Source organism: Euprymna scolopes, chromosome 10 (assembly GCF_053919585.1).
Source record: "Euprymna scolopes isolate OS-2025 chromosome 10, ASM5391958v1, whole genome shotgun sequence".
In the NCBI taxonomy this organism is placed as follows: Eukaryota; Metazoa; Mollusca; class Cephalopoda; order Sepiida; family Sepiolidae; genus Euprymna; species Euprymna scolopes.
The window spans coordinates 373,651-441,460 of record NC_136491.1 but is presented as its reverse complement, the minus strand read 5'-3'; the positions used below and the strand labels follow the sequence as shown (position 1 = coordinate 441,460).

General features: G+C 35.5%; 1 protein-coding gene across 1 annotated transcript; it reads left to right on the top strand.

The window, feature by feature from the left end:
• Positions 1-7,504: 7,504 nt before the first annotated feature.
• On the top strand, positions 7,505-62,757 carry LOC145285773 (serine-threonine kinase receptor-associated protein-like). Its single transcript, XM_080134121.1, has 7 exons — positions 7,505-7,950; positions 43,872-44,007; positions 44,398-44,552; positions 47,651-47,750; positions 55,907-56,044; positions 56,657-56,793; positions 61,956-62,757. Exons 1-7 carry the CDS (start codon positions 7,827-7,829, stop codon positions 62,177-62,179), a joined length of 1,014 nt encoding a protein of 337 aa, XP_079990247.1. The 5' UTR covers positions 7,505-7,826; the 3' UTR covers positions 62,180-62,757.
• The last annotated feature ends 5,053 nt before the right edge of the window (positions 62,758-67,810 follow it).

Below are 67,810 nucleotides of genomic sequence, written 5' to 3'. Positions count from 1 at the left end.
GGAGTTCAGGACGACTAAGAACAATGCCAAGATATGTAGAGAGCACATACAGCACCTGGAAGTCCCAAATGGTCACCTATCTAAATAGCTGACCAGGTTCAATGTTGTATTTTAACAGTATTTATTAATATGAGGAATAATAAACGTCCAAAGATCGACCCTTCAGACACACCTGTATTTATAGCATGTTGTTTTGACGTATGACCATTGAAGACAACTTAAATTTTTCTTTTATTTACGTAAGATATGATTATGTTAAGTATTCATCCAGTAATACCATATAATTTAATTTTCATGAGAAGACCATCGTGCCATACCCTATCAAAGGCCTTAGATATATCTAGGGCATCACATAAGCAATTTTCTAGCAGTCAAGAAAGCAAGATTCGATAAGGTATTTGTTGTAGAGTTTGGAGAGAATTGGAGCAACCTCAGCAGAGCATTTTTTAATGGTATAGCTGGGATGAGATCAAACCCACGTGCTTTTGAGGTGTCTAGGTTTTTTTATGATATCATGAACTTGGGAAGGGGTGATTGTCAGATCATTAAGAGTGATTTCTGTCTGTAAAGGAAAATCTGGGGAAGAGTCGTTTGCTAAGTCCAAAGTGGAGTTGGTGAGAAACCGTCAAGCAACCAGTTTAGCCTTCTCGGTTGCCGTGCAAGCAATCTCATGATTGTTGGATAGTGGGGAAATTGTTGACTATCCATTACTTACTACACTGTTATAAGCTTTTAAGAAATCATGAGTTCCTAATTTCTGCAACTCAATGTGTTTACTGATGATTTTGGTATGTCTTCTCTTAGCTGTGGTTATTTCGCTTTTACAATTATTTCTAGCTTCTGTATACTTTAATCTATTTGTACTGAACTTATGTCTGGTAAGTCTGCGGAATGCATGTAGCCTTTGAGCAATGATAGCTGCGCAAGTAGAAGTGAACCATTGGGGAAAGTGGGGTTTGCAATAAAACTTCTGTGTGGGAATATGCACTTCAATTGCTGCTTTGAACCATTAAGTAACCTCATTTGCACACTGTTCTACACCCGCCTCCTAGATAGTGACCACAAGCAAACTTTACTTCTAGACCTATTCTTTACCACAGTATCTGAGGATTATATAACTAATGCCTACAGTCCATTTGGGTATACAGACCACCTAGTAGTATCAGTAGACATCACACTCAAATCCCAACCTCAAGGTGAGGAACTATTGCTCAAAACGTTGAGATACTACAAAAGGAAAGCCATCAGAGTACATATCAGATGCCCCATGGACCAAGATCTTCTCTCTCCTTGCTGAACAGTGTGCCAATTAGACAACTGAATGGTGCAAAGTGGGCATTGAAGTACATGTCCCACACAGAAGTATTATAGCAAGCCTCACTCACCCCCATGGTTCACTACAGATTGTGCAGCTGTCATTGCACAAAAACAGCATACACTCCACCGATTTGTACGTCATAAGTCAAGTGCAAATAGGCAAAAATTTATAGATGCTAAAAATCATTATAAGAGAGTAATAACCACAACAAAAAGAAAAGATATTTCCCCATGGAGCATCTCTGACATAATCTCTGATGCCTTCTCAGTCAGCCTTTTTGTAGTACCTTGTTATTTTAAGCAATGGCTCTTCTACTTGCGGTCAAGAGTTTAGGGTGATGTCTATCATTATTACAACATGATCAACATTCCCAAGTGGGAAAAAGTCATTTGTTACACAATCCTCAGGAACTGTGGTTAGAAATAGGTCCAGAAGTGGGGCTTGCTAATCCTGTTGATTTGGGAGACGACTCTGGAACTTTACTGTCTGTGTCAAGGAATGGGATGTAGAAAAGTTATGTGTGATGCTACCAGTTGTGTCTGTGTTACTACAGAAGCCAAGCTAATTACTGTGGTGGACATGAAAGTTACCAAATACATATAATTGGGCACTGGTATCTAGGGAGAATGCTGCATCTATGCTGTCAGAGACATGGCTGATTAGGGTAAAGTCTTCGAATGAGGGAAAACAATAGAGAAAATATAAGTAACTAATGCTATGTTGCAGATTTAGTCTAAAGCATATGAAAGCCTGCAAATCAATGTCTATACTAAGCAATTTGGCCACACACTGACCAATCAGCTTACAGAGTGCATTAATTCCATCTGTCCTCTAAGGAACTTCTTCAGCCCCTTTTAGACAGTAGAGAGAACTCGACAAACTTCAAAGAAAGATCTCTCTTCTCTCTCATGTTCTTATCCACTGGATGTTACAGCAGAGAGGATCATTGCCAAAAGATAACTGCTGGCCGATATTCGACAACCTGAAGAACCTTCAGATTTTCCTTTTCCTCACTTTTTTTTTTTTACAAGGAGGTCACCACTTATCAAGGTCCAAAAGCCACTCGGGATAAGGGTTATTGCATGTACAGTAATCAATGAGATAGTTACAATGAATCATGAGATAATCAATGAGATAGTATTGTAGTAATCATTTGTATTGGAGATTTGATAGAGTATTTTACTTAAGAGGGCGGTTTGTCAGGAATTTGTTTATGTTGGACTTGAAGACATCCAAGTTGTAGTCAGGTGAGAAACAGGCAAACAGAAGAGAGTTCTACAGTCATACACTTCTAAGAAAGAAGCTCTGCTCATGGAATCTATGTTTGGATTTACGCACAGATAAAGAGTGGGGAAAATTAATGACAGTAGTTTCAGCTAGACGGGTGTTTTTCATGAAAGATTGGCGAGGGGGGACCAGAGATTCGAGCTCAGACGAGCACTTGCCATGGAAATAACGATAAAACAAAGACAGGCTCGCAACGTCTCTTCTGTGGGAGAGAGGCTAGGGAAGAGAAAAGGGCATCCCCCACTAAGCCACAAAGTCTATTTTATACTCTGATGTGGCAGCAGTACTCCATCCTTGGACATACTTGGTTTTATATAGATAGAGAATTGCATCAGTAGTGAGATATTTTTTGGAGCATTAGAAGGATCCCACCATTTTCCCAGTGTCCTTGGCAACAGACCTGATGTACGTGTTCCATTTCAGATCAGGAGTAAAGGTCAAACCCAGAAGCTTGTCAAAACATGGAGCCTCCCCAAGACGAGAGCTATCCATTCCAATTGATGCCAGATAGGGATCAGAGCATTGATGATGTAAAGATAGAAGCTTGGTTTTGGATGCATTAAAAGTACGGCCTTTGATGTGTTGCCATAGATGGTCATGTCATCAGCATAGATGTCAACAAATGATTTAAGTATGTGTTTTGGGAGACCATTGATGTAGATCAGGAAGGGAGTTGGTCCCAAGATGGACCCCTGAGGGACTCCAGCATTAATACTGTAAGCCTCGTATTTCTGCCCGTCAACCACTACTCTTATGAACCTATCGGAAAGAAATGATTTAATAATTGAGAAAACATTTCCAATGATACTGTAGCTAGAAATCTTGTGAAGTAGGCCCTTATGTCATACCTTATCGAAGGCCTTTGATATGTCAAGAGCCCTGGATAGGAAGCCTTTGTCAAGAGATTCACTAATCCTATGAGATATAACCGTTAGCACATCTGCTGTAGATCTTGTGGAGCGGAAACCATATTACATGTCCCTAAGAAGTTTGTTTCTGCTGAGGTAGTTGACTACTTCTTTATTTAATATGCAACTTTAGTCTCAGTATATCTATTACGTGGGTAGATATGGAAAAAGTGATTTCTGTGCACGATGGCAGCAGCACATTCTGGGGAGAACCATGGCTGGCTGTTGGGTTTTTGTTGGAATTTTTTGGATGGTATGAATCGGTCTATGCCTACAATTAACCATTCAGTCAGGTCTGATACTATAGAGGGCACATCCTTTTTAAACATGGAATGCAGAGGTAGATCAGATATGAATGTACAGAAGCTATCCCAGTCAGCCATCCAACTATTTATGTACTTTATGTGCTTTAGACTAATCATGCAACACAACATTAGCTACTTTTACTTTCTCTACCGCTCTCCCTCGACCCAAGACTGCACCATAATAAACAAAGTCTCTGACAGCATAGACACAGCACTCTCCATCGACACTAGCGCACAAGTACATGTATTTGGTGACTTTAATTTCCATCACAAAAACTGGCTTGGATTCTCTACTTACACAGATGCAGCAGGCAGCACAACTCATAGCTTCTCTATATCTCACTCCCTATCACAAATTGTTACTTTTCCAACCCGTTTCCCTGACCAGGAAGAACAACATGCATCACTTTTAGATCTGTTTTTGACCACAGTTCCTGATGATTGTATAACGAATGCCGACAGATCACTTGGGAACGCTGATCATGCAGTGATAATGGTTGAAATCGCCCTAAACTCTAGAGCCAAAACTGAAGAGCCAGTGCTCAAAACAACGAGATATTATAAAAAGGCTGACTGGGAAGTCATCAGAGATCTTATCAGAGATGCCCCATGCGGAAATATTTTTTCTCTTCCTGCTGAACAGTGTACAAATGAGACTACTGAATGGTTCAAAACTGCAATTGAAACACATGTTCCCATGCGGAAATTTTATAGCAAGTCCTACTCTCCCCAATGGTTTACTTCGACTTGCGCAACTGCCATTGCTCAAAGGCAGCATACATACCGCTGATTTAACCGACATAAGTCCAGTTCAAACAGACAGAAGTACATAGAAGCTAGAAGTAACATTAAGAAAGAAATAGCGACAGCTAAGAGAGAATTTATGGAAACCACTAAAAAACGCATCGAAGCACAAAAACTAGGAACTCGTGACTTCTGGAAAATCTACAACAGTGTAGTAAATAATGGGCAATCAACAATTCCCCCACTAACCAACAATCACGAGGTTGTTTGCTCAGCAACCGAAAAGGCTAATATGCTTGCCAGTCGGTTTGCCTCAAACTCCACACTGGACCCTTCCAACCACCCCCTACCTGAATTTCCTATGCGGACAGACGCCACGCTAGACGATCTACAAATCACCCCTGCTCAAGTACATGCTATTGTATATATCCAATCATAGCTGTAAACATTACGAATCAGTTTATGTAGGAATCACATCGCGACCGTACTCCGTGACCTAAATATTTATGTTTGAAGTACATGTGAGAGGGGTTGTCAGGTATATTATTAATATTTTCACTCCTAATTTACTTGATGCCGTTAATGTGTTTCCCGCCCGGATGATTTGCGGGTTATGCTGTTGACGTGGGTGTGGGAGTGGATGTGTTTTGACACCTCGATGTGTATTTAATACGGCTCTGAACATTTTGCCAACAAACAACATTTGTCTCCGCGCCGCCATTGTTGTTCCATAGTTCCTCCTCGTTCCGTGGTTCGTTTATGTAACTGTGTGGGGATCTTGCGATATAACACTATCATAAGAAACCTTGACACTTCAAAAGCATGTGGACCCGATCTCATCCCAGCTGTGCTATTAAAAAAGTGCTCAGCTGAAGTAGCTCCAGTTCTCTCCAAACTCTACAACAAATGCCTTAATGAATCTTGCTTTCCGGGCTGTTGGAAAACTGCTTCTGTGGTACCAATATTCAAGAATTCTGGCGAAAGAACTGATCCATCAAATTATCGCCCCATTAGCCTCCTCCCACTTTTTGCCAAAATATTTGAGACCTTAATTAACCATGCTCTAGTCCATCACCTTACAGATGCTAAGCTTCTGACTGAGAAACAATATGGATTTAGACAAGCCCGTTCCACAGCAGACATCCTAACTGTAATCTCTGAACGTATATACCATTCACTGGACAAAGCGGGGGAGAGCAGAGTGGTAGCTCTAGATATATCTAAGGCTTTTGACAGGGTGTGGCATGAGGGTCTCCTCAGGAAGATTAGATCTTACGGTATTACTGGTAGAATACTTAACATAATTAAATCCTTCTTAGATAAGAGAAAAATCCAGGTTGTCCTCGACGGTCATACATCTAAACAATATGATATAAATGCGGGAGTGCCCCAGGGGTCTATCCTTGGACCTCTACTGTTCCTGATATTCATAAATGACCTCTCCGACAAAATTTCCTCTGAGATGGGTATATATGCTGATGACACCACACTCTATAACAGACACGACAGGAAAACAAATGAATACATATCTAAAGAAATGGCAGAAGCACTAGAGGATGATCTCCAATCTGTAGTGGAATGGGGACAAAAATGGAAGGTCACGTTCAATGCCGCCAAGACTAAACTAGTTTCATTCAATAATTACAAGAAACCTTCTCTACCACCTATAGCAATGACCAACGACTCTTTATCTGAGAGTATGTCTTTCAAGCTCCTTGGCCTAACGTTCACAGGAAACATGAGTTGGAACAATTACATCGAGGGCATTGCCAAGGCTACTGCAAGAAAGGTGGGCTCTCTCTACCGTGCTAGAAAACTACTAACACCCGAAAGTATCCTGTACCTCTATAAGGCAACCATTCGCCCATGTATGGAGTATTGCTGTCATATTTGGGCTGGTACATCGGCTACTAGTCTCTCGCTCCTTGACAAGGTTCAAAAGAGAGTCGCAAATCTGATAGGCCCTGAACTGTCATGTAAGCTTCAGCCTCTGTCCCATCGACGAGATGTTGCATCCCTCTGCCTGTTCTATAAGTATTATAATGGTGAATGCTCTGACGAACTGCAAGCACTTGTGCCCCCACGACGTGAACACCCTCGACAGACCTGACAGGCTGCAAAATCCCACCCTCACACTGTAGAGATCCCTAGATGTAAAAGATCTTTCTACTCCAGTAGTTTCTTTCCCAGAACCGTTAGACTTTGGAATTCCATTCCAAGTCCCTGCTTCCCCAACTGTACTGACTGCCCTACATAGTACCCCAGTAGTTGTTGCCCCTGTTAGTAGCCCCCTACACCAAAGTGGCAATGTGCCTTGTATGGGGTGAAAATGTAATAAAATATATATATATATATATATATATATATATATATATATATATATATATATATATATATATATATATATATATATAGATGTCCTTAAAAATAGTATATATGGGGGATTACTATAATCTGATGGACCGGAGGCAGATGATCATTCCACGTAAAATTTATATGCGAAAATGATCAATATCTTAGAATTATGGATCATTAATGGATCAATGATCCATAACTCTAAGATATTGTTTTTTTTTTTTTTTAAAATTTTTACTGGTAACTTTGTAAAGACTGTTTATATGTAATCATTGTGTGTGTGTGTGTGTGTGTGTGTGTGTGTGTGTGTACTGTATGATGAAGGTGGGGGTTGGATAATGTGCGGGGCTCAAGTTAAGTTTTTTTTTAAATATTGTTTGGTTAAAGCGGATATTTAACAGCAACAGATACTGAAAAAAAAAAAAGACGAGGAAAATGTCATCAATTTTATTTACATAAAAAATAATGTATTAATAAAAGCCGAATTATTTTATTTTAAAATCTACATTAATAATGCTCTGAAAGCATATATTATTTTTCTTTTCTTTTTTTATTAAAAAAAAGTTTCGCCGCATCGTCTATTTACTGCGGAGCGAACCGGAAGTAAATTGAGCGGCGGTGTTTCAGAAATACCAAGTGTGCATTTTTTTACTAACAACACGCACAGACTTAGCAGCTATTGTGCTGTGCAGTTACGTAGATACACACTAGCACACTTCACTTCTGCTTATCTACACCGTATATTCTCACATCAGGTCATAATTCCTGCGATACATATATATATTTTATATATATATACTTGCATAGCGAGTTGAGCCTGGGATTCATAAAAAAAAAAAAAAAAACTAAAAAAAAACTGGGGAGAATAAAAGTAAAAATATCCTGAACACGCGCGTATAATTTTTACATATGGTGAAGATGTCCAACTTAAGGCAGACCCCGCTCACTTGTTCCGGTCATACTCGGCCAGTTGTTTTTCTGGCCTTCAGTGATATCACACAGTATGGATATTACCTCATAAGCGCCTGCAAAGGTTTGTATTGTTTAAATTCATTTTAATCAAGAACTTTAAAAGTTATTTAAAGTAACAAATCTTGCACAGCAATGAAAGAGAATAGAGATCTGACATCACACACATTTTTAGATTTTTTGTAAAAGAGTTGATCATTCGTTTGAGGAAACAACAACAATAACATATTTTTTGTCACAAAATAAACTTAATTCATAGTAGCTTTTTGTATCTCAATTATTATTTCAAGTATTATTACGATTGACCACCATTCCATATCTTATCACCTCGAATTAGAAATATAGGCGCTTATTTAGAATTAAACTTATTTTTAAAAACTAAAATGCAGAAAAAATTTTATGATACGGAACGAAGATATCATGTTCCAAAAATTGGGTAAATTGATCGAATAATTTTATTTTTTCTTCAGAAAATCATTTTTAAACGATGTAAGCTGTTAATGTGAAATCGTTAGCATTACAAATCTGATCTCGCAAATTCGAATTATGGGTAAATTTTTAGATTAGGTCCACCTCCACAATGTTCTTCTAAATGACGACTTTTATAGGTTTTCTACTATGCTGATTGCGGAAATCGCATTGAAATTTTGCAGAAATACGTAATTATCGAGATATAAAAAGTTGTATTATGCATTGTATTCTTTGGCGGCCATCTTTTTTACGCGCGCGCACCATAAACATGCGCGTAATAAAGATGGCCGCCAAAGAATACAATGCATAATACAACTTTTTATATCTCGATAACTACTTATTTCTGCAAAGTTTCAATGCGATTTCCGTATTCAGCATAGTCGAAAAAAAACTTTAAAAGTTGTAATTTAAAAGAAAATTGTGGAGTTGGACCTAATCTAAAAAAATACCTTTTATTTTCTTAGTTAAAAATAAAACTATTTAGTCAATTTACGCAGTTTTTGAAATATGACCTCTTCATTCCGTGATGAGTACATACACCATAAAGATTTTTCTTTATTTTTGTTTTTTTTTAAATAATAATTTGAATAAAAACGGAAGGTAAATGTTTACTTTAACTACAACAGAACACCGGCCAATAAATTTTTTTTTTTTTTTTTTTTTTTTTTAGAGGTTTTCGGTGTCGCTGACAACGAATCTGATATTTAAACCCGTTGCCAATTTACCATTTACATGGTATTAACCCCTTGATTCTGGTACTATTTTGCGCTATTTCACCGCCTTCGTTGTAGCGATTCTTACTGAAATGTACGTTCGTGCGTGCAGTCACGCGACGTTTCACATGGCGCATATTGGTGGACACTTTAAATCATTAGAAATATTGATTTACTTTAACTATAACAGAATACTTCTAGACTGAGACAATCTTAATTTTGTCCCAATCCAGAGTGCCCCATTTTTTTCTATATTAAAAACTGACCTTGTATCTAACTTTGCTCGCGAGAGGGGACAATCTCTATTACTTTGGTCTGAAATATTATTAAGGTCCGGTCTTCTCTTTAACTTCAGTCGTTGGTTCATGTCTCCGAAAGAAATGGCATTTAGTCTTTGTGATCTCTACTTGACTTGCAACTTCATTTCTCATATCTGCACTAAAGCAAATATTTTGATTTCTAGAAAGTAATTTCACATTTGAATTTCGAGTAACAATTGATAGAGGTAATGCTTGGACGAAAATGCCAGATTTTCTCTGATGCAAATGTGTCTGGCTAAAGGAGTCATGAATTATTGCATTCATATAACTTTTATCTGCATGGTTAAAATGGCATACTGCCACTGGTTTCTGTGATCGACTCGTCCAACATTAGGCACAGCCAAAACGGAAAGAGAGAGTATTTTTGTGATGGAGTCTCTCTTTAAAAATGAAGTAATTATCCAATCAATACGGAATTTTCACCGATCATTAAGTGATGAATGAACGTTATAACGGTGCACTTCTTTTTTCATAATGGATATTTGTATATATATATATTTTGCCTATAACCCCCGCCCCTTATTTGTGATTACAAATATGCTTAATCAGCCGAAACTGAACAAAATATATTGTATTTTGGGAAGGGTGGGTATTGTAGATAAAAAACATAAACAAAATAACAACTGTGCACTAGGGACTGCCAAAATTTACCACAGAATTAATTACCCCACCCTATATGTAACATGATGTAACTTTATTATAAATTAATATTATCAGTATAACTTTTGTACCATTTAAAAGAAGGGCAAAATAAACCAGTAATAATTTAAAAAAAAAATTTTCATCGAACGAAAATAATGAAATTGCGAGACGAAAATCGTGTTTACATAATTGGCGCTTTTAAATAAAGTTCCTATGTGAACATACCCGTGTTTAATAAATCTAGCAAAAATCAACTAATGGTCAGATTTTCGTGAAATTTTCTATACTTATCCATTTTAGAATGAAATTACATATAAAATGCAGTTTCCGTAAAATATATGAGGGGAAATATTATTTTAGTGCGTGTTCTCCCCTCCCCCCATATTTATTTTTTCGAAATTCAAACAAAATATATTTAAATCTATCGAAATTTCTATTTATTATGAAACATGACGACTTTGGGTTTGTATTACTGTACACATAGATTCGAAAAAGTTGTCAAAAAACAAATATATAACAAATAAATTTTATCAAAGGCAAGATAAGTTACTTTTCTACCTAACTGGATATATTTTTCGTGTTTTTATTCAATGTAACATGTTTATTCAACTCGAAAAGCATACAGTGTTTACCGATGTATTGGAAAATTCAAAATGGCGCCCGACACTCTCTTTAACACGGTAAGTTCAGGAAAAGATGTTATAAATAATAAACTAGACAAAATACTGCTAGAAATTCGCTCATTATATGTTACCGTGACATAAGTTGACATATATTCGGTGGTTTTTTAATAGTATTTTGTCTAGTTTATTATTTATAACACCTTTCCCCAAACTTACCATCTTAAAGAGAGTGTCGAGCGGGCGCCATTTTGAATTTTCCAATACATTGGTAAACAAAACACTGCATGTTTTTCGAGCTGAATAAACATGTTACATTCAATAAAAACAACAACAATGTATCCAGTTTGGTAGAAAAGTATCATCTTGCCTTTGATAATATTTATTTGTTATATGTTTGTTTTTTGACAACTTTTTCGAATCTATGTGTACAGTAATACAAACCCTTTTTCGAATTAATATATACTATAATCAGTTGAATTGCCAAGAAAAAGAAACTTCGTAAACATCAATTAATTTTTAAAAGATTAAAATTCCATTATTTCAAAATGTTCCGTTACAACATAGATTTTTAAATAATTGTGATGAATTTTTAAAAAAAATATAAAGTTTTTACTATGGCTCTTGTCAGCTATTTCATCGCCAGATTAAAACCGATTTGAAAATATTATTGCACAAATATTAAGCATTTTGTAGGCCCCCCCCCTCATATTTTGTTCGTCTCTTTTTACCGAACAAAATATGGAAGCCCGTAGGTAACCAAAAGTAAAACCGTATTTCATATTTAATATACAAATGTTTATAATATTATTAATCGTTAAACTGTGTAAATCTTAAAACCTAACAAAATTATAACAAAGATTGATTATTGATTGCAGTTTGAAGAAGATAAACAAAGGTTTTAAAAAATCATTAAGTGGCTTCTGCTTTTCCATAGTTCGTATAGTTAACACAAGTCTAACGTCACGGGAACAATGCGCTCCATTTTTCACATTGTTTTGGAGATACCTACTGTGCACGTATCAGATTTTAAGTTTGAAAATCCGAATTTTGAATGTGTTTAATTTTTCATCTTTTGTGTTTTGAAGTGTGAAATTCGTTGAATATGTAAATAATAATTATTCTTTCAGATTAGCAAAAAAAAAAAGAAAAAAAGATATATATATATTTTCATTATCTGTACGAAAAAAACTACTTTTGAATCTTTGTAGTGAGCCCAATATTGCTAATATACCATTAAATAGGAAATGGTTTGAAGAATTGAGACCAAAAAAAAAAAAAAAAAAAAAAATCGATAAATAACTGCACATTTTGCTAAAAATACGATAATTTCGTTCAGCAATTTGTCGTTACGTGATATTACCTCAGCTATTGTAGACCATAAGGCCTACAAACAGTTGTTCATATTTACAAACACTTGTTATCTCTCCTTTTTTCTGTGACTTGCTCTTGACTTAGTTTAAAGAAACACTTGGTCGTAATGGCAAGACGACCAAGCGTGATGCTAGATGCAGGAGTTGTCTCCAACACATACGGCACCTAGCATTCCCAAAATGGTAACCCATCTATTACTGGCCAGCCTCATAATTGCTTAACTTTGGGAGTTATGTTGGCAAGACACATATATATATATATTGTCAAAAAAAAAAAAATGGAGACTGCCAGCAACCACTGTAAAAGAGTAATAAAAAATGCAAGAGAGCTATATGCCCAGTCTGTTAAATCCAAGGTAGCTGATCAGCGGCTTGGTTCCCACCAGTTTTGGCAAATAATAGGATCCTGAACAGAAGTGTGCGTTCTATCTCAACCATTATCAATGGACCAGAGGTCATCTCGTCAGCGTCAGACAAGGCCAAACTATTTGCAAAGAACTTTGCATCTAATTCTACCCCATGCGACGAAGGCCATCAACTCCCCATATTTCCTCCTATAACACAGAACAAGCTAGGTAACATACAAATATCCGTGCATGAGGTCGCCAAGCTAATCAAGAACCTTGATTCCAGTAAAGCAACTGGCCCTGATGGCATCCCAATTATAGTGTTAAAAAAGCTTCAACCAGAACTAGCTCCCATACTTACAAAACTATTTAAGCGCTGCCTTAAGGAGAAGTGCTTTCCGACTCCCTGGAAGACCTCATCAGTTTACCCTGTATTTAAGAATTCAAGTGATAAGTCATCTACCTCTCAGTACAGACCAATAAGTCTCCTGTGTGTTATGAGTAAGTTGCTGGAATCCATATTAAATAGAGAAATAGTCAACCACCTCAGCAGCTTCTTAGTGACACACAATATGGTTTCCGCTCTGCAAGATCTACCGCAGATGTGCTGACGGTTATATCCCACAGGATTAGTGAATCTCTTGACAAAGGTTTCCTTTCTAGAGCAATTGCTCTTGACATATCAAAGGCCTTCGACAAGGTATGACATAAGGGTCTACTTCACAAGATTTCCAGCTACGGTATAACTGGAAATGTTTTCTCAATCATTTAATCATTTCTCTCCGATAGGCTCATAAGAGTAGTGGTAGATGGACCAAAAATCGGAGGCCTGCAATATAAATGCTGGAGTCCCTCAGGGGTCAATCCTGGGCCCAACTCTCTTCCTGATCTACATCAATGACCTCCCTAAACACATACTTAAATCATTCGTTGACATCTATGCTGATGACACGACCATCTACGGCAACACATCAAAGGCTGTAAATGACAAAGTTCTCTCTGATTCTCTCTCCTCTGATCTCGAGTGCGTGTTTCAGTGGGGTAAGACGTGGCTGGTTACCTTTAATGCATCCAAAACCAAACTCTTATCCTTCCATCATCAACGCTCTGATCCCCATCTGGCATCAATTGGGATATGGCTCTCGTCTGGGAGAGGCCCCATGTTTTGACAAGCTTCTGGGTTTGACCTTTACTCCTGATCTGAAATGGAACACGTACATCAAGTCTGTTGCCAAGGTCGCTGGAAAGATTGTGGGATCCTTCTACCGCTCCAGAAGATATCTCACTACTGATGCAATTCTCTATCTATATAAAAGCCAAGTACGTCCAAGGATGGAATACTGCTGCCATATCTGGGCAGGAGCTGCTAAAAACAGCCTATCTTGCCTTGACAGAGTACAAAATAGACTTTGTGGCTTAGTGGGGGATTACCTTTTCTCTACCCTGCAACCTCTCTCCCACAGAAGAGACGTTGCGAGCCTATCCTTGTTTTATCGTTATTTCCATGGCAGGTGCTCGTCTGAACTCCAATCTTTGGTCCCCCCTCGCCAATCTTTCACAAAAAACACCCGTCTAGCCGAATCCACTGTGAAAAATTTCCTCCACTCTATATCTGTGCCTAAATCAAAACATGGATTCCATGTACAAAGCTTCTTTCTTAGAACTGCACGCCTGTGGAACTCTGTTCCGTCTGCCTGCTTCCCATCGGACTACAACTTGGATGTCTTCAAGTCCAACGTTAACAAATTCCTAATGAACCGCCCCCTTAAGTAAACACTTCATCAAATCTCCACACTAACGTAATGTACTTGCAATAACCCTTATCCCTGAGTGGCTTCCGGGCCTTGATAAGTGGTGATCACTGTGTAAAAAAAAAAAACAAACAAAAAAACTCACGTTTGGTGTTGCTTGCGTCTGGGGAAATAATCCAGCCCAAGTTAAAGATGCTATGAGGAATAAATAGGCTAGGGGCAGTGGTGGGAGGCATGCTCCTACTTGTTATAAAAAGGCAGCCTCCAACCAAATAACTTCACTTGTGATTAGTGAACAGTTAAATCTGACCGACTCTTGTCACCTTACTGCTACATTGTTCCCGTCGCCCTATATTGTTCCTGCTAAATTACACTGTTACTTGTGCCCAGTGGAAAGGGGCGCAAAGGGTATCCTTTGCAACTCTGGATGCGCAATTAACCACTTGGGTAACATGCTCCCCGACAAAATGGATTTTTTTTCACATCTTGCAAAGGATAACTCAGTAACCTTTTTTTTGGTATCATCTTTAATTCCTTACATTTGGCCAAATGGACCCTCTAGGAATGAGTTACTGATTTTAAGGGAATCATTCACAGAGAAGATTCTGGGTCGGCTATCAGCTTGCAGTGGTGACATAAAGTCCCTAGCATACAGCATATATAAGAAGGAGATTTTACAGTTTATTGACGAATTGGAGGCATGCATGAACAAGTTATACCACCTCGATGGGAGAACCCCCGCTGAGAGATTGGCTGCCCCGAAAATCTGAATACCTGGATGCCCTGGCGGAATTAGACAATGTTTTTGTGCCTTCTCAACCTTATGAGGAATCTATGCCTCAATTCTCGAGAGGATCCTCTAATACGGGGAGAGCCGCTACCTCCTTTATTGTTAAACTCCCTCAGCTGCAAATAACAGGGCCTTCCTTTAGCGGCCAGGAAGTAGCCGCCGACCACCTGAGGTTTTAGAATTTTCTTGCCAAATTTGAGAATTGTGTGGTTAGCATGGCTAATGACACAGAGAGGTTTAACTTTTTAAAGTGTTCCCTCTCTGACAAGGCCTTGCACCTGATCAACCACCTTAGTTGCACAGACGCCAACTATTCTTGAGCAATGTCCATCCTCAAAGACAATTTTTTTTGGACCTTGATGGCACTATTGACAGATTATTCGAGGACATCCTGGATTTTACATCCAAAAAGAATTTCCCCCTATCAGAAATAAGGGATTTTATCTTCAGAACAGCATCATTGTTGGAGGAGCTGGGAAACTCCCTCTCTTGTGATTTCTCGGCTGACAATTCGAGTGGAGCTCGACTTATGTCGAAAATACTCTTTTGGAAATTTCCACACGAATTGAAGGGAGAGATGATAGCCCTCACGGATAAAAGAGTGCCGCCATTATCATCCATACTCATGCTAACTGGCGAGGCTATCAAAGGATACTAATTAAAGGCCATTGCTGTGCCGCCGCCGCCCGGCTGCAACGTGACATGGAAAACCAACCAATGGACTTAGGTTTCTCTATCCTTCAGTGTGGATGTGGCATGCGCTGACTTAACTGGCTACTCGAGCGCATTGCCCCCCCATCTTATCTGTCACCTTTTCGTGTGGTGCCAGGGCAATCTTTGTGAATTGCCTATTGGACACCGGCAGCGGGTGCACATTTATTGGCCGATGTACTTGAGAGTCTGTGTCCAGTTGGGCCCGTTGGGGCCTGCCAACAACTTAGGTTGTCTACATTTCTTGGAGAATGTCGCAAGCAGTTCACGGAGGTTGTACTCAATACAAACTTTGGTTCAGGAAACACTGTGACTTGTCCGGTCTTGGTATCTGACGCCATTGATTTTTCGGTCCGGCTTCGCAATTTACAGTCGCTGTTACATGCCTTTGAGGAGGCGGGCTGTTCGGGACGAAGTCCAAGTTAATAACTATTTGTGGGGTAACTGGCTTGGACCTGATTCAGCACCTGGACCCATTCGGGAGGATCGATTCCTTCCTTTTTGATGATGTCCCCTCATGCAAAGTTACTCACCTATCTTTCAATTCCATCATGGAAACTACTCCTCAGGTCGATACCTCCCATCTGTGTTTCGTGCTGGAGGCTCAGTCAACCTACTTCGATTCCTTCAAGGATTGCTTCTCTGACAGTGCTGTGCAAAGAGGGCTGGAGCAGATGGTCAGCCTAGAATCTTTGGGGTTCCTGACCGTGGAGGATTCTCAAACTATGACCAGGAATTGATAAAACGATTCGAAGAGACGGTTCAGCTGCGGAACGGCAACTATGTGGAGCTCCCATGGCACCAGGATAAACTGGACAAGGTGCCTTCCAACTATGCAACATCATTACATGTCCTGGACCGAGTGTCCGAGGATCTGATTAAAAAAACAGATACGCTGAGTATTTGGAGGTGTTCTGGAAGCAGCAAGAAGACAACATCATTGAAGAAATTTTTGTCCCACCGCAGGAGTTTAACCAGTACATGTGGATACCACATCGACCTGTCTATAAAACCGATCCTACGGCGACGACGAAGATTAGACCCATCTTCAATTGCAGTTTGAAGACGGGAGGTGGACTATCCCTGAACAAAGCATATTCCGGGGTCAACTTAACTGGGAACATTTTGAAATTGCTCTTGGCATTTAGGACCAACCAATGTACATCATTTTAGCAGACATCCGCCGAGCATTCCTAATAGGTAGTTGTGGGAAGCATGCTCCTACTTGTTATAAAAAGGCAGCCTCCAACCAGACAACTTCACTTGTGATTAGTGAACAGTTACACGTCTGATCGACTCTTGTCACCTTACTGCTATGTTGTTCCCATCACCCTATATTGTTCCTGCTAAACTACACTGTTACTCGTTCCCAGTGGAAAGGGTGCATTCTGGAGTCGGCGGACGCGACATAGCATGCATCTGGTTTCAACTGGTCTTTATAAAAATATGCTCCTCGTTGTTAAATCTTAAATAAATTATATATATTTTTATAAAAATGCATTTGTTTGCTATTTGTATAAGCATTAAATTGCAGCATGCCATTAGTGCCGATGATGGAAAGATGCCTGTGACAACACAATGAAGACAAGAAGTGACCCATGCCATCCGGTTATAGCTGACGACATCTCAACTCGTTTTTGTTGTTTCCAACATGTACCTATCGTTTAGATAATGTTTGGATATCGTTTAATCACCCGGGGAGCTAGTTGTGTTCCCAGAACGTTTCTCAACCAAGTAACTCTCCCCAGGAAAACGATAGTATCATATATGTTATGGAAGAAAATATTATGCTGGACTGTGATCAGACTCGATCATACCAGAAATGTTGATATTCACCATTGTTAAGATGCTATGTCAATCTCGCACAAAATGAAGGAAATGTACATTCTTATAATGGTAACGATCTTCATTAACCCATTAGGTCCCACTATAAATAGGACACCAAATAATTTTATTTTTTAAAAGCTATAAGATAATATATAATAATACAACTTACTGCATAATTACGCTGAAAAAAGGACAAAATTTATCTATATTCATCAACTTCCTTCCAAGAGTTGTTGGAATCCTTTTACTTCACACCATTAGATTTGGCTATAGTTTGCACTGCAGATAGACAATATCAGAACTAAAAAATTTTGAAAATTTGAGCACATAACTCCAGGCGGTTCTTGATGTAGAGCATTTTTTCTTTTGGCGTTAGCCACGTAATTTGATGCCCAGGCGACAGTTTTATGATGTCATTTCTTTTAATATTTTCTGATTTGAAAAATCATATGGTCCTAAGAATTCATCTAAGTAAGTTTTTTTGACCCAAGGAATCCAAAAATGGCATCGGATTTTCTCAAATATGAAGCCTTATAGAGATATTAAGGGTTTTTGGATTTTTTCATATGTGCCCCAAAATCAAATTAGAAAAGGGTGTGGCTGGCGTGGTAATGCATTACTTTTTTCATATATATATTTTTTTAGACACAATAAATTGTCTCTGGACCAAAAATAGTTAAAAGTTCTTGTTTCGTTCACTCACAGTTTCTATTGAAAGTCTGGTATATTTTTAATGATAATGAAGAATATTCCCTCCCCCAATTGGATGTGATAATCAATTTAGACATGTGTTAAACTTATGTCACATCTTAATTTTGGAATAAATTTTGAAGTAAGCCAGATGCTAAAAGTAAACATCCTCAATTCCATAAGATATTTACAATAAAAGTAGTTCTCACAAAGACTTTCTCCATATATTTATCTCGCTAATTAAATTTTGTCTCCACCAAAAGAAGATGGTTAAAAGTTCCTGTTTTGTTCACTCACATTATTTGTTGAAAGTAAAAACTTTTGAAAAAGTCTTGAGACCATTCAAAAACTATGTACACTCATTTTCTGCCTTTTTGACTCCTCCCCTTGTTCCTTTTGCTTATACAAAACATGGCAATTTTGATAAGGGCTGTTTGTTTTAACGAGGCCCCTCTTTGAGCGAACATATTATTTCATACACAAAAACTAATTTAAACTATTCCCTGAGAAGTACCTTCATGAGAAGCAACCAGTTTCAGTCTGTATGCGGTTAAGTCAAGGGAGTGACCATTTGTGCCAAATTCCATAAATTTCATCTTCAGACAGGTGTCCATTAAAAAAAGTTGAATATGTAAAAATAAAGATAAAACAGTTGCAGTGAAATGCTATTCAGAAAATAATGGATTTCACAACTAAAGTCAGCATTCTACATTTACATGCTGCTGTGTTCTTTATGCCATTGAAATGCAGAAATGTTTTTGTGATAATCTTGGTCAGTTATTGTGTATGTTCTTCGGTACATGTTGTTGGGGATACAACAAAAAGAATTTTCTTGATGGGAACAGACCATGTATTCTCAATCTATGGCCAACTGAATGTCTTGCGTCGTCCATGGAGATGCATGAACTTGACAGTTACATTACCTTCCTCTGCATTTATTTCAATCACAATACCAATCCACAAGAAAGAGTTATAAATACAGGTTATATATTGGCTTGGTGTGATGTCAGAGATATAAAGAATTGATGGCAAGTTAGTCATGAATATCAATATATAGTTCATCCACACTGGACAACTTTTGACCAATTTGTGATGTTGACAATGGTACAGAAAGGTGACTAGCTCTGGGTCCTAGCACTGGAAAACATTGCTTCAAGCAACTTTCTCACCTTGTCCATTGTTTCCTTACTGATTGCAAAGAAATTGATGGCACACATTTGGCAGATAGCAAGCATAGCTTTATAATAAAAAAGTTGATTATTAAGAGGGTGTTGGAATGACTGCTTAGCCACATGGCGTTTTACTGAACAATCAATTTCATCACAAGGGGATTTTTCATGACTGGTGGCGAAGAAAACCCACTTGCCTTCAATACCAAAGTCCTCCTTATCTGTGGTGGGATTCAAATTTTTTAAGAACAGGTTCTAAGTTACGTGAATCACGCGACACTTGTGGAGTTTGATAGTGGGCTAATTAATACAGGTCTGAATAGGTGTTTACGTAATTTTAACAACCGGTTCGCCGAACTCATAATATTTTAAGCACCAGTTCGCACGAACCGGCGCAAACCAGCTGAATTCCATCATTGCTCCTTATGCAAGCAGAAATTGATGAAATTCTTGAAGTTTTTATATTTAGCCCCGCAGCCATCATTTGTTCACATGCGGTAATAAGGTCTGGATTATGTGAACAGTCATTGTCTGAGTCTAATGCAATGTCATGGGTGTTGTCACTGGAAATAAAACACAATGAAATGTGCTTTAGCTGCTGATCAGAATCTCGGTAGTAAATCACCACTGACTGCAGGGTGCAACATTCCTTACTCCAATGATAACTTTGAATTTTGTCTTGTATTAAAATTTGAAGGTTTTTGCAAAGTCTCCCAGAACAAGGAACTCATTGGAACAAAGATTCTATTTCTTTTGATTTAAGTATCTGGCTTGGCATTTTGTTAGATGAGTGTCTAGTAAAATTATCAAAGGTGTCAATCAACAGATCTTTATATTCTGTGTATGTTAATGTTGCATGGCCGGTTGTATCCCATTGACTAAAATGGAACTCGTCATCAGGGTTCATATCATGCAGCACCTCATCCAAAATTTCTGCAATGCTTCTCTACCATCGTAATTTTCAGAGTGAGACATCATACACTCTTTGTTAGAAGAATCACAAACTAACTTTGAAATCAAATCTTTGTAAGTGATGTTCCACTTCATGGCATCAACAAGAAGTTTTGCATTCTGATGTTAATCTCAGAACTGAATGTGTAGATCCAGCAAAAACACACCACTTACAACATACAATTCATGCAAATTATACACTATCAAACGTTTTTGTTTGTGAACACCCTTTGCTATACTTACAAAGTTTTTTTGCCTGGTATTTGGTGGCTGTATTCACCATTCTCATACATTTGTATTATCATGTCGACTGTCTCCGGGGAAAAAATCGAATTGGGTTTTGACAAAATACTATTTGTCAGTTCTCTGGCAGTTCAAACAACATACTCATACACCTAGAAGAATTTGGACCTGTATTCACGAGACCAGAAATCAGGAGCAAGTGTCATGATTTGGATTTGATCAGGAGTTGAAGCGCTCTTTAACTTTTCTTTCATCAAATAATGTAATCAATCCAGTTCTGTTGCTTTTTCTTTGATGTCTGTTTCATTGGGCATTAATTCTGCACAGTTAGTTCACCAACACCAACTTTATCACCATGGACATGTCACTTTTGAATGTTTCAACAGTTCTAACTTCCTTTTGACACTATGAACATGGCTATGAGAAGCAACACTGCAGAACTACAGGGGAAACATCCATAGATACCAGTCTCGCATTCAAGGTTTTTTGTGAAGTTTTCACAGAACTCACAGGTTTGTAGTCTGGATCCATTGTGGTAATGTTCAATGCTGCCATGACTGAGCTCATTTCCTTTAATAATTCCAAGATGCCTTCTCAACCTCCAATAGCTATGGCTAAAGATATATTAACTGAAAGTACTTTGTTCAAACTCCTTGGCTTAACGTTCACAGAGAACATGAGTTGGAACATACATTGATGGCATTGCCGTGGCTGCTGCGAGGAAGGTGGGATATTTCTACTGTGCTTGAAAGTTACTTATGCCTAAAAGTATCTTGTACCTCTACAAGGCCACTATTCGCCCATGTATGGAATATTGTTGTCACATTTGGGCTGGTGCCTCTGCTACTAGTCTCTCACTCCTGGACAGGGTTAAAAAAAAAGTCGTCAACCCAATAGGTCTCAAACTGTCATCTAAGCTTCAACCTCTGTCCTGTAGACGAAATGTTGCATACCTCTGCCTGGTTTATAAGATGCTCGGAACTTCAAGCCCTTGTACCCCCTTGACATAAATACCCCATACAAACCTGACAAGCAGCAAAGTCCCACCCCTACACAGTAGAGATCTCCAGATGTCAGAAAGCCTTCTACTCTGATAGTTTCTTCCCCAGAACTGCTAGACTTTAGAATTCTCTTCTGGGTTCCTGCTTCCCCAACTGTACTAACATGCAGAAGTTCAAGTGTAATGTGAACAGACACCTTGCTACTCAACTCCCTACATAATATTCCTGCAACTTTATAGGAACTGAGTTTTCCACATGCGAACATACAGATATAAACAGAAAAGGTAAACACGATTATCGCCCTTCAACTCGGGTAACACCATGTCTGGCCACCAGGGGGCGATACAGCTATGTTGACTTCTGTTTTATATATTTCATTCGCTTTTTGCTGGGCCTCAGGACAATGCAGATGTGACGGAAACAACCTCCCAGTTCTGGCGATAATCAAGCCGTGTTCAAACTCTCAAAGAATATTGAGGCCTAAATGCAAGTAACGTTACTCATTCATCTTTTGCTACAAACTCTTACAACCTTGATTTGTAATTAAATGTAAATAAATCTCCATTTATTTGTTATCGTATATCGGTGTACTTTGTGTCTTCATTATGCGACCCTTGCTTCTATTACCTACCTTACAACAACGGAGGATAGGATTGCCAATTACATAAGCAGGCCATTCTGTCCTCCGCAAGAACTTATGTCTCTGATAGTAGTGTTCTACATCAAAGTGGCACTGTGCCTTGTTTGGAGTGAAAATATAATAAAAAAAATAATTAAAATAAACAACTTGAATTGACAAATGAACTAAAAAATATATAGAAATATTATTTTGGTTTACCATAAATGTTTTAATATTCCACATTCATTGTTGAAAAAATTCTGGCATTTTTTTACTTATAGACAACAAACCAGAAAGTGGTTCAGAAACAAATATATAACAAATAAATGTTATCAAAGACAATATAAATTACTCTTCTATCTACAAGGATAAGTTTCTTTTTTACTTTGTTTTAACTTATTTTAAACTGATTTTGGTAATTGTGCATAAAAGGAGAGCCTAACTTTCAAACAAGGTGGCATCCGTGTCTGTCACTTGAGGTATGGAAGCACAAAATGGATACAATTTTCAAATATATTTTATGTTTATTTTTTTTTTTACCCCCTTATAATTAAAATATATAAAAATGCGTAAACTTTTTTATCAATTTTTTCATCGAATATCTTTTCAAATATCTATGTTTAATGGATACAATACTTCCACTTTTTGTTTGTATAAATTTTAAAAAATATGTCTCTTTCTTTTTTTTTTTTTTTTCAAATTGTTTTTCTTTTGAAATGTACTTTATTTATATCATCTGCTGGATTCGTACTTATGTTGTTTGAAGTTAATGTTTTTTAATATGTGAAATATTCACATTTTAAAACTGTTAAACTATTTTCAGTTGTACAGTCATCTTTTTTAAACTGCTAAAATATATGACACATTCATAGATTTTTTCATGGGTCTAAATATATTTTTAAAATATATAAATAGTTTGACAAAATATATAGCATATTAACTTAAATAAACATAGTTATTTGAAAAGATATGTGATTAAAAAATTAATTGATAAAAAAGTTTGTATTTTTATATATTTTTATTATATGAAGTTGAAAAAATATAAACATAAAATATATTTGAAAATTGTATCCATTTTGTGCTTCCATACTTCAATTGAGAGATGTGGGTGCTAGCTACCGGTATGTTAGAAAGTTGGGCTCTCCCTTTATGCACAACTAGCCTGGATGCTTGTCATTGCCCGGGTGTTTGAAGGTGTGTGTTGAGCAAAAAAATAAAAATAATTGTAGTACACAGGCAGGCTCGAACCCATAATGTGAAGGAGGAAAAGAAAAAAAAAAAGATGTCGTCTTTGTTGTTGTGTCCATCGCCAAACCAGAAGTGGCGAATGTTTAAATTAAGGCTAGTCACTTGAAAAGAGGGGATGATTTTCGAAAATATTGGCGAAAAGAGTGACCCCTCCTTGTAGAAAAGTGCTCAGTTGAGGGTGAAGGAATTAATGTTTTCAGCCAATTTTTCGATATTTGTTGTCCGAAGATTTGAGCTTCAAAACGATACCGATCTCATGAAAATCTGTTGCCTCTGTCGAAAGTTTTAAGCAGACATACAAACATACATACATTTAAGCAGAAAGATGAAATGAGATTATAGACTAGCGGGGGTACACGGCATTGCCCGGGTGTTTGGAAGTGTTTGTGTTGGAGGGGGGGTTAGATCAAAACAAAATAGACGTTTAAATATTATAAAATAGAAAAACCGTTGTGAGGTATAAAAGAAAAAAAAAGTTTTGGTAGGGAGGTAGGCTTGATTGGTGTTGCCCGGGTGTTTGGAGGTGTGTGTGTTGGGGGAAGGGGGGTAGACCAAAACAAAATGGGTGAAGTAATAACCCTGTTTAAAATAAAAAAAACGTTGGCTGGGTGTTTGGAGGTGTAAAAGAAAAAAAAAAGTTTTTGATAGGGAGGTAGGCTCGAACCCAAAGCCTGGAGGCTAAGGCAGAAAAAAGTCTGACACATTACTCGAGACAAAATTAAACGTTTAAAAGAACAGCAGGTCGTCAACTAACATCAATGTTTTCTAGGTCAAACATCACGCCAGTCGTAGTAGAAAAGGAAAATGAAAAGGAACGATTTTTTGTTACCCCTCCCTGTAGAAAAGTGACTCGTTGAGGGTGAAGGAATTAATGTTTTTAGCCAATTTTTCGATATTTGTCGTCCGAAGGTTCGAGCTTCAAAATGATATTGATCTGACGAAAATCTGTTGCTTGTGTGGAAAGTTTTTACGAGACATACACACACTCACACACACTAACACACATTTTGCCTTTTATATATATAGACTAGCGGGGGGGTACCCGGCGTTGCCCGGGTGTTTGTAGGTGTGTGTATGGGGGGGGGGATAAGTAATAACCCTGAAACGATGTTAAAAAAAATCGGAAAAACCAAAAAAAAAAAAAAAAAAAAAAAAAAAACGCTGTGTGTATAGTGGGGGGGGGGGGAAAGTAAACTAAAGAATAAGCGAAGTAAAAAAAATAAAGAAACGTTGCCCACGTGTCTAAAGTTGTAAAAGAAAAAAAAATAGTTTTGGTCGTGAGGCTGGATTGAACCCGGGAGCCTTGACGCGGAGGTGAAACAAACTCCAACCACTTAACCGTGTAGGCCAAGAGTAAGAGGAATTGATTATAGTGTTAAAATAAGGCTTATAAAGCGAGTGAAAGAGGTTTGATTGACAGATAGCCACTAAATGAGGTCATCGTGGGAGCGTTACGGAGATGACGTAGCAGTATTTTATTTTTTTTGTTTTACTTCACATTAGTGTTTATTAAATTACGTATTTCGTTTCCTGTCTAGACATCTCTCTCTATTTGTCTCTGTGTATGTCTCTCTCTCTCTCTCACTTCGTCTTCCTTACTCTAAAGACTGTTACTAAAAAAGAAAATGGCGTCTGGCTGTCTTTTTTTTGTAAAAACTTCGATCGTTAATATTTTTTGTAAGCATATTTTTTTTTACTTCACATTTTTGGCTTGTTATTTTTCGTTTAACTATCATATCTAACTATTTTTAATTGGTAACGTTGTCATAGCGTAGAAGTTCATAGTTTAGCTTGTGTGAGGGTTAAATTTTTTTTTACCGATAACAACAATTTTTAAATTCAGACTGCCATTAGAGCTTGCTGACGTCAAGATTACGTGACATGACTCAGCGTGTTTTAAATACAAGTTGACCCAAAATAAACGTCCCCGTGTATACTTTATGTAGAAGAGTTGGCGCCCGTATTTTTTGGGCAGTTATAAATCGATTTAAAAATATGAAATGTTTAACATTAAAATGTCACTTTTTTTGGCCCCCTCCCCTTCAGAAAATCGATCAGTTGACGCACTTCTGATGGTCCTTTTGGGCTAATTTTTCGATATTTGTCGTCCGGAGGGTGGGGCTTTAATATGATACCAAGTTTGTGAATTTTTGTTCCGTCGGTCAAAAGTTTTTAGCAGACACACAAATATACATACACACATACATACATTTTCGCTGTGTTTGGAGGTGTGTGTGGTTTTAGGTAAATTAAAACACTCGGGTGTTTGTGTCGGGGGGGGGGTTAAAATAAAAGAAAAAAGTTTTGGTAGGTAAGTATGAAGGATCGAACCCGAACCCTTGAGTCGAAGTTGGAAATTAAAGTGTAGAAAAAAAAACGTGTGACGTTAACCACTGGGCCACCACGAAATAGTAACGGAAACATGTTTGAATTTATTTAAGTATTAAAACTTGGCAGGTTTCCGTACTTAATGAGGTCAACTTTAACTGTGGGGCAGTATTTTATTTACTGCGGGGCAGATTTTGTTCCCCCCCCCTCAAGATGTTGTGGGGAAAATCAGCTCCCCATAAACAGGGGATTGTCCAAATTGAATAGCAATTGTCTGATATAAGGAGAAACTCCACATTGATCAAAGCTGATTGCTTTCGGACGTTTCCGGAAAAATGCCGCCAGAATTAGTTTAGCTTTTATTATACGAAAAGGCTTAATGCACATGCGGCGATCGAAAAATGTTGAATATTTATCTTTTCAAAGTCAAGCAAATTAAATAGACAGGCAACCCCCCTTGTTAACTCGTAGATATTATCATTTAGACGTGATATAAACAGTTTTAAGAAGTGAGTCGACCGATAGCTTCTCGGAAAAAAGCCTTTCTCAGACATACACAAAAAGCGAACATGCATACATACACACATTTTCGCTTTTATATTTATAGATTACTGTGATTTTTAAGATTGAAACCCCAGTAGTAAAAATTTACTAAGTTAAAATGAGAACAAAATGGCTGACATATAAATGAAGAAATCTGCTAGAAATCCACCCATGAATGTTACAGTGACATTTATCAGGTGTATTTCTATTAGTACTTTGTTTTATTTTGAGTTTGGAGCAATTATCAAGACTCATGTCTACCATCTTGTCATTTTAATTTAAGCACTCAGTACTACTTGCGTTTCAAACTTAATAAATTCTTTAAAATGAGTTGAATTACCAAAAACGTATTCAGATAAGTAGAAGAGTAATTTATCTTGCCTTTGGTGACATTTATTTATTATATATTTGTTTCTTAACCTTTGACTTTTTTTGGTTTGTTGACTATAGTAAAGAAAATGCCCCAAAATTCTTTTTAAAGTATCTATAAAAGATTGAATGGAAAGAATGACAAATAGATTAAACTTCAAATTGTTTTTTTTTTTGTAATGAGTTTTAATTTCAACTTTTCAAAGGAAAAATAAGAGAATAAATTTGTTAAAGGAAATAAGTCAAATTCTCCTCAATTCGTCAAAAACATTTTAGTAGAACACACCAATATGAAATTATCTGAAAACTTTTAATAAATAAAAACTTTGCAATAAATGTAAAATAATTTTTAAATCAATATCATTTTTGTTTATTTTTATTTTATTTTTTCAAAAATGCAATGGCTGTAATGAAGCATTTAAATTCTTTCTCAGCTCAGAGAAAGCAAGAAATTGATTTTTTTAGCAGCATTTGATTAATAGGTTGCTTTTCTTTGAGCAACAAGTGAAGTGGTCAGCAAGGACAGGCTGACCCAAATTCCAGACTGTCTTAATTCCATACAAGATGAAAATCCATTTCTGCTGCTGCTTGCTTTGAAATAGATTTTTGTCAGACTATTTTAAAAATCTTTCTCCTACATCATAGATTTTGCACAATGGCCAATAGTAACATTCCACAAGTGTAAGAAAACATCTTTTTTCATTGATTATTTTGTAAGGAATTTATAGCAAATAATCTAAATACCATTCTATGCTAGGAATTTAATAGTATTATTTTCTCTTTCAAATAGTTAATGGGTTAAAGTAAACAAAAAAAAACAAAACAAAACTTTTGTTCACTCCAAACAAGGCATATTACCACTTAAGTGCATCAAGCTTCTGTGGTAGGAGCTAGATTTATGGAAAAGCAACCTGATTGGGGAATTAGGCATCAAGATGTTTTTTAACCTTTCAATTTAAATTTCTGTATGTTGGTTTGGAAGTAGAGAGATAATTCCAAAGGTAGGTGGTCAAAAGAAAGAAACAATTAGAGTAGGAAATATTTCAGTATCTCTATGGTGAAGGCATATGATTTTACTGTGAAGTCAGAACCAATTTATTGTTTAACAAGTTGAACTATTGAAAATTTTAGGATTTAAAGCTTGTTAAATTTGGCCAACTTTCTCATCATTCGGATTGAAATTGAGGTATATCTGATTTGTTCTCAGTCAGTGAATAGACTGACGTTATAGCTACGAGTGCTTATGACGTCATGGCATTGCAAAATAAGGGTTTTAAGCATAGTTTTAGTGTAACTTTCGAAAAACACAATGCAAAAACGCCTCCCCCTTCTAAAAAGTGGTCCAGTTAACCACTACAGAATTAAAAAAAACCGACCCTGGTGTCTAACTCTGTCCTGTGGGGAGGCATTATAAATAGGAACCACTACAGAATTAATCTTTTATTTTAATTTTCATGCTCTTTCAGATGGTACCCATTTCGATCTGGTCCAAAGCAACTGATGAAAGTTTTTAGTAGACATCTTTCCTTTATATAATAGAGATATGGAGATTAAGTGATCGTTATCTTTTTTTTTTTTTTTTTTTTTTTTTTGCATGTGATCAATATGATTGTTTATGTTTTTTAATTTTTTTATTAACTAAAATACTTTCTAGTATGACTTTATCATCCTAATGAATGGGTCTTCTATTCTGGCAATGTGCCCGCTCCATCATAGTTGCATAGTAGCAAAGGTAGCTTCAATGCTGTCTAGGTTTGCTCTCCTGAGAACTTCTACGTTTGATACGTAGTCTCCATTTGATCTTCATGATTCTTTTCAGATGTCTCTGCTGAACAGCTTCCAATCTTATGTATTCTCTAAACAGTGTAGGTCTTTGCTGAGTACATCAAGGCTGGCAGGACGATGGCTTTGTAGACTACACTTTGTGTCTAGCTGGATACTGGCCCTTATCAAGAGCAACTTTTCTAGTTTACCAAAAGAGGCACATGCGCTTTGGATTTGGCAGCTTATTTCTTTATGAGCACGGTTGTCAGTGCTTAGAGTGCTTCCAAGATATTTGTAGTTTTCAATAACTTTTTGCTAGTAGGGATCTCATCGTTGATTGTTATTATAGGTTTTTGGGGGTCATTGTTATCTGGTGAGGAGTGATACGTCACTTCTTTCTTCCCTATTGTTGATTTGTAGGTCGATCTTCCTGGCTGTTTGAGAGAAGGTATCAACTATCCTCTGCATCTGAGCTTGATTGTGAGCTATCAGAACAGTATTGTCTGTGAACAGCAGTTCTGTTATCAGCTCCTTCCTGGTCTTGGTCTTGGCTTTCAGTCTTGCAAGGTTGAACAGTTTCCTGTCGGAACTGAATCCCAAAGATGATCTACGGGGAACTGGAAAATGGAACCCACAAGGTAGGAGGTCAGAAGCGTTGCTACAAAGATGTAACAAAGCGGCACCTGAAGGTGATGAACATCAATGTCGAGAGTTGGGAGGAACAAGCTGGTGGAACAGTCTCCACAAAGGGAAGGAAGAAATAGAGAGAAAGATTAGAGCTGAAACATTATCGGCGACACAACCCTGGCACCCACATATGCGGTGCCTGTGACTGGACGTTTCACACAGAAAGAGGACTACGCCAAAACCGAGGGATAAAGCACCGAGACCCCGACTAGTCATCGTCAAGACTGACGGACTGCATGATGACGATAATGAATGAATGGATATTTATATGAAATTTGAATGGAACCTTTTATTGAATGCCCAGGGGTAGTTTGCTCTTGTTCTATCAGCTATGACCAAGTAAAAGTTTTAAGTAATTTCTAATTGTATTCTTAGTATCATCTGTACTGAGTGTTGAACCTTGAACCTCCAGAAGAGTTACTTAGAACTGATTATTACTTACTTCAACAAGCTGCATCTGAAAAAGGTTGAAGGTTGCCTTAACTAAAACGTTGTGAGAATAACATCTAAAACAAGAAAATTGGTATGAAATACAAATTATCAATCCTCATCTCAAAATTTCCAAAAAGTAAAAATTTAAAAATATTTTTTTTACCAGTGGTAATAAGTTAACAAAAATCATTGAACAAGAAATAAAATCCGCTGAGATAATTATTTTCCTTCGGCTAAGATATAAGCTTATAAGTTTTTTTTCTTGAGAGAGGGGATGATAAAAACATTCATTTTCTTTACAATATTATAAGATAAAATTAAAAGCCAAGAACAATGCGAGATTTTTTTTTATATAGAGTAAAATTAAATGCAAACAAAAGAAATAAATTTCTTTTTTTTTTGTTGTTTGTTTTTTCTTTTTCACACAAATTTTAACTCTAAACAACAGTAATTTTTTTTTTCTGTTGTATTCAATGGTGTTATTTGGCAGTTGACTCTAGCGCGTTTTTCCTTAGTTTTGAAGATGCTCTTCATGAGTGCAAACTCTGTCTGGCTGAGACTGAGGGATATAAGTAGGTTGTAGTTTGCTTGAAGCATTGTTGAAGAAAATTATAAGATAAAATTAAAAGCCAAGAACAATGCGAGATTTTTTTTTTATATAGAGTAAAATTAAATGCAAACAAAAGAAATAAATTTCTTTTTTTTTTGTTGTTTGTTTTTTCTTTTTCACACAAATTTTAACTCTAAACAACAGTAATTTTTTTTTTCTGTTGTATTCAATGGTGTTATTTGGCAGTTGACTCTAGCGCGTTTTTCCGTAGTTTTGAAGATGCTCTTCATGAGTGCAAACTCTGTCTGGCTGAGACTGAGGGATATAAGTAGGTTGTAGTTTGCTTGAAGCATTGTTGAAGAAAATTATAAGATAAAATTAAAAGCCAAGAACAATGCACTCATGAAGAGCATCTTCAAAACTACGGAAAATCGCGCTAGAGTCAACTGCCAAATAACACCATTGAATACAACAGAAAAAAAAAATTACTGTTGTTTAGAGTTAAAATTTGTGTGAAAAAGAAAAAACAAACAACAAAAAAAAAAGAAATTTATTTCTTTTGTTTGCATTTAATTTTACTCTATATATAAAAAAAATCTCGCATTGTTCTTGGCTTTTAATTTTATCTTATAATTTTCTTCAACAATGCTTCAAGCAAACTACAACCTACTTATATTCTTTATAATAGTATATGAGAAACTTTGGCAAATGTTTAATAGATTTTTAAAATCATAATAATTTATTTTAAAATTATTTTTCAAGCAAAACAATGTCTCGTAACTAGGTGTATTAGTTCCTTCATATTATTTATCAAGAAAAGCAGATGTTACAAATAAATTTATAAAAAACTATAAAATTAAAAATAAAAATAAAAATAAAACAGCTTTGATATTAAAAAAAAGTAACACTTTGGTGCAAACAATAATAATGAAAGATATTAAAAATAAAATGCAATAAAAATGAGAGTATAAATACTCTCCAGCAATGCTGGGTTGGAACAGCTAATTATAAAGAAAGTATAAGAAATAGCAATACACATGAAAAAAAAAAATTGAAATTGCTTAAAATATCTCAATAATGGCGTACATTTTACATTAAATTTCTATGCGAAATTGATCCCCCCACTTTAAATTCTAAATTATTTTTATTTTTGTTTTACGTCAAGATTTTTAGGGTATTCACACTTTGAAAGAATATTGTTTATTTTAATTGGCTGTTAGAAGTCATTTAGAATTGGAGTTGAAGAATCAGTAATTTATAAAAGAATCTCAAGCTGCGTTAACTTAAAATTTAGCCTTAAAGTCTTTTCTGTCTTTAAACATTTTTTTTTTTTTTTTGAAGAGTGTAAATGAAATATATTCTTTAGCTTTGATGATTCTTGCTAGTATAAGATTTAGACTTTGTGATAACAGTTTTTCTGCCTTGATCAGCAAAGAAATATTTAATTCTTAATATTTTCATATGATTTTCACAAAGCAATTCATCAAATGCAAATAATCGATTAAAATTTTATTTGTTATCATTATTCAACAAATTTTCAAAAAAGAAATAAAAACAAAACATTTTCCCATTTTAAAGGGCAAATTACTTCCAAATGACTGAGATGATACAAATAAAATTATAAATTGTCTCTTTGGTTAGAAAATTACTCAGGCATAATTAATCAGCTTCATCTATCAAAGTGAAATTGTCTGTGTGTGTGTGTGTGTGTGTACATTTCTCTACTAAACTACTTTTTCAATTTTCAGTTTACAGACCCGAGATTTGACATAAGGGGTATTGAGATTTGGGAAAATCTTTTTAATCGGGTTTTAGGCCATAAATTTGGCTGTCAAAGGGGTCAAAGTTCAACGATTTGACTTTTGAAAACTCTACCAAACTCCTCCACCAATTTTGGGTGTAAACACTTGAAATTTTAGGTGTAGGTTACTTAGACATGGATCAAACTTTTTAATTTGATTTGAGTCCAAAACAATAAATGTTAAGGAGTCAAAATTGGGGTCAAAATTAATAAAAAATTTTACCTCTGCAATCTGTACCAAATTACTCGGCCAATTTTTGGTCTAAACATTTGAAATTTTAAATACAGTGTATTCAGACATAGGGCAAATTTTTTTTAATTGGGTTTTGGCTGAAAATTTTGCTGCCAAGGGGTCAAAGTTCAAAAGATTTGACTTTTGCAGTCTCTAGCAAACTAGTCGGCCAATTTTTAGTCTAAGCATTTGAAATTTTACATAGAGGGTATTCAGACATGCAGCAAGTTTTTAAAATAGTTTTTGGACAAAAAATTTGACCCCAATTTCAACCCTTTAACATTTACGTTTTATTTGTGCTGACGTTATCCGCTTGATAGTCAGGGACCTGAACCTTGGATTAACCACTAAGGAGACTGTCCTATCAGCAGATGCAAAGTACCGGGGCTGTTGTATTGCTATTTAGTGAATGGATTCTGGATCATGCAGTAGCTTCTGGTGGGGCTTCTCAATGCCATGTTAGTAGGTAATTGTTACGGCTACAAAAAAAAAATACATTTCTTTGTTTCTTTTTCTCTCTTACTTTCCCTCTCTACCTTGCTCTAAGCAAGTCTGTCGACCTATTCCACAAATCCCCAAAATGAAAAGTTTCCAGAAAAAATACACGATTAAACCCAGATCTCCAACTTCAACATAGACTCCCACTACCATGTCTCCTTCTCCAACATCAGAGGTCTACGTTCTAACCTTCTAGAGGTTGAAACCCAATTACAGGAGACTAAACCAGACCTATTATTCCTAAGTGAAACTGGCATTGGGCAGACTATTTCCCTAGATGAGTTCGTAATTAAAGGATACTCTAACTTCAAAATTTGACCCCCAAGATCACCATGGGCATGGCTTTCCATGGAGTAGGAACATCTCCAGAGAAGATCCTAACTTACCCTTTATGTGCTTCCAGGTTGTACTTGCTCACACTACTGCGTTTATATTTGCTCTCTATCGCCCCCACAACAGTGGATTTACTATCTTTAAAAGTATATCTGAAAAAATTGACCACGTCCTGTCTGCTTATTCTTCAGCTAACATTTACGTATATGGAGACTTCAATGTTCACAATGTGGAATGGTTAACGCACTCAAACAAGACTGATGATAAGGGGAGGTTCTGTCATGATTTCTCCATTGCTTATGACTTCACTCAGATTGTTCATGAACCCACCTATGTGCCCGATACTGACGGCCAGTATGCAAGTCTCTCCTAGATCTTTTTCTCACAACTTGCCCTGAACTATGTTCAGCTTCCGTTTTGTCTCCACTGGGATCTTCCGACTACTCTGTTGTATCAATTAAGATAAAAAATGAAATGTAATAGGTCCTCAGACGTACCTCTCCATCGTACAGTATATATCGATACTCTATGGCTGACTGGGATAGCTTCCGTACATTTATATCAGATCTACCTCTGTATTCCATGTTTAAAAAGCATGTGTCCTCTATCGTATCAGACCTGATGGAATGGTTAATTGTAGATATAGACTGTTTCATACACTCAAAAAAGTCCCAGCAAAAACCTAACAGTCAGCCGTGGTTCTCTTCAGAATGTGTTGTTGCCATTGCGCACAGAAATCAGGGTCCTTTTTCTTATCATTAGTCAATACTTGTGATAATTCATCCTTTTCCCAAAAATCTGGAAAAAGGGACTGTAGCGGTAAGAATTGCCCATTCGTTTGTCCAAAAAGGTTTTAATCTTAATAACTGTGGCAATGGTCAGTTTACCAAGCCAAGTTCCAACACCCTTAGTTACACTTTTTTTTTTTTTATTTGTCGCAAATAAAAATATATAGTTATTTGAATTATTTAAAAGCATAGCCTCTTCTCTCATAGATAAATAATTGAGAGTATAATGCTCTTCCGTGACAAACTTGAGCACTTACACTGAATTTCTTTCTTTTTGAATGAATGAATAAATAAATATGAAGAGCACTGATTACATTCATTTTAATTTTATTTCAGTATTTTAAACATTTCTAATTTTATTCAGTTTATTTACAGAGTAATTAAGCTTTAAATAGTGTGATATATGGCTCGTGTCTAGTCAGGCAGCATGTAAGAAAAAAAAATTAGTGAAATATTCTAAGAGAAGGTATAAGATAAAAACATGACCCATTGAAAGATTCTAGCAACTTATATAGGATAGGTGGCAGGGATAAGCGATGAAGACAACATTGTCCTTTTGAAGCTGTCTGTGCCTAATGTCTATCACTGGTCAATCGGTCAAATCAGCTCTCAGTTTTTGTTTTATGTTTATTTATTATGTAGTGCATATGAGCGCATGCAAAAATATCAGCACTAGCAAAGGATGGTTGGCTTGTGAAGAGATTAGCAGCACAGTAGCAGTAGTAATCGAAAAAGCACATATGCAAATTAGGACGTGTGTGAGGAGATAAAGGAGAAAAAAATGCACCATGTTGTGGGAGAAGCAAAGTGCGCATCAAAGAAAATGGACGTGTAAAGTTAAGGTACAAGAATGGGCCAGCTGTGGCTGTCATGCGGTCAGAGGAAGGGTAAAAGTGGCCAGGCGAGATGAATATGTGGCAGTGAGACTTTAAGTGGTGCCAATGGGAGAGTAACGGTAATGCAAAAACTTTTGTTAAAAAAAAGCAAAAGTGCTAACCCGGATTTTTACTTATTTCTTTGTAACATTAATTTATATATTTTTAAAAACATTTTTTACACAGAAAGGAAGATGATTGGCTTTGATCATGTTTTTGTAGCCATAGTATTCAAATTCGGTTGGGTGGATTAGCAGAAGATAACTGCAGACCTTTTGTTGAATTTGAAAGTTTTTTCTCTCATGTTAAAAATAGTTAGACCGTAGATTGCCGATCCTTACTCTAAATGGCAAAATAATGTGCACACATTATTCACCTTGTTGCCTTGAATATATATTTTGTAAGTTCATTAATTTTCAAGTTTATTCTGCACATATTATTGATGATCATACTCGTCCTAAATGGTAAAGTTTGCTAAAAAACATAATATACCCATGTTACTCACTATGTTGCCTAGAAAATATGTTCCACAATTCATAATGATCAGTTTATTAGTTTAAGAGTGAATCCTATGCATAGAAATATATATAATGGGTGTAAAGGGAATTGTTGCTTTACATATAAGAGAGATTTAGATGCACACACACCTGTGTTAAATTATATTTTAAATAAGCATATAGAGGAAATGAAGGTTTCTTTATAGATTATATAACTGTAAGCATAAATATCATACTAAGAAACAAAAATGAAATAAAACAAATTCACTCCTGCTAATGCGTACATGTACATAACGTGTGTGTGTTGTAGATCTTAACACCTTCTATGCATGTATATATGTGAGAAAGTACAGATGTGGGTGAGTATATTTAGATATATTAGTGCTTATATTTATTTCTATGTTTATTCTTTGAGTTTAATAATGTATCAACACCAGTTAAGAAGTAATAAAAGAGAAACACAATAGATGAACTTGAGTGACAGGCCACAGATCTCTCCCTCTCTACATACCTCTGCTCTTTCCTTCCTCTATTCACTTCCATTCATTGTTTCTCTTGTTTCCTCTAATAAAAGCTAGTGAGAAAAACTTTTTTTTCACCTATTTTAAGTGTTCTTGAACCAGATATATTAGAATAATACTTCCTCCATTAGCTTGAAGACGTGGGATTTTCGATAAGACATTGCTACAGAACCATGTCTGCACATATGTAGTTAATAAACATAGTTCAGGAATTTTTTTAATATCTTTAATATATGACTTCTCTCAGTCTTTGGAATTTTCAAACATGTGCTGACCAGCAAATTTATAGCTAGTCTATATAAATATTATTTTGCTAACTATTTTTCTTCTGAAGATAAGAACCATTCTTTAAAACTTTATGGAATAAGGAAATATTTCATCTGTAACCCTTGTTTTGAATAATAAATGTAAAATATAATTTACAAAATTTTAACTTTCTTCATATATCTCTGCTCTGTCGTTATTTTCATGGCAAGTGCTTGCCTGAGTTTCAATCTATGCTCCCTCCTTACCAAATTTTAACTAAAAACACTTGTCTACCATTAACTTTCCGTGTCTAAATCTAAACACGAATTCCTGAACAGACCTTCTTTCCTAGAACTACACACCTGTGGAACTCTGTTCTGCTGACCTGCTTTCCAGCTGACTGCAATATGGTTGTCTTCAAGTCCAATGTAAACAAGTTCTTGTTGAGTTGCCCCTCTCCCACCTAAATAATCCATTTCTATCCCTATTTCCACTACTATTAATATGATGTTGTCTTAGTGACCACCATACACCCATTAACCCGGGCCTTGATAAGTGGTGACTCCCATATAGTATATATATTAAGGGTGCATTGATTAATCGGCAAGTAATCGATAATTGACCTAATTGGCCATCGGCCAATTTGCCAATTAATCAGCTGATTAATTACTTTTCTCTTTCCTATTTAAATCATTTCATCACTGCTAAGTGACTCATCAGATAACATAGTAACTGCTAATTTAAATTACTATTTAATTAAGTGTCTGCCCACTATTATGGCTTTTTGCCTTCATTAAATAAAATTACAAAATACAATTTCTAATTCTGAAATGAATATAATTAAACAATTAGATTAGAAAAAAATTACAAACCAACTACAAAGTACAAATTGTTATTCTTTAGGTGAATAACTATGTTGAAGTTCTGCACCTGCTGCTGCTCTATTTCATCTTCTATTCTAGCTGCTTGCCTCCTCTGCTCTCATAGTTTCCTCAGTATTTAAAGTTGAATACTTTAAGTTGTAATGTAGAAACATTAGACTTCTCGTCATGCAGCCTGTTCCTCATAGATCCATACACATTATCACCTGTACTAAAGAGCCTCTCACCCTCCAAGATGAAGGTGGTGTGCTTAAATATTTTGGAGCCAGTTTACTCAGCAGTGATAAGGTCTCCTGTGTCTACTTTCACCACTGAAATAGATCATCACCTCTTGCAAGTAGTTGTAAAGCTACATAATAATCAAGTCATTTTGTGCGCTTAACCATTTACTCCTTTTGAGTTTCGATTGTGATTCTTGTATTTTTGTTGTAGTTGCAGTTTCCAGGTTTAAGTCAGCTTCTACCAACTCTGTTTTTATCTGTTACTGTAGGCTTATTCAAAGTTAATTCATCAAACAGGCTTGACCGAGATACAGTTTTACTTTCATTTTGATGTTGACCCTCAAAAGAGCTGGAAGAAGTGTATCCTGCTTATTCTGCTTCATTATCATCAGTAGGAAGTAGATGTAGAATCCAATTCTTAGTGCTTTCCATGTCATTCTTTTGAAATTTAAATTTGAATTTTGGATCTAGGAAATTAGACACACACAAGTTTTTATCATTTAAATAGGATGAAAATCTTGTTTCCATTGATTCATTAAATTGTTCAACAGAGATAAAGATAGAAACTGTGTTCAAATGTTATTTATTAGTGAATATATTAATTTCTTTTGTCCTAAAATTTGAAAAGAATTGGATGAAAACTTATTATCTCTGAATAGATAGTAGTGACAACTGCATATAAACATGAGAATTGTTATGCGCCGTGACACACACACAAAATCTGTAAATAAGTGTTCGTCAACTAACTTCCGAACATAAAGTATTCATTTTATTTTTATTATTATTTAGAAAACATAAATTTTAAATTATGGAAAGGGAAAGAATATTTAAAAAAAAATAGATTCTTTGAAAAAGAATAACTGACAATGACCATGCTTTTAAAGGAGTTAAAACACACAAACCACTTATCAAGTTAAGTAAAAGAATAACTTTTATTAGGTTTGTATTACAATCCACAAAGGTATGAAAAAGAGGTAAAAAAAACCAAGTATATAACAAATAAATGTTACCAAAGGCAAATTACTCTTCTACCTACCTTGATAAATTTTTGGTATTGTAAATGTTTATTCTGTTAAAAAAAACGAGTGGTGTCGTGTGTTACATGAGAACAAGAAAAAATCGCTGCAATGTCTCTTGAAGTCTCAACAATGGCTTAAAAATAAAAAATTATACAAAATAGTGGTAGAAACTCACTTGATAATTGTCATGGTAACTTGAAGCTGTTAAAATGAAATTTAATTATTCTTATTAGTTTAATGGACTTGAAAACATAATTGTAATCTGTACCAAATTTCTTTTCATTTGATATGCTACAAGCCATATTTTGTTAATAATTTCTTTGAATCGTGTTATGGTAGCCATCTTAGATTTTTCACAGTGTATTATGACAAATGATAATATCCATCAGAATAATATTTCGTATGATGATAAAGCCTTACCTCCCATTTTTTAAACTATTTTTTTTATGATGCTTCTACTTAAAGCCGTTAAAATAAAACTTAATTATGCTAACTAGTTTAATGTACTTGAAAACATAATTCTGATCCATACAAAATTTCCTTTAATTTGATGTGCTACAGGCCATATTTTGTTAATTTCTTTAAAGTGTGTCATGGTGGCCATTTTACCATCTTGAATTTCCTGGTCGCCATCTTGGATTTTTCATAATGTTATGATGGCAGATGATAATGTCTATCTGAATAATACTTCCTATGATGATAAAGCCTTACTATTTTTCTTAGCTGTTTTTATGCTGTTTCTACTTAAAGCTATTAAAATGAAACTGCATTATGCTAATTAGTATGCAAGTTACCAAATGAGATGGTCATAAATAACGCCAACTGAACCTTGATGGCATTATGATATGTTCCAAATATCATCATAATATCTTAAAGAGATCTAAGATACAACATTTTAAAGATATGTTAGTCTATAAATTGTGCAAATTTCCTACCATTAGCAGTCACAAGCTTATATGCATTTGAATAGGACTAACTTAAGGCAAAATGTTCAGTGAACGAGACGCTTTTTGATACTTTAAATGATCATAACTCCAGTTCTAATGGGACGATTTAAAAAAAAAAAGCTAAAGATATTATTTCTTTGTTTTTTATGCTCTTTTCAATAATGCTTGATTTGAGTTTATTCGATCTAAAGATAAATGGTGTGGTATTGCTAGTTAAAAAGAACTGTCCATTTCACATCTCTTCGCATTCATATCTCTCCTATTAATATGAACTAAACAAGTGATTGTTGCATCACCATCATTGCCGTATACACCATTATATAAATGTCTCATCTTCTGTTATATGTCTTGTTCCCATCATGTACCCCACTACACAACAACACATTACAAGAGCTTTTCGTTGTTCTTAATATATTTTCAGCATATAATATGTTGAATTCCACCATGTGATCACATCTTGAATGAGTTTGTTTTTCCAAATTAAGCTGATCTTGTATTTCAGTTAATTTATTAATTGCTAATAGAAAGCGATTAAAGTGAGAAGCTGTATTTCTGTTAGATGTAATGGTTGTCTTCACAGCCTGAGTTACAATCTATGATATTCTAAATTACATTCTCTGACATTAGCAACTATATTTATTCCTGAATTCTGCAAGACTAAGAAAATGCTATTGAAGATTTTATACTCATCCAAAACATTGTGCAATTCTTCACTTATTATTGCACCTGTGTGTGTACCAGGAAATGGAACCACTCTAAGCACAGTTCTGCGCTGTTCAAAGTCATTTGAAAACCAATGACCTGTCAAGCTTAGAAAGAGAGCATTATCTGTTATAGCTGTCCAAACGTCTGTATTTCATGAAATGTTGCTAATTTCAGCAAGAAGCAATTGAATTTTTGTTTCACTTTTGTAAACATATCCAAAATTATTTTGCAATGGAGTACGTTTTTGATGGAATGCTGTAATTTGAACAAAGTTTTGCCTATTAAATCCAATGTCAGATGTTACAGAATATGATTAATATGAATAGCAATCATTCCTCTTATCAGATAATGGATCTCTTGTGACCTGTGATCATTAATATCTCACATTTTCTTTTTAGCCAATATTGATTCTATAGTAGTTTGGTGTTTCACTGGAGGCTTGTAGTTGCTGCCACTTGTTCCTGGAGTATCTGTCCCTGAATATTCATTGTGCTTCTTTTTCTTAATTGCAACTTTTGTTTCATTTGAACGAACCTTTCTAAGAGTCATTCTATTAGTCATTGTAAAAGATTTTGCTGATTTGCCACCCTTTGATGTGATAGTTGGACATAACTTGCAACAGCTGTATTCTTATTTTTGGGATTGCCGTCAAAATACTTCCAGCAGAAACTGGTTGCCATAATGGTTGAAGGTTATTGTTAATATTTAGTTAATTTTTTACATAGTTAAATAACTTATGCCTGATATCTATTATGTTGGTGCAAAAACAATATCGTTTTCTCATGTTACTTTTATATATGACTAGCGGGGGTACCTGGCGTTGCCCGGGTGTTTGTAAGTGTGTGTGGTGTTAAATAAAAAAATACCTTTAGGATCGAACCCGAAGCCCTGAAGCGAAGTTTGAAAATAAAATCGGCCAGCCAGAATGAGTTAGTGAAAGATGTTTGGATTTATTTAAGTAAGAACCAAATTGACAGGTGCGCGCCCGGAAGTCGTCGAGCATTACGACGACGATGACGACGTCAATGACCAGGTTTGTTTGTTATAAGCGAAGTAAAAAAAGAAAACAACATTAAAACTTAAGCGGGAAAAAAAACAAAAAAAAACTAACGTAAGGCAAACAAACGATGAAAACAGAAAAACGAACACGTGAAAAATGGCTTAAATAAGCCTGTTTTGATATTAAACTTTAAAAAATCTGTGGGTACCTGGGTGTTTTCGGGTGTGTGGTCGGGGGTGGATAAGCGAAGTAAAAAAAAAAAAAAAAACAGAAACCGAACGTTACGTGAAAAATGGCTTAAATAACACTGGTTCAATATTTAAATTTAAAAAATCGAAAAAAAAAAAGACATCTCATACCACGATTCAAACCCAAAACGTTTAGATAATGAACCAACGCGCTAATCAACTGACCTAACGCAACGTACATGAAATTTAGTCAGTTTTTCAACTATTTAAAGTAAATCAGGCCATGACGTCATTTGACGCATGCGCAGAACGTCACGAGAAGACCGTTTTTGTTGACCCCCCTCCCCCGTCAAAAATTGTCGATTTCGGGGTGAAAAATTGAACGTTTTTGGCCAATTTTTCGATATTTTTCGAGCGAAGGATGGAGCTCCAATATGATACCGAGTTTGTGAATTTTTGTTGTTTGTCGAAAGTTTTAACAGACATACAAACATACATACATACATTTTCGCTTTTATATGTATAGATTTCTGAATTAATTCATTGATATATAATGCTATGTTATATATTATTTTTTCACTATCGAATCGTGTTATTCGTTACCATTCTCAATCTCTTCGTTCATTTTTTTTTTTTTTTTTTTGCAGGCTTTTCAACAGCATGGACGAAATTCAAATTCGCACGATTTTCTTGTTCCAGTTCAAATGAGGCCGAAAAGCTGCCGAGACAGCTTGTGATATCAATGATGCATTTGGCCCAGGAACCACTAACGAATGCGCAACAAAAACAGACCCATTTCTCGAGCGGATTGTGACGTGTGATGAGAAGTAGATACTCTACGACAACTGATGATGTTTGGAACAATAGTTGGATGCTGGAGAAGCTCCACAACACTTCCCAAAGTTTAAATTGCACCAAAAAAAGGTTATGGTGACTGTTTGGTGATCCGCAACCGGTCTCATCCATCACAGCTTCTTGATCTAGGCGAAACGATTACGGTAGATAAGTACTGCTGATAAATCAACGAAATGCATCAGAAGCTCTAACATATGTGCTCGAGATTGATCAATATGAAGGAACCAATTCTCTTCCATGACAACGCTCACCTGCATGTTGCTCAACTGATCCTGCAGAAGCTTCAGATTTTCTCATTTTAATTTAAAAACATTATCTTTCATCTAGCAATTAATGATATAGATATAAAATTTTCAATGATTTTTTTTAAAAAAGTGCAACAGAATGTACATTATATAAAATAAATCCAAGGTAATTTTTTGATTCAATTTAAATTAAATTTTTATACCTTACTTTGTAAAATTTATAAAAGTGCACTTTGAAGATAAATTTCAAATTGAATTTTGTACCTTTATTTTTAAAGCCTATAGTAAAAACATTTTGTTAAACAATTTTCATGCCTTGGATGAAATGCTTTTCTAACTTGTAAAAGAGTGAGTTAACTTGTCTTCCTTTACAATATAATTAATATTAGTCTCGTTTGTGACAACAAAATTTATTGATAAATCAGCATTAGAAAACCTATTAATCAACCATCAGCTAATTCGATTATCTGTACATCCGTAAGATATCAGAAAAAGTTATAAAAACTATAGTTATAAAGTTCCTTTAAGAAATTCAAGTCAAGCCCTATCTAGAAAATTAAGAAAAAACTCAACTTTTAACAAAAGTGTATCATGCGATTTCCATTCATTGAATACTTACATGACTGCTGATTAATGCCTACTGGAGAGAAACTTGAATGCCTGCTAGACATTGTCCTTGTGTGTCTAAGGTCTCTCTGTACAGGGATTTGTCAGGATAACCTGGCATGAGGATACTTTTCCATAGAAGTAAACCCTAACTAAATATTCAGATTCACAAAGTATTCACACCTAAATAAAATTTCCTCAGTATGATTAACCCACAGTGGCTTATATGAGGAATGGTACATCTTCAAGCGATGTTGCATATAGTAACAGCACTTAGCTGGATACTCCACCAGACTAGATGTATTCTTGTCCTGGAATCCAGTATGTCCTAGAGACCACAAGAAAGGCATACTATAACATATTTAAATCGTTAATTGAGGAGAGGAAAAGTAATATTCTTAACTTCTTTAATAATTCAACATTTGAGACGGAAACAAAATTTAATGAAATATTCGAGTATCTATGTTTGAGATCATATAGAGATCAAGTGTTAGGCCCAGGAAGAGGCCCCTTGATTTTTTGAGAACTTTGACTGTAGTAAAATGAAACTAGGGAGAAGCCTGCCGATATGGCTTTATAAGTACTTAATTTCTTTCCAGTTATATGTTAATTGCTTGTGGTCTAAAGGAAAGGCGCTAGCTTGCAAAGTTGAGGCTGGTTTTGTTGACTGAGTTTGAATCTCATGACCAGCAGTGATAACCACTTCCTATACTGATGATTGCATAAGCATGAAATATTTGTGTGTGTAGTTATATAAGTAAGCAAGACTCAGAATTGAAAAGAGTTCATGCTAAAAAAATTAAAAACCCGTCATATGCAGCAAACTTTAGCACAAACTCAATTCCTAGTTGTGCTCACTCCACATTTCATCTAAAAATCTTGGAGACTATTCACGTTTGGTTGAGAACGCCTTCTCTCTATAAACAGAGGGAATGTCTCTTGGGTTTGAGCGTGATTAACCTCTAGGATCTTCAAAAATGTAGCTTTATTCTAATCACTTCCCTGTTCGTTATTTTTTCATCCATGAACAGAATGCAATGTATTTTAATGAACATATTTTTGATTTTTCCTTTTTTAAATCCCAGCATACAGCTTTGATAAAGTGAGGGCAAAACCAGTCGGCTGACTCCCTTTTTATTTTTCTTTCCTCTTCCCCCGCTCCTTTTTTTTTTTTTTTGAAACGTGTTTTATGCATTTTACTTTTAATCATAAATAATAAGTCTTCCCTTAATGATTGCAATATATATATATATATACCTAACTTTTTATAGAGATGTATATATGCTTTAGTAACCAAAAACTCCTCCACTCTATGATTTTTAATTAGTTGACGTTTCAGTAATACCATTATTTTGTGATTTATTTCAGATGGAAAACCCATGTTGCGTCAAGGTGAGACTGGAGATTGGATCGGTACATTTGAGGGTCATAAAGGGGCAGTGTGGGGTGCAGCCTTAAACAGGGAGGCCACTCGTGCAGCCACAGGAGCAGCTGATTTTACTGCGTATGTATCTATAAGAATTTCTGTTAATGCAATGTTATTGGTATTTTAGAAATTTTAGTTTTCATTCCTTTATGATATTATAAATTCTATCTCAAACCATCTATCAACGTTGAGCGTTTCTTTGTATTTCATCATAGTGCAATGCATTACAAAATATGAAATTCTAAAGACCAGCTTCCGTCATAGACAGAAATGTAGTTCTTTTTTTTATTTTTTATAATTGTAAATCTGGTCTGTTGACAAAAATGAAAAGGGTTGTTTAACATATTCCAAAAATGTTTAGAATGAGTTTTTATCTTCAATTGAATTAATTCCATTGTTTTGATTCTTGCTTTTACAATTTTTTTATTTTATATCATTTATTATTTTAATTTTTTTTTTTTTTTTTAGGAAAATCTGGGATGCTGTTAGCGGAGATGAACTTCATACATTTTCTCATAAACACATTGTCAAATCAGTAGATTATTCTCGGGATAGTAAATTTCTTCTCACAGCCAGCCAAGAAAAGAAACTTAAAATTTTTGACTTAGAGAAACATGATGCAGGTTTGTTGAATCATTTTGTTTTCAGATTTCCCACTCACAATTCTGTGTACATTTTCAAATATAAGTTTTATTTTAAATTAAAAATCATCAGTGCTTGAATGTTATCAAAACAGATTAAGAAAATCCTTTGAAAATATTGTGAATATTTCTTAATCTATTTTGGTTATTTTGGAGTGAAGTGAAATTTTTAAAGCTATTGCTTAATTTAGGTTCTGAGGGTACTCTGATCCTTACATTAGGAGTTTAGATTTTCAAAGTTAAGTTCAAATATTAAACAGAGCATAGTGATAAGATTAAATGTACGTACAGTTGCATATTGCATATATAAGTATTTGATGTGTCTATGTCTTTGTGTGGATGTGTAGGTATAGGTAGGAATCATATGTATATGAGTGTGAAGATATTTGTGTGTATGTGTACTGGTATATATATATATATATATATATATACATGTGTATGTATGGACTTGTATGTATAATAAAATGTGAAAAGTGGGGAGTATATCACAATTCTGTATACATTTTTCAATATAATTTTATTTGAAATGAAAGATCATCAGTGCTTGAATGTTATTAGAACAGATTAAGAAAATGCCAACTCCATATATGTGTGTCCGCAATCAAACCACCCACCCTCCATAATTTTAAGCATGTACCTAAGTTTACACAAAATAAAATTAATAATAACTCCTCAGAAGAAGCAGTATTTGATAATTGTATGACAGTGGGGATGATGGGGGTGGTGACTTTCGAACAAGACCTGTCACTAGGTGGCCTAATGATCATCTCTGCATGTTGTGTCCCATGGTGAGACACTTTGTTTCTTAATCCAATCGTCTCTTGTTGTCCTGTGTAGTCTCCAGGTTTCTTGTGTCATTTCTGGGTTTCTTGATCCCTCTGCTGATCTGATCAGCTTGCTGCAAATGAAGAGTCCTCACCACAAACAAACAGAACTCTGGTTTATAAACAATAATGAACTATTTTATATTTCCCAGATGTTCGACAATCTGTCAAGTTGCATCTCTCTACAGATTTTCCAATGGAGGTATTTACATACTTTGTTATGGCAGACAGTATAAAGACTATCAGCCAATAAGATTGGGCATCCAGATATTAGGTGGCTTGGGCTCTCAATCACTGAGTGGCAAAACCAGCACTAATAGGCCAGCCATTTTTTTTAATCCATTTGTGAGTACACCCTAATCTTGACTGGCGACAATGAGTCTTTCTTCATCAAAGTGAAATCTCCCACTCTTGAGCCATTGTTCCAAGCCTGAGCAAAGCAAGGAGCACCCTATTCTTTATTCTATGCAATTCTAATCTTTGTCAGTGTATATGTTTTTGTACTTATGCAGAATATGGACAATGCTATTTTTTAAATATCATGTTAAAGTTTTTTTAAGTTTTTTTATACACAGGCATCAGCACATTATCAAGGCCAAGAGGCCACTCGTGGATAAGGGTTAAAGAGTGTACAGTAGAAATTGGACAATATAGTAATCATTAGTAATGGAAATTCTGTAAATTTGTTAACTTATATGGAACGGCTCATCAAGAACTTGTTTACGTTAGACTTGAAGACAACCATATTGTAGTCAGCCAGAAAGCAGGAAAACGGAAATTTAAATTTAATTTTATACAGTATTGTTTGTGTATTAAAATTTAGTTGAAAGTATATAAGTTAAAAACAGCTCTCACCTCCCATGTTAAGAATGGGTTTCTAAATAATATTAGCACCGTCTGTATTCTGCATAAGTACCCATTTGTTAACTGATAAGAACATGAATATAGCAATGAATATATAATTTTAGTGACTGAAATAGGATGTTTATTTTTGTAATGTTTGAAACTTGGAAATGTTGGAGATGAATGAAAGTCTTGGACTACCACCTCTTCCATAATGTAATAATGTTAACTGTTGTCGCGTTTATTTTTTTATATTTTAATAAGTTTTCGTAAAATAATGGGCTACCAACATCAATGGTGATAACAGCGACTGCAACGACTAGAATGATAAGAAAAAAAATGGAAAGGAATATTTTTTTTTATCTGGGGAAATGTCAATTCTAATATCCAATTCTTTTATAGCGGCAGATGTAAGCGTACAAAAGTAGATATTATTGTTTAGTGTTCATTCAAGTCAAAATTATTGTTTTTCTTAATATCATGTTTATTTCTCAATAGGCTTTTTTAACTATTCGAAATTTCTTTAATCTGATGTTTCCTTAATCCGATAAATGTATATGAATAGCCAATGAAATTGACTAGAACTTAATGAATTATGAAGGGATTGGTTTGTATTTACATAGGGTAGCTGAAAGAACAAATGTTAAATGAATGTAATAAGACAGCATGGTTGTGAGAAAATGTGGCAAATGTATAAAAGTTCCCGGCCCTGTTGAGGAGAGTGAGAGAAAATAATAAACGAGTAAGTATCTTGCTACCATCTGTAAATATGACAGTTTGGAAGAGTGACCCTCCTCAGAAGTATTATAGGAATTTATGATGATGAATAAAATTGACTGATAATATCCATAAAACCTACATCAGGTAATAACAGGTTGTGTAACCATATTGAATTTATATAACGTTTGTATTGCTATGTTTTTTTTCTAAATGGGGAAACATCTGCTCTATTTTATTATAGAGAAAATATCGATTACCTATAATATTTATAAATAATTAGATATTTTGTTGTAGAAAATGATTTAAGGTAAAAAAAAAAAAAAAAGATATTCGTTACAGATTGAGACACAACATATATCAACAGTTGTTATGTTGCATGTATATTTGGTTAAATTCATTTTTTCCACTAAAATTGAACCCTAAGTAGAGTCGAGTCTGGCTTAAAATCTTTCAATGCAAGAATGGGAACATATTCATATTTTATATGTATATATCTGTATGAGTAAAATATTTTTTTCCATTTTCTGCAGCTATAAGAATGGAATATACAAATTTTTTGTGTTAATTTGCAATTTCAGGATTTTAGCAATTAAAGAAATTCATTCTGTTTAAATCAAAGCCATACTGAATCTCTTCTGTTCTGTGTAGAGAATTGCTGTTTGTGTAACTTTATTTCCTTCCTTATCTTTTCAGAACCGAAAGTGCTAGGGGGCCATAAAGATTCTCTGAAAGGTGCAATCTTCAGTAAAGATGGAAATCAAATATTTAGTGCTGCTGATGATAAAACAGTTCGGTAAGTTTTTTTATTTGCTGAAGTATCAAATACCTAAGAACAAACAATGTGTGAATGAAAAAGTTTTATTAAAAAGATAAACTTTGTACTAAGAATATGCATGATTTTTAAGTAGTTGGAGTTGAATGTAAAATAAGATAGTCTTTCCAAATACGTAAATGTATATCTTTTTATCTATTGAATTACTTTTTACAGCAAGTTAAGATGCCATTTCTTCACATGTAAAAATGATGTATGCTTATTTGTGTATATAAACATGTTTTATATGCTGAAGAAAAAACTTTTTGATGAGACACATCTATACATAAGAAACATTAATATACATTATCTTTAACTCATTAAGTCCCGGGGTATATAATTTTTTTATTGTTGATATTTTGTGTAATGATTAAAATTGGGTTAGAATAAATGAAAAAGAAAAAATTAAGTATGATGCGTTTTTTTAAGTAAACAAATGCTTTTTGTTTGGAACAGTTTTTTCGTCCTGATGTTAATAAAATTGGTTTAATGTCTGTCATTTAATATTATAATCTGGCCAGTATAACCAAGGGCAAATGTGTGTCACCGAAAAGACCTCTCCAAAAGCTTGATAACCAATTTTCTTTAGATGAAAAGAAAGATAGAGAAAAGAAATTAAGAAAGAAAAAGCAAGAACACATTCAGAAGAAGAATAGAGGTAAGAGAGATTAGAGGAGGAAGTGCTAATCTTATAGAGATGGAGGGTAGAATTAGGGTTTTCATGAAAACCATTGTTTTGACAGATAGAGACTTCATTTGCTGGCCTTGAGCAAAACACATCAGCCTTTGTGCTGACAGACCAAAGGCTGGAGATTCCCCAAAAGAACAAAGTGAAATAACAACCTTTCCTACGAGTGACCCAAGATGTAGATCCATGCTCTATGAATTTGAACAATCCAAAAATTAATTTTGAAATCTCCAAATATAAGAAAACTCTTCAAACTTTGTTTTAAGTTGTAAATACTGTATCCAAAAACCTTAGTTTGTTCTTTTTAAATCTGAGAGAAAACCTAAATTTAATTTTTGTTTGCATGAACTGTATCTGAAATTATTTTATACAATAATTTTCGTTTATAAGAAAATAATCTCCAAAGTTTTTATTAATTATTGATTGCATTGATTTGAGAGTAAATCAGTTAATTCCAGATCTATCCTGACACCTGAAATGAAGCACATATTAGCTCTCACCGGGAATACCTGTGGACGAATGAGGAACCCAACCACACCATCTAACAATGAACGGCCAGCCAACATATTAAAAGTATTTCCACATAGACTTAGGGATGTGCAACACAAATCCTTCCAAAGATGGTTATAGATATATATTAAAATACAGATGCTATAAAAAGTTTAGCTAGTTAAAAAGCAAAAATAAGACAAAAAAAAATAACTATACTTGAAAAGTTCAAATGTGCAAAAATCATAATGACTCCTCCAGTGACGTTCAGCAAGTCACGTCACTGAATTTGGCCATTCTGGGCTCCAGTTGGATTTTCTGGTGCTCAGCGTTCACTCTGGCAAAGCCTCTGGGTGCTGTTTGTCAAATTATCTCTTATCCCATGTTGTCAAAGATCGAAAGGGCAACTCGTCCAGTATTGGTCGCCAGGGGTTGTATCACTGGGAAGCAGAGGGCATTCAATCCAAAAGAAAGAATAACATTTTGACGACTTACGTAACAATATAACGTAACATAACTATAACGTAACAATAATTATTTGTAGAAAACAAAAAACTATACACTGATTCTTCACAAATTTCAAGTTAGGTCTTTATTATTCATGTCTGGACAACGATCCCTCTGTAAAATCTGATGATTTTCAAGTTTTAGTCATTGTCCCTAAGTTTGCAAGTCATACTTTCAATGTTGAAATGGTAGAAAACATAGTGGTCTGGGTGATTTACAAATTCAGTTATTGAACCTAAATTTGAGGTTCAGACTTTCAACAACATGTAATCTAGTGGAGAGCAAAATGGAGTCCCTCAGTCCAGTCTAGTTGGATCTCTGACTTCTGACACTATTTCCATCTCTATCTGGCTCTCTCTTCTCTATGACAGTTATATTGAGAACCCAGGCCCATAACTCTGCCCCTCTTACCAATAATTATCAATAATACAATATTGTTCTAACTTCTTGCCACATTCACTGGTTCTAATATGTGGGGATCCACCCATCTTTATTGGGAATGGTTAGCAGATTTACCACGTTATTTCTTTCCCTCTTCTACATGGGACTCAATCTATCACTGCTACTCTGACAGGCTTCCCGCCCACCATTCAAATTCAGCTCCTCAAAATCACAAAAATGTGCTTGCTTAAGTTATTAAATCTCAATCACAAAACAGGATTAATGGCTGTGTTTTAATGAAACGCTTTCAGCTTTTTGTTTGATAAGAAGCACTTGTTATATTTTGAAAAAATAGGTTTATGGCATATGATCTGATATCGTCAAGCTCATAATACAGGGCCAAAAAATAAAAGTGCCACCCTAAAGAAAACAACACTACTGCTTTATTTTAAAACTTTTATTGAAAAAATCAATTCAGGTAACTTGATTATGTAGTAGAGCTGATGTCCATTCAATGTAACCACTTTCAGCCTCAATCACCACCTTGATACATGTCCAGAACTGGGAGCATGCCGTTTTCACAAGTGTCGGCAAGAGCCCGGCAAATACTCGGCGAATGGTGGTGATCAGGCTGGCTTTGGTGTTGTGGGAGGTTATGTTGGTGATGTGTTTGACGTATGACCAAACAAAGTAGTTCAGTTGGTTCAGGTCGGAGAGGAGGGGGCCAGTGAAAGAAGGGTATAAAGTTGTAGCTCTCCTTCTGGGTCTCTTTGGACTTGTGGGCTGATGCTTAGTTCTGCTGCTACACCCAGGATCTGCCAGCAGTCACCTGATTGCAGCAGGCGATCACCACATTGTTCAGCACATCCAGGTACACTTTGGTATTGATTTTCAAACTGACTTTGAAGATGTAAGGTGGCATGATGTGGCCCTCACTTGAAACCACACCAAAAACCAGAACTATAGCTGAAAACTTTGTTTCCATCACCCTGGGCACATTACTGTTATTCATGGCAATTCAGCGATGCATTTTGAGGGTGCTGGCAATTGTTCTGTTGTCGTAACTAGGATTGGTGGAGAGCATGAGTTGTACAGTGGCACATTTCCAATCTTCTTCGTTGAACATTGAGTCATTTACAGGCATGATAGAAAGCGCCTATCGCTCTTGGGATTTGTACACAACTGGCCAACTAGTAGATGGTCTGTAACAAAAAAAGAAAACCAGTTTTCATCAAACAGAAATGGAATCATGTCTTTTCTAGGGCGGCAATTTTATGATTCCACCCTGTATTATTGGACATGATATCAACAAAAACGATTGATAGTCATATCTGTAAAGACCACATTCAGTGAAATATTTTAATATGCCTGGACAAAGGGCTATTACTTTTTTATCAAGAATTTTATTTCTTAATGTTCCCAAGGCAAGTGAAATCAATAAGGCTTTCTCTTCATTATCAAATCTATAATTCCTTTCTACCACCCAGAATAACTCAATAGTTCCCCTGAGAAGAAACAAGACATATTAATCCTTTTTTTTTTCTCCTTTTCATGACCTCTATGAGCAATCAACAGTTTCTGCTCATTCTCTCTTCCTACTTTCTTTTTCCACCTCTTTATTCACTTTTCCTTTCACTGGTCTGAATTTTGACAGCATATCAACCCTCTTTGTTCTTTTTGTTTTTTAATCTGCCAACATTGTCACAATATACATTTAAAACAGTTTACAGCAAAATTATGATATTGATATCGATGATGAATTTCATTTCAGTCGATGAGACACAACTGATTATGCCACATGAAGTATCCATACGATATATGAAGAATACAAAGATTTGTTGATTGACACAATCCACAATCTCACAAGACAAATATCTAACTAAATATCAATTTAGATACTTGAATAAAAAGAAAGAATTGTTGTTCAAATAAGTTTCTTTTGTTTGGAAACTTTGCAGAAAACTATCAATTTCTTATACAAAACAAAATCCCAAGATTTTATTTGAGCAGGAATATTGCACCCATTACCCTGTCGTGCTTTATGACTGAGATCCTGATGGAACACAGAAACATCTTTCACTGTTTTATTTCTGATGACAACACTGCATTTGTGTATCAAACTCCGACAATAATGGTTCACTACATTTGTGAATTACTGTCCCATGTCAACAAAATGATTTCAGTGATGACTGTGTTGATCAATATAAAAACTATAATTTGATGCCATTTTTGGATTCTTCAGATCAAAAAACTTTAAATGAATTTTAGGGTCACATCATGTTCCAAACTAAACTAGACCTGGACATCTTGGGAGTGCTTGTTTCCCATGTTAACATGATTGGACTGGGCCACTCCTGTCGGACAGGTTTGAGGGTACCGGTTTGACAGTTGCTGGTTGCTGTTTCTCAACTGACAGTACAGGAGCCCTAACTCTTTGGTAGTGCCTAGAGCAGCTGCTCTATCATCAGTTGTATAATATAGGGATGTTTGTAGTACCATGTTGCACATGGAAAGGGACCCTGCACTCATCTCTGGTAGGCATTCTCGAGCTAACATGCTTGCCCGTCAGTTTGCCTCAAACTCTACCTTGAACCCAGCAAGCCATTCCCTCCCTGATTTTCCTCTGCGGACAGAAACCACGCTAGATGATCTGAAGATCATGTATTCCCAAGTACATGATATTATAAAAAATCTAGACACCTCAAAAGCATGTGAACCTGACCTCATCCTGGCTGTGCTATTAAAAAGTGCTCCGCTGAGGTTGCTCCTGTTCTCTCTAAACTCTTTAACAAATGCCTCAACGAATCTTGCTTTCCTAGCTGCTGGAAAACTGCTTCTGTGGTACCAGTTTACAAAAACTCTGGCAAAAGAACTGACCCATTAAATTATCACCCAATTAGTGTCCTCCCTCTTTTCGCCAAAATATTTGAGTCCTTAATTAATCAAGCTCTAGTCCATCACCTTACAACTGCTCAACTTCTGTCTGACCACCAATATGGATTTAGGCAAGCTCGTTCTACTGCAGATATTCTAACTGTAATCTCTGAACGTTTATACCAAGCACTGAATAAGGCAGGGGAGGGCAGTAGCGCTAGATATATCTAAGGCTTTTGACAAGATATGGCACGATGGTCTTCTCATGAAAATATAATCCTATGGTATTACTGGACGAATGCTTAGCATAATTAGATCCTTCTTATATGAGAGAAGAATCCAGGTTGTCCTCGATGGTTGTACGTCCAAAAAATTTGATATAAATGCGGGTGTACCTCAAGGATCGATCCTTGGACCTTTATTGTTTCTGATATTCATAAATGACTTACCTGATAAAATTATCTCTGAGATGGATATATTTGCCGACGACACCATACTCTATAGCAGGCATGTGGGGAAAACTAATGAGCACATATCTAAGATAATGGCCAAAACCCTAGAGGAAAAATCTTCAGTTTGTAGTGGAATGGGGTCAAGAATGGATGGTAATGTTCAACGCTGCCAAGACAAAGCTCATTTCCTTTAATGATTACATGAAACCTTACCAACCACCAATAGCTATAGCTAGAGATACTTTACCTGAAAGCACTTCATTCAAGCTCCTTGGCTTAATGTTCACAGGAAACATAAGTTGGAACAGATACATCAAGATCATTGCCAAAGCTGCTGCAAAGAAGGTGGGCTCTCTCTATTATGCTAGAAAGTTACTTACACCTGAAAGTATCCTGTACTGCTATAAAGCCACCATTCGCCCATGTATATAGTACTGCTGTCACATTTGGGCTGATGCATCTGCTACTAGTCTCTCGCTCCTGGACAGGGTCTAAAAGAGTCACCAACCTAATAGGTCCCAAACTGTCATCTAAACTTCAGTCTGGTGCTACCAGATCAAGCTGTTTAGTGGCTTCCTGAGACGAAACGCATCTACATTAAACTTCTGTTTTTGTTTTCTATTCTCTTTTGTAAAACTTAATTATGTTCTACAAAAGCAAAAGCCCCTTTCCCCTTCCCTTTTTTTTTCCTTCCCTACTTCCCAACCCCATCGGTGGGGCATTAGAATACACCGACTGTCCCCCTGCAGAGAGTAAAAGCCTCTCAAAGGAGCCACCTGTTGGCTGTGGGTGGCGACCTGTAATGACTTGGAAAAGGATCCTGGTGGCTGAGCAACTGATATCTAGGGAAATTAAAGATATCAGTTGCAACACTCCACTTTGGCCTCGTACAAGGCTAGACGGGCGGTCGGAGGGGCCCGATCTGATCAATCAGCTAGTTACATCAAGCCCTAACACATCTACTTTTCTATCAATTTCCTCTAAACCGTAACAAATACCACTATAAACTATATACATATTTTTCCCTCTTTTCCATGTGTTAGAAGGCGGTGGCTAGGGTCAAATGTGCTAAATGATTAAAGTCATGACATGGCTGTATAGTGCCGGAAATTACCACAAATGACTTGGATTGTGTGACTAAAGGATTATGGGTGCTCAACAAAAACGGTCTTCTCGTGACGACGACCAGTTCTATGCATGCGTCAGATGACGTCATGACCTGATTTACTTTATATAGTTGAAAAACTGACTAAATTTCATATACGTCGCGTTAGGTCAGTTGATTAGCACGTTGGTTCATTATCTAAACGTTTTGGGTTCGAATCGTGGTGTGAGATGTCTTTTTTTTTTTTTTTGATTTTTTAAAATTTAAATATTGAATCAGTGTTATTTAAGCCATTTTTCACGTAACGATCATTTTTCTGTTTTTTTTTTTTTTTTTTTTACTTCGCTTATCCACTCCCGACCACACACCCAAAAACACCCAGGTACCACTGATTTTTTTAAATTTTAATATCGAAACAGGCTTATTTAAGCCATTTTTCACGTGTGCGTTTTCTGTTTTCATCGTTCGTTTGCCTTACGTTAGTTTTTTTTTTTTTCGATGTTTTGATCCCCCCCTCCCCCGCTTAAGTTTTAATGTTGTTTTCTTTTTTTACTACGCTTATAACAAACAAACCTGGTCATTTACATCGTTGTCGTAATGCTCGACGACTTCCGTGCGCGCACCTGTCAATTTGGTTCTTATTTAAATAAATTCAAACATCTTTCAGTAACTCATTCTGGCTGGCCGATTTTATTTTCAAACTTCGCCTCAGGGCTTCGGGTTTGATCCTACCAACTTTTACCCCACCCCTCCCTCTCCGGATTCTTTTTTATTTAACACCACACACACCTACAAACACCTGGGCAACGCCGGGTACCCCCGCTAGTCTATTATATAAATCCCACCTGTCTGTTTAAATGTATGTTTGTATGTCTGCCTAAAACTTTCGACAGAGGCGACGAATTTACACGAGATCGGTATCATTTTGAAATTCGACCCTTCGGATGACAAATATCAAAAATTGGCCAAAAACATTAATTCCTTCACTCTCAACTGGCCACTTTTTTACAAGGAGAGGTTACTTTTTCACTGATATTTTCGAAAGTCATCCCCTCTTTTTGATTGACTAGCCTTAATTTAAACCTTCGCCACTTCCGGTTTTGTGATGAATGCAACAGCAAAGATGTCATGTTTTGTTTTTCATGTTCTTTTCCTCCTTCGTGGTACGGGTTCAAGCCTGCTTGCTTTTTTTTTTTTTGCTCAACACACACCTCCAAACACCCGGGCAATGCCAGGCACCTAGGCTAGTAAAATTTAAACACTTGCATATAAAATCAAATATTCTAAATTTCACTTAATAAACACATGAATAATTTTTTTTCCAATTTTAAAAAATACAAAACTCACAACATAGCTGCAGATACAAAAAATGAAACATCATTTACATCTTAGAAATACAATGTTCTTGGTGCAGATAACTAATTGACAATTTATTGGAAAAAATTCGAAACTCGATATTCTATAGCAACTAACAGCAGACATTCAAATGGGAATAGAAAGAGAATAATTCACATGTTCATATATGGAAAAGGAGTGAGAAAGAGCATGTTATATCAGTAGAGAGAGAGAGTTGATTGTGAGAAAGTAACCTACATGATATATTTTCCTTTATTTATGATTAAATAAAAAATTTTATTTCTAGAGTTTGGGACGTGAATAACGAGTGTGAAATCAAACAGATTGAGTTCTCAAATATTCCAAACAGTTTGGAATTGTCACGAGATGGCACGGTTTTGGTTGTTACTAGTGGATGTGTTACAAGTTTCTGGAATACAGAAACGTAAGTAGCTTTACTTTTTTAATTTCTCCCCTCCCCCCATTCTTATTTTATTAACAAGGATTTGAATTCTCTTTTTCTTTCTTTCTCATTTTATTTTTCTCTTATTTTTTTCCTGTTCCTCTTTATCTCATTTTATATTTGAAAATGTTAATTTTGTCATGATTCATGATGCATTAGAAGACTTCTACTTCGTCAAAGAATAACTTCTGTTTCATTTCCCCTCCCCACATGCACACTTAGGATATATATATATTTTTAAAATCTTGTAACATTTTGTTAGAAAATTTGAGAGGTCTATTGCCCCCAGCTAGGAAAATTCATCTCGATTTAATTTTTTTGCTATTGGCCACTTGCATCTATGCATTATTAACTTAATCTTTCTGTTTTAAATCTGAACAGCTAGTTAATAACAATTTGTCATTTCACTTTTTGCAAGTGAAAATTATTCCTCATTAATTATTACTCGCAATGATTAACTTTTACTTTGTTTTTCTAATTTTTATATTTACCATCTTATTTACCATTTTTCAATCTCATTTTCTTTTTGTTTTTTGTCTATAAAATTATTCTCGTTTTTACTAAAATTATTGATATTTTATTTTTTTTGAAAAGATATGAAAAAATCAAGGAATTTGAAGCTCCAACTCCATTGAATTCTGCTTCCCTTCATCATCAGAAAAATGTATTTGTATGCGGAGGAGAAGATTTTAAAATGTATAAATATGATTATGAAACTGGGACCGAAATTGGTAAATTGAAATTTTGAATTCACTTTTCATTATTAAAACTTTAACATGGTGAAAGATGCATGGCAACTTGCAACTGTAACAAAATTTTAAGCCAAAAATTAGGATCATTACTAAACAAATCAATTTTATTGAAAAAAAATTTTATTACTAAGCAAATCAATTTTATTGAAAATTATTTAGTTACTAAGCAAATCAATTTTATTCAAAAGAAAAACATATCTTACTATTAAAAAGCTTTGGTGTTTTTGAGTTTGTCTGTTCAATATAAACATGTGATTGCTTGACAAAAAAGGAATGAGCAGAGTATACATTACTAAGACAGTAGTTTTTATGATGTCGGTACCTACGTTTGATTCTCATGTAAATCTAAATAACTGTATTATAAATAACCAGATCATAAGTCATCTGCAAAAAAGATAGATATAACTGTTATTTTATTTAAAAAAAATTTTTTATTGCATTTTTACCCCAAACAAGGCACATTGCCACTTTAATGTAGGGGGCTAATCATTTTCTTAGCCTTCGGGACAAGATCAAAGTGTAGTATCTGTTCTTTGGACGCTGCACTTTTATTTCTTGTTCTCTTTCGGTGGAGGAGAAATCCTTCACGACTGAGACAATTTTTATTTTTGTACCTTTTCTCCACGTTAAAAAATGACCCTAGTGTCTAACTCTGTCCCGTGGGGAGGCATAGTAAATAGGTACTATCAGGGACCTAAGTTGCAGGGGTACTATGTACAGAGTTTAGGAACAAGATATCTGTTCACACGGCCCTGTCGGTGGGGCATTAGAATACACCGACTGCCCCCCTGCAGAGGGTAAAAGTCCCTCAATGGGGGTCCTGGATATGACCTTAAACTATATCCAGTGGTGAGGCCTCAGCTTGTGGGCTTTGGGGAGTGTGGAGCCACCCTTTAATTACCATTGCTCCCAGGTCCACTTTGACCCGGAGTGGTAGTACCTGTTAGGGTCCCAACTATGGGTTAAATAGAAAATGACTTGAAAACAACAAATATATTCTATTAAAAAATTTTTCTTCAAAATCTTTGGATTCGGCATTAAATAACCCGAAAAGGGTTGATATGCCGTAAAACAAAAACAACCAACCAACCAATCAACCAACCAATCAATCTGTTCACACTACACTTGAACTTCTGCATGTCAGTACAGTTGAGAAAACAGGAAACCAAAAGAGAATTCAAAAGTCTATCAGTTCTGGGGAAGAAGCTATTAGAGTAAAAGACTTTCTTACATCTAGGGATCTTGACTGTGTTGGGGTGGGACTTTGCTTCTTATCGGGTTTGTTGGGGGTATTTTCGTCAAGGGAGTACAAGGGCTTGTAGTTCGTCAGAGCATCCACCATTAAAATACTTGTAAAACAAGCAGAGGAATGCAACATTTCATCGATGGGACAGGGACTGAAGTTTAGATGACAGTTCAGAACCTATTAGGTTGGTGACTCTCTTTTGAACCCTGTCCAGGAGTGAGAGACTAGTAGCAGATGCACCAGCCCAAATGTGACGGCAGTACTCCATACATGGGCGAATGGTGGCTTTGTAGAGGTACAGGATACTTTCAGGCGTAAGTAACTTTCTAGCACGGTAGAGAGAGCTCATCTTCTTTGCAACAGCCTTGGCAATGATCTCGATGTATCTATTCCAGCTCATGTTTCCTGTGAATATTAAGCCAAGGAGCTTGAATGAAGTGCTTTCAGGTAAAGTATCTCTAGCTATTGGTGGTTGGTAAGGTTTCATGTAATTATTAAAGGAAATGAGCTTTGTCTTGGCAGCGTTGAATATTACCATCCATTTTTGACCCCATTCCACTACAGACTGAAGGTCTTCCTCTAGGGTTTTGGTTATTACCTTAGATATGTGCTCATTAGTTTTCCCCACGTGCCTGCTATAGAGCGTGATGTCGTCGGAAAATATACCCAGTCATATATAAGTCATTTATGAATATCAGAAATAATAAAGGTCCAAGGATCGATCCCTGAGGTACACCCACATTTATATAAAATGTTTTGGATGTATATCAATCAAGGACAACCTGGATTCTTCTCTCAGTTAAGAAAGATTTAATTATAATAAACTTTTCTAAAAAAGCAAAATTATCTATGTTTTTTTATTTGATTTTTATAACTGTTATTGTTAATTATTACTTATTTAATGACTAGCAGGGAGACACAACGTTATCCAGGATTGAATGCTGATCAACGAATATTTCACACTCCTATATTTTTATTGTCATTGAAATCTATGAAATCGCCCGGGAGGAAGCTTCACATGCCTCCATGCAGTCACTTAGTCCAAAATATATGTTATTCTACATTGCACTCTAGAGAACCTACTGTTTCTTTTATAAAATTATTTTATATAAACTTCTTTCCAGTTAACAAAAGAAAAACATTAAGAAATTTACGTGTGGGGTTTGAACGTACAGACCATGTCATACAAAAAAAATAAATAAATAAAATAAAACATGTACATTTTCAAGTCTTATAATGAAAAAAAAATTAAGAAATTTCTGTGCAGAGTTTGAACCTATAGACCATGTTATGCAAAAAAAAACAAAAAAAGCCTATCAACTTACCCACAGTAGAATTTTGATGGCACATTGTTCTATCGTTGCTAAGTGACAAAATGGAAAAAACTGTTTGTTTTTTTTTTTAATCAAAATAATGGTTTCGATTATCTGTAATTATTGGGGGTATTCTTGGGGGGGGGGAACTTAACTAAGATCACTTCCAGACTTCTACACTAAAGTTCTGTAAATTTTAAAGAAAATCTGTTCAGCCGTTTCGGAGTCTATAAGAAACGAACTCCCATACAAAGTTGCATTTATGTATTTGTAGATATTTGTGAAGGAATACTGTTATATTTCAAACTTGCAACATGTGCATCATAATATTCTTCAGTTACAGTAATTGTATTATTTTTGTCCGGCTCCCAATGCAAATCTAAATCATTATGCAAAATTTGATGTAATTCTTTCTACTTGATTACAGAAATTAAAATGACAATTTTCAAAAACTTATAGTTTATGGTCAGAACCCAAGTGATCATTTTCTGTTCAATTTATATGAAAAAGTTTTTCATTCAATTTTTTTCTTTTGTCCATAGTTAACCTTCTTTGCTAAAATGTTGGATTGATTGAACTTTTGAAATTGAAAATTTTTTCTATCAATTTTAGATGCTTGTTAGATAGAAATACACAATTCAAAATAAATTTACAAGAAAACTGATATTCTTACGTATCAGACTAAAGTGGGTATCTACACCAAAAATTAGTAAAAATTATTGAGTAGAATTTTAATTAAAAATATAAATCGGTTTCTAGCATTTTTTTGATTCTCCATTAGCATGCATGCCAAAAAGGAGAACCAGGAGAATAAGCCAGTAAAATGTGTTTGTACCAATGGAGAATTGGAAATATATAAGACTGATTTATATTTTTAGTTAAAATTCTATTTGATAATTTTATCTAATTTTTGTGTGTAGATACCTTCTTTTGCTTGATACATAAGTATATCAAAGTTTAGTTCTTGTTCAGAATTCCCCTATATAAAACAAATATAAAGAAAAATCTGTATGATGTACATAACCATGAAAAAGCAAAGATATCATCTTCTATAAATCATGTAAATTGGTCACATCATTTTATTTTATAACTAATAAAATCATTGTTAATCATTTAATGGGTATTGGTAGGCATTATAATATAAATCTTGCAAGTTCAAATTTGAGAATTCTATGTGTCTGAGGTGGACCTTATGCCTTGTGATGCTGGTAACAATCATGAGGTTATTTGCATGGCAACCGAGAAAGCTAACATGGTTGCTTGGCTGTTTGCCTCAAACTCTACTTTAGACCCAGCAAACCATTCCCTGTATTTTCCTCTGTGGACAGAAACCATGCTAGATGATCTGAAAATTACGCCTTCTCAAGTACACAATATTATAAAACACCTAGATACCTCAGAAGCATGTGGACCTGATCTATTCCCAGCTGTGCTATTAAAAAAATGCCAGAGACTTGTGGGTCTGATAGTACCGCCAGGTCATCATTCATTTTTGTTGCCCAGGTCTTCAGCTGCTCACCAACCAGGTAGAAAGGGGGGGGGAACAGAGGATCTTGCGAATGAGTTCTCTCTCTCTGGTTGACGAGCTGTATATCCAAACCACCAGAAACATTGATTGTAGGGTCATAGGTTTAGTCTTCAGCAGTGAGTAGAAACTAGAACATAATCTTCATGGCAACAGAGCAGAATACTGCAATGAAAGTCATTTCCAGAGACTTGCAGTTTGTGCAAAGCCACACCTCACAGCAATAGAGAAGGATGGTTCTCACCATCATCTGATACATGCATCTCTTTTTTTTTTTTTTTTTTTTTTTTTTTTTGTACACAGTGATCATCACTTTGTGTCCAAGCATATTTTCCTGTCAGAATTACTGAGACGAGTTGAGACAAAAGAATGCAAACTGTACTTCTCCTATTCGCTATCCAATTTTAACTGTTTGTCTAGTCAGCATGATAGTAGAGCCAAGATAGACTAAAGAATCCACATTATTTAGGTTAATTCCATCCAGTCTGGGTGACTGCCAGGTACCCTAGTCAATCAGTGAGGACATGAACTTTGTTTCGAAGGTATTGATGCGTATCCCAAATCTGTGAGGAACAGTCTGCACTCGGTTGAGTGCAACTTGCATCTCCTTGCTCACTAGCCGATCCAAGCAGGACAATACCATCTGTATAAGCAAGATTAGACACAGATACGTTTCTCACAATCGCAACCCCCCACTTGACCCTGAAGGGTTTTGTTGAGGATATAATTGTTATCATAGTTGAAAAGAGTCGGGGAGAAGACACGCATGTCTTGCTGCACTTTGTTTTTGCCAATAATATTGATTAAAGTCCCCATGGCATCAATTATATTTACTTATATGCTGATATTATTAGTAAAGGTATGAATCATTTACAAGAGGTATTATTTTAGCATTAGATGACTTCCCTGCAAAATAATGATACTAAAAACAAATAAAATAAAATCTAGCCTAAAACTTGGAAGGTTATTGTTGCTCTGTTCACTAAAAGTTAAAAAAAATTAATTTCACTAGGTTTTCATGTGTTTTTTTTTTTTTTTTTTTTTTAATGTTTTGTAGAATCTTCAAGAGGTCATTTTGGCCCTGTTCACTGCGTCCGCTTTTCACCAGATGGTGAACTTTATGCCAGTGGAAGTGAAGATGGAACTCTTCGCCTGTGGCAGACAACAGTTGGGAAAACATATGGTCTGTGGAAGTGTGTTATGCCAGATGAGACTGGTACGCCTACTGGAGAGACTGTGCCTCAACCCCCAGGACAACAACCTGTAAAAGCCGAAGCTTGAGTTCCGTACTTTTTTTTTTTTTTTTTTTTTTTAAATCTCTATCCCCTTCTTTCTTCTTTTCCAATCTTTCCACTCTAAACCATGCCATCCAGTTCAACATGTCTAATTTTGTTGCCAAACGTTTTCTTTTTACCTTTTTCTTCGACCATCTCGACTTAAATCTTTATTTAATTTTTTTTCCTCTTTGGATGAGAAACAATAATTTTAGCTGAAAGAAGGAATAAACGTTGAAGCTGTCCTCTTATAAGCTGGATATGTGACTCATTTTTGGATAAAAGAGACACTTCAGTGTCTAAAATAACAACAAAAAAATGTCCAACCTTATTACAATTTATTAGTAAAGCTGCTGTTTTTATGTGTGATGTCCATCAATGAAATGATAAATATCATGAAGCAGGTTGAAAACAAATATTTTCGAATAAATAAAGGGGCATTAAAAACTAAAAAAAACATCACCCTTTATTATTACAAATTGAACATAAATTATTTAAAAAAAAAAAAAAAATGGAACATGGCAAAAACAAAAAAAAACAAAATTAAATATACCATAAAAATAAATGATTTGTTTTTCAAATTTTTGATTCTGTTTTGCTTGACTGTTTTAAGAACATGGTTTGTTGAAAGTACCTTCCTTTTCATTAGTGTAGATTTACAACTAAAACGAGTAATTACCTTTTGTTTTTAAGAGGCAAAATTGTTACCAAAGATATAGTTTTTATTAATCACAACATTTATGGCTTAGTAACTTGAAACATTTCAATAGAAACACATGTGGGTCCTTTTGCAAAAATCTTGATAAAAATGCATTTGTATTAAAATGGTAATCTTATAGTTTTTGCTGGTATTTATATTAATTTTATTAAATGATAATTTTATAGTTTTCACTTGATGTTTATGATGGAGTTTTTAAACATTCATCTAGTTAAATTGCTTGTTATAAACTTTTCCTCCAATACTGCATAAAATTTTGCTTAAAAATTTGTTGGATATTATTTCTTATCATGATTGGATAAAAGTGAGATCCTTTTTACAGCATAATGTGCTGCTATTTTCTTTGTCAGGTGTCCAATTTTTTATTATTTTTTGTATTTATTTTTTCTTCCACTTCTCAAGCAATTTTTAAAATATAAAGGATTAAGTTTTGTAACAGCGTCAAAACATTTTTATATTTGGCATATTATTCTAATTTGTATGTAACTTTTGATTTCCAGTTCAAACTAGAATATATTTCAGCTAAAATTCTTATCTCTTGGTCTTCATATATATTTTGATAACCTCAACTACATGGATAATTTTTATAATCTCAACTTCATATATATTTTGATAACGTCAAATAAGATTTTCTACCAAGAGTTTGTTAACCTAGAATCATTAATGTATCAATTTTAGCCGATTGTTCAATGCCTGAAAGAATGTTTTATAGTTTTTGTCAGATATAAGTAAATTATTTTCTAAATGCAAATACATTTTTAGAATTAATTTTTCAAGAAAATATAAGTAGTTGTTTTCCATTTATTTTAAGTTTGCCTTATGCACAAGTAATTACTTCTGCTTTTTTAATTTTTATCTTTCGATGAAAGCTCGAAGATATAAACTGCTGTCTTCATTTTATATTTGTATCACATAATTTACTTTTGATTTTTAGTTGATCCTTTGCTACACGATTGTTTGCATTATCATTAAACTTTGCGAGATCTTTTAAGATGCATCAATTGGATAGTAGAGGACAGCCAGACAATGGCTGAGGAAGCTTCTTGATTTCAGTCATGTACCAGGCTTATTGTAAACAATAAGCTCTATTTAGTAGCCAAGTAGAGATTATTGTTTACAATAAGCCTAGTTCAATGACTGAAGTCAAGAAGCTTCCTCAGCCATGTCTAGCCTGTAACAACATTTTAAGAAAATAGAGATAAAAAATACCTCTCTTCTGAAGCACTTTGGATTTAACACCACCTGGTAACAGAAATGAGGAAATCGGAAGCATTCATGATCAGATGGGGCTACAAAATTGATTTAACAGTTTGTGAATGTGGAGAAGAGGACCAGACAATGCAGCACTACCACTTGAATCTACAGGGCCAATGCCAACAGGAATATAAGCGAGTCATCACTTATCAAGGCCTGGAGACCACTCAAGGATAAGTGTTAATGAGTGTAAGATGGTCAGTGAGACAACAGCTCCATGATTGTTTTTGATGGGAATTTTTTTTTTTTTTTTTTTTTTTTTTATTTTATTACATTTTCACCCCAAACAAGGCACATTGCCACTTTGGTGTAGGGGGCTACTATCAGGGGAAACATCTACTGGGGTACTATGTAGGGATTAGGGCAGCGAGATGTTGGTTCACGTTGCACTTGAACTTATGCATGTCAGTACAGTTGGGGAAGCAGTGACCTGGAATGGAATTCCAAAGTCTAGCAGTTCTGGGGAAGAAACTACTGGAGTTTTTTTTTTTTTTTTTACACAGTGATCACCACTTATCAAGGCCCGGAAGCCACTCAGGGATAAGGGTTATTGCAAGTACATTAAGTTAGTGAGGAGATTTGCTGAAGTGTTTACTTAAGGGGGCGGTTCATTAGGAATTTGTTAACATTGGACTTGAAGACATCCAAGTTGTAGTCCGGAGGGAAGCAGGCAGATGGAACAGAGTTCCACAGGCATGCAGTTCTTAGAAAGAAGCTTTGTTCATGGAATCCGCGTTTTGATTTAGGCACAGATATAGAGTGGGGGAAATTTTTCACAGTGGATTCAGCTAGACGGGTGTTTTTCGTGAAAGATTGGCAAGGGGGGACCAGAGATTGGAGTTCAGACGAGCATCTGCCATGGAAATAACGATAAAACAAGGATAGGCTCGCAACGTCTCTTCTGTGGAGAGAGTAGAAAGATCTTTTACATCTAGGGATCTCTACAGTGTGGGGGTGGGATTTTGCAGCTTGTCGGGTCTGTTGAGGGTGTTCACATCGTGGGGGCACAAGTGCTTGCAGTTCTTCAGAGCATTCACCATTATAATACTTGTAGAACAGGCAGAGGGATGCAACGTTTCGACGATGGGACAGAGGCTGAAGCTTAGATGCCAGTTTAGGGCCTATCAGATTTGCGACTCTCTTTTGAACCCTGTCAAGGAGCGAGAGACTAGTAGCCGATGCACCAGCCCAAATATGACAGCAATACTCCATACATGGGCGAATAGTGGCCTTATAGAGGTACAGGATACTTTCGGGTGTTAGAAGTTTTCTAGCACGATAGAGAGAGCCCACCTTCCTTGCAGCGGCCCTGGCAATGCCCTCGATGTAATTGTTCCAACTCATGTTTCCTGTGAACATTAGGCCAAGGAGCTTGAGAGACGTACTCTCAGATAAAGAGTCGTTGGCCATTGCTATAGGTGGTAGAGAAGGTTTCTTGTAATTATTGAATGAAACAGTTTTGTCTTGGTGGCATTGAATGTGACCATCCATTTTTGTCCCCATTCCACTACTGATTGGAGGTCATCCTCTAGTGTTTCTGCCATTACTTTAGATATATGTTCATTTGTTTTCCTGTCGTGCCTGCTATAGAGTGTGGTGTCATCAGCAGAATTATACTATTTAAGGGAACGGAATAGCATTAGATTTGAAGATAACCATGTTATAATTAGCTGGAAAACAGGCCAGTGGAATAGTTTCACAGGCGGGCAGTTCTAGAAAAAAAAAGCTTTGCTTAATGTAATTTGTGTTTAGATTTAGGCACTGATGGAGAGTAGGAGAACTTGTAGGTAGTGGTTGTAGCTTGATGGGTACCATCTGTGAAAGTTTGGCAGGGGAGGGACCATTGAATGAAGTTCAGATGAGCACTTGCCATAGAGAAGAGACAGGCTCGCAATGCCTATTTAGTACAGATTCAAGCAATTTATGACACGTAGGAAACTAATTGGTCTGTACTGAGATGCTGAAGACCAATCTTCAGTATCTTTAAATACTGCGCAGACTAACAAATTTTCCCAATGCATTGATTGAACATCTTTGCAAGAATGGGTTTTAGTTCCAGTTGTAGCTTTTTGAGTACTATGATTGGAATATTGTCAGGATCAGTTGCTTTGTTAGCATTAAGGTTTTTAATGAACATAGCAACATCACAAACAGATATGTGGATGTCACTCATGTTATTTTTGGTCTTGAGAGGTAGGTGGTCTTGATTACATAGGATTAAACTTGCTGCAAAGTTTTTGGCAAAGAGTTTGGCTTTGTCAGATACTGATGAGATCACCTCAGGTTTGCTGATGATAGTTGAAATTGAGAATGCACATCTGTTTAGGATCTTGTTCGTTATATGCCAAAACTCATGACAGCCAAGCCTCTGTTCTTCTATTTTTTGACTTGGTGGATTGAGCATATGATTCTTGCATTTTCTATCATTCTCTTATATTGATTGTTGGTAGTTCTACGATTTTAGTTGCAAAACATTACGTTTAAAGCAGTTGAAATAGTGGTTTCTATGAGTAATGGCAACAGCACATTCAGAGATGGACCATCAGTTGAAATGTCTTGGAGGATATGTAGTTTGCTATGCCGATGGTTATCCAACCGATTAAGTCAGACACTATAGTGGACACACTTTTTGAACATAGAGCATAGGCGCAGTTCCGATATGAAACTGTCCCAGTCAGCCATGACACATTGTTCGATGGAGACGGATATTTGGAGTTTTGTTGTATTTTATTTTTATCATTATTGAAATAACCGAGTGATCAGAAGATTCTAGTGGAGACCAAACTAAGGACAAGCACAGTTCAGGACATGTTGTTTGAAAGAGATTAAGAAGGTTTGCAAATTGTCTGTCAGTATCTGGTACCCGATTAGGTTTGTTGACAGTCTGATCATAAACAAGGAAGAAATGACAAAACCTCTGTTTTGTTTGAGTGGATTAGCCATTCAACATTGTGAATGTTGAAATTTCCACAGATATGAATGATGGCTGAGAGATGAGTAGACAGGGGAAGGTCACTTTGCTTAGTGATACTCCCAAAGAGCTACTTCATCATTGTGGGGAGAGTGGAGGGTAAATATAAATGCCGTGCTTTGAATAACTGCTTCTCTAAAGCACATGTAAGGCTATTTGGGGGTCTTCTTTGGAGATGTTCTTACCACAGGGAAATCTATTCCTAATGTAGGCACATATTCCATGTTCTTTATTTATCATAAAAATGTGTGTACATTTCTTAAGGCATACAACAAGTGCCAGGCATGTGTCATATATATATATTATATTGTTATATAACAAAAAATGCTACAATTTCATGATTAGGCATGATTCCATGTTCATGGTAGAGGGTTGAGTTTGGATGTGAAATTAGAATATCCTTTGAGAAATCAGCTAAAGAAGCAATTGAGCTTATACCAGTATCATACAGGAAGAATAAGTCATATTTAGTCTTCCATAATTGGATTTCAACCTTTGGAAAATTGGAATGTAGACCCCTGATGTCAGAAAAGGAGACCTTGTAGTGGGGTCTATTTTGGAGGCTGGAGTTGTTCAGGTTGGAAGGCTTTGGTCAATCTGTTATCAAACGGCAGGTGTTGCTCAATAATAATTCTAGTTTATTGCTATGGATATGTATGCAAAGGTGTAACCCAGGGCCAAGTTAGTATACTTTA

Bases quoted from the DNA above. Each gene is read 5' to 3' on its own strand.
- LOC145285773 (XM_080134121.1), top strand. From the start codon at position 7,827: ATGGTGAAGATGTCCAACTTAAGGCAGACCCCGCTCACTTGTTCCGGT. The intron at 47,751-55,906 runs GTAAGTTTTTTT...TTTTATTTCTAG, and splicing joins GCTGATGATAAAACAGTTCG to AGTTTGGGACGTGAATAACG. The intron at 56,794-61,955 runs GTAAATTGAAAT...AATGTTTTGTAG, and splicing joins TGAAACTGGGACCGAAATTG to AATCTTCAAGAGGTCATTTT.